A 71,840-nucleotide genomic window follows, 5' to 3' on the forward strand; every position below is an offset into this window, starting at 1 on the left:
CACCAACATAATGTGATATCTTGGAAGTGGCGCCCACCGCTGATGTGCTAGTAAAATTTTAATCAAAAGACTGACTCACAAAATATTGTTTTATCAGGGATGTCTCTGTAGTGCTGACCTCAATTGGTGTTATTGGTCCTACTCATTTTGTACTTCACACATTTGCACAATTGATAGGTTCCATAGGTGTGCACCCTTTTCTCAATGTTCTTTGACTTTTTTTACTAAGAAATGTCTATTTTGTCAATTAATTGCCGGTGGGGCTCTAGATGCTCTTCTACTTGGTCCATTGGCCGTCACCCCAGCTCTTGGAGCCGGAACTAAGTTGGGACAAGGATTAGTCATCAAGTGTTCCACAACATGTGCATTGGTTTTATCTGTTCTTGTCTTAGCTGTTGAGAAACAGAGAGCAACTTTCTTTCACTCCCTTTCCTGGACATATATTGGTGACTGCCTCAATACCCTGATTTACCTTATTCTGATCCAACTCATAAGGTCATTTGATCTTATAATATCGCCAATCAATCATCCAAGCTTAGTCTTTTTCCAAATCTCAACTTTCTCTTGTCTTCAAAAGTGATCCATATCTCAACCTCCACTTTGCAACAGCATTCAACCCAGTCATCATTTCGGTTGATTAGATGGGATTATTCTAGTAACTAACTTTTCACCTTATCAAACTTCAAAACCCCAATGGACTGATGGAAGATTTATTATAAAATAGGTCATCAACATGGTGGAGAAGAAAGACAATAGAAGTGACCCGGGTGCACTCCAGATTGTAGGTAGAAAGTTCAAAACTGAATCCCCAACCACAACAAAGAAGAGTTTCCTTTTTGTTTTTTTTCTGTGGTGGGAATGTAGGATTAAAATTATTTCAAAGTCATAAAGGACAATTGAAGAAGCAGGAGGTACTCTGGGGCATGACACTGTTGTCAACAAAGAGGCCCCTGCCCTAGGCTGAGAATCTCATTGATAGTAGAATGGGTCCTCAGATCATCTTGCGCTGCACCGCTGAGCTATAAAGCATATGCTACATTTGTGCAAACATGTGTGTAAATACCTAGCTATTGGCAGTTCCACTCAGTCATCTGCTCATCTGGGCAAGCAAATCACACATAAAACATACTGCAAATTTGTTCAGATTGAGACAAGCATTTTGAAAAATTGACAACAAACATCACAATGGCTACTTGGGAAATAATGATGGAGCTGTGTAACAGTAACAGAAGATGGATCTAGTCCCTATGACCCACATGCCCATCCAGGAACCTCTTTGATCCTGGCAGTGTGATATGGTAGATTTATCATGGAAATAGGATTCAGATATCAAAGGCCAATCCACCCCCCACAAAACCCTTTCAATCATTTTTTTGATAAAAAGATTATGGAGTCCGATTTCTTTTTATTAGAGGAAGATGGGTTTGTCTAGCTGCTTGTTCCACAGTCATTGTATCATTACGCAAGAAGTTTATAATAAATTAGACCATCAGAAGATGAAGAAGATATGTTAGATTTAGCTTTTGGTTTAACCAACACATTAAGTCTCCTTTTCTCTTCCTCCTCCCAAACATCAAAAAATCATCTATTGATATTTTGGGACATTTTATAGGTCTAGACTTGTGTGACTGGTTAAACTTTTGAAAAATATCTTCGGGACTCAAACTATCATTCCCTTTTGAAAGGGAGAGAAAAGAAATTGACACATTAGTTTTGTGTCTATGAATTAAGTTCTGAACCATCTGAATAAACTAGACCAAAATGATTATGACTGAATTCTTTCAAGGGGGGTTGAAGGGGTGGCAACATTTCAGTTATTATCACTTAAGAGCTGCTTTGTACATCTTTATGTACAGGATTAGATGTAATCACATTGAAAATATAAGCAGACTCCTTGTTACTCAATTGTTGTTTCAAGACTAAATTAGATGTTGAAGAACTCATTGGCCAACTGACACCAACCTGAGATCTCTTGACTCAAGATTCATCTGATATTTCTCTGTTGGATGGGCAAATCTAATTATACTCACTAAAAACAAGATTGTTCACAGTAGCCTATAGAACAGTCAATTGCACACCAAGTCAATGATACAACACAGAAACATAATATAATATCATAATTTGAAAAATTAAAATAGCATACTAGGCTGAGAGATAATAAGGGAGGGTAGCTTTGGGATCAGAACAAAAACAAAGTGTAATTCGTATTTGAAAAGGCTGAGTCAAGAGGCACACGGTATAAAGTCAAAAAGCAGAAGTAAATCAAAAAAATCAGTGGAGAAGGAGGACTTCTAAGTCGAGAGATCAGAGGGAGATCTCAAATTAGAAGAATCTAGGAGAGCCCACAATCATCAGAGCACTCATTGAACCAATTGATAGATGTGACATTTGATCTGGACAAAATGAATGCAATTTGATATGATCACAGCTGAAGGAATCAAAATATTGATTGGCATTCCTTTACGCTTTAGTTGCAGGAACATCATATCAAACTGATTGAGGCAATGTATAGATTTGATGTTTGTAGAGTGATGGAGGGGATCTTGAGTGTACTGAAAAGGGCGACAAGAGTTTTGATTGATTTTGGACTTGGCTCTGTCTATTATATAACAACCATACCAAGAATAAAATGAATTTATTTGGCATAGTTAATAGATCCCAGAAAACAGACATTTTTGATCACTTGCCTTGAAGAGGTGGGTGATCATCTAGATGAGCAAGATCTGTAGAAATGATCAAAACCAGGCTTTGGAAGCAAATTTCCTCCTTATCAATTCACACCAGGTATTGAATCACCTGGAGGTTTGAATTCAGCTTTGATGGAAAGTAAGATGAACCCAAACATGTCCTTCGGAAGATAACAGGATATCCTGGAGTAAATCTGGCTTAGATGGCTCATAAGAATGATGGCTATTCCATGGGGGAACTCTGGGCTGTAAAATGGTCCAGACCTGTCTGAGAACGGCCAGGCTGTAACTACGGCCCATGGATGGCCCTCAGGTGGCTACCAAAAAGCCTTGATTTTGCCTTCAGCAGGTAGCCTGTGGCTTGCTTGCAGCTTTATTCACTGGCGTTCTGCTGCAGGGCTTTAGGAAATCTACCAACATCCTTTGGGTAAACCTCTAATTCAAGGTCAAAGCCGGTCAAAGGGCTAACTTTTTGACATGCACAATTTCAAGATTCATCCACTTTGAAAAAAATGACCACATCATCCTCAATACCCCAATCGGGAGTTAATACAACAACAGCTTTATATCAGATTCCTGGTCCTGTAACAACACTTGGCAATTTCTCAACATGATCTAGAATGAGACAGTCAGTGTGCCTGCCAAAACAGACGGCCTGCAGACTCTCTTTACAGACCTCCTTGAGACAGTCCAAACCCCCCTCATTGTGGATATAGAATTGTAGGGGTAAGGTTGTTGATAGTCATGATGGTCAAATTTTGATGAGGTAGAATGAATGATGATGAGAATGAATCACATTATTGAAAGTGGAAGGGCGTTGAAAAGTGAGTACAATTTTTCACATTGAGTTCTTGAATGGCAAGTGGAGCAGATCACGACACCCAGACTGACATTGTTGCTGTGAGAAAAACAATCAACAAAAGCGCTGTTTTCATCACTACCACCCTGTCCAAAGTGATTGCTGAGTGATGCTCCAGGACAGGCTGATGAGTGTGACTCAATGAGATGAAGATGAGATGATCTTGAATAAGATTAGCCAAGGCATCAAATCCTTTGCGGGTTGTTGGCATAGCCTGGCAAAAATTGTTGTGGAAATCACACAACATATTGGACAAGTTGAAGGTGATGTGTGTTGCTTGGAACCAGGGTACCAGATGGCAAGTCTTGCTAGCTAGGATCATTCAACCTCAGAGAACACAGCATCATAAACCTCTGCTGTTTGAGGACTGTCAGGGAAATCTGGTCATTGGTGGAGACTTCTTGATCCTCTTCATTGTGCAACATGAGTTCATCCAACAAATCTGGGTGAGCCCACACACAAGCAGTTGCAAGATCCTGAATCATTCAAACATGGTCGGAAATGTGGGGCATTGTAGACAAGGCAACAGGAATTGGAAAGAACACCACCAGTGAAGAATGCAATCCAGTGAGAAAGTAGACACATGGTCACACCTTCATGTATTTAGAGGTCAAACTTTAAGCTGGTGGAAACAGAAATTGGTCCAAATGACCTTTTGATGAAGCCTGATTGAGAAAATCCTCCATCATCACAAACAGACCCACATCTGAATACATATCATTTGTTCCTTCTTTATACAGACAAAATGACTGGAATTTGAACCCCTTTAGCCACTTGTTTGCAACACGTTTTGAAAATTGACAACCTCGCAAAAGAGCTTGGAGCCCTTGGGTCAAAAATGTAAGTATGCAGAGCTCTCTTAGGTAAATTTATGAGGGTGAATTCCTTTGCAGGGGACTTTGGTCCTATTGTTACTCTCACAAGGCATCTGAGGACATCCAATCTATTCATGTGACTATCTTCAAAGTGTGTTCCATTTGATTTGAATAGATTGGCATCTGGTTTCCTGCTGATTGTCCATTGTTCATCTATTGTCACCTGCGCTTTGCAGGTACTTATTGAGGAATCAAGTCTCCTCTTACTTTGTATCAGTCTCACTTATAAGCTATATATGGTGAGGATCTTGTAAGAACACCTTATTATTGTCTTGGATTGGCACAGTTGATTGGAATCAAATTCAGTAGATTGATTCTTGTAAGTGTATCACTTTTTGAACAAACTTGATCTGCTCCTCAATGTTTGTCAAGATCAATTAGACAAAATCTGGATTGGTTGATTGGAATAAATCAGATATCTCACACCTTTTGTATGAACAAGAAACCAGCCAATTGAAACCAAGAATGTTGAAGATCATCAATCAAACATTCTGATAAAGGGAATTCATCTTGATGGAATCTGATTAAGGACAATGAACAATGTTTTTTGTATAAAAAAAGATGGAGAGCTGCAGCACATTGCTAGTTTGGAAGGACATCCATGATTTTGTCAGATGGATTGATTGAATTCAAATGATGATTGGTAAGGAGGCAAACAGTTTGGTCAGATGAATCTTGGGCCTGAATGAGGGGCAGTTGAGATACATTGTTAAGTGTATTGTTGATATTGTGGAATTCAAATTGTCAACTTGCTTAGACAAAAATCTTGGATCTTGGGAAAGATTGATAACTGATATGTTACCTAATAGTGGATGTTGAAGTAAGATTGGGAATGTGAAGATTTGATCAAAGTCTAGAAAGGCAGAACACATTCTGGCTTCCTGAAAAATGTGCTGAACAACTTTGTGTATTATAAATATAATGCAACAGACAAGATGAGGTGAATTACTTGCTCATTCACACCAGTCAGTTGAGACAGTACGGACCTGGCCCTTGTCTCTATTCAGCAATTCAGCATTGCTCTTGATGGTAGGTCAAAGTTGACGTAAATACTGTTGTCAATTGCTACCACATGGCCAATCACCACATTATGGGTCCTCTACACTGAGAACTGCCTTGAAGGCGCCCTTGGTATCAGGATTGCCATGCAGGAAAGGCCTGACATGGCAACGTCATTGGAGATATAGCCAGGTAAAGGAGATGCCAGTGATCTGCATAAGTCACAAATTACCTTGAATAGAACATTGAATCAAATTTGAATCTATTGTCTTTGAATATGTCCTTGGCCTTTCCAGGCTGTGAAAATTCATTTCATGCAAGCGCAATTGAGACAGCAGTCTGTTTTCCCCTGTCATGACAGGCTAGGAGCACCACAGGAAGAAAGTGGCTGTGATTGATGAAACAGGGTCACCATGGGTTTTGATGCTCCTGACTGAGATACCAAGTCCAATAGCTTTCAATGCTACAGCATCTCGCTGCTCTTCATCAAATTTGAAGGAAATCTGTGTCTTGGGTGAGGCCATGTCCAGAACAGGTGTGCTTTGTGGCAAGGCACCAAAGGGCGTAGGTCCTTGTGCTGTGTCTGCGGATGATAAATCACTACTGATTGTAAAGGTTGTGTTGCAGGTTGGTCTATTGTTATTGTCAATGTGATCAGTTACTGTGGAAAGTGAACTGTCTGTATTGTTGACAGGGCTCTGGGGAGCAGTTTGAGTTTGTAAATGATTGTTGTTGAGATTTGTAGTGCCATTCAAAGCTGTAACATGTCATTGTTGCATGGGATGAGGTTTTTGGACAGTTTCCTGATAGCTGATTGTGTGACATTGAGGCAATTTCACGGTGAACTATAATGGTCTCCGTAAAGAGTGGTTGAGGGTCCTCAATGAAGAACAAATGGAGACCAGATAGAACAGGTAAACCTCACAAGGTACCTTTTTTGTGTGAAGGGTCAAAGGACTTTTGTTTGGAAGAGGGGTTTAGGTCCTGTGGAATTATCAGTGTATGATTCTGGGCCCAAAATGTGCAGTAGAACACGCAAAGTCTGGTTTCAAGACACAATTTCAAAAGAAAGCATGGTTAGCTAACTGATCCTCACGACCCAAAAATGTGATCAACTGAAACCAAATTTTTTGGTCGCTGACAGGAAAATATTGTCATTCATGCTTTCTTACATGTGCCAGTAGCATTTGTTGATGCTGGTTCAAATTATCAGGTTTGCTATCTTACCTTAAAAATGCCACTCACTGGTACACTCTACAAGGAAGCATCAACTCCAATATAGTTAGGTATTGTTTGTACTTTTCATTACAAGTTTTCTTGAGTATCCAAGGGACTTACTGTTCCTGTGGCCTAAATTTATGTGTTAGTAGCTGATTTTGAGTCCAACAAAATCACAATGGCAAAAAATGCACACTAGATCTTTGTTGAATGAAGGAAACAAATTCAATACGGAGAAGGGCTTCAAATCAAACAGGTCTGCCCCCTTGAAGGTTAAGGCAAGAACTGGGGACAGATATATTGAATATGCCGGCTGCTTATAGCTTATGGTGTCTCTACTGGTTGATGGTGGTCTGGAGGAGCTTGGTTGTAGTTGGTGCAGATGTGAATGTGTGTACACGGCTACACCCAAGCCAGTCACGAGTCTCGTATACTTTTTTGATATATAGTCCTTGCTCCTCGGCGGAAGCGTCCACATCATCATCTGTGCGGAATCCTACCTCGTGGCACAGGAAGTGATGTGCCCATTGTCTTATTTGTCATAGTAACGTCAACTGACAGTACAGGGATATTGGATTGCCCGTCCATTTTCCCATCTTGAAGAAATTTACCCGCAAAAAGGACAAAGACATCAGCGCCTATCATTGAAAGAATGATGTTTACGAAGTGCCTGATCAAGGAGTTAAACCCAATCACACCTCTCAAGACAATGAATACATCAACATGTTGCTTAATTATGACAGTGATTCCAACAACCCAAATGACAACTTGGCAATTGTCATCAAGTCAGCAACACTAGCCACCTTGATTGGGAGTAAGTAGACCAGGATTTCACCAGAGCATGCAGATGCATCAATTTGCCTGATCAGCAAGTTAGCTTTTTCACTCAGTTCCCCGTCACCCTTGGGATTTGATGTCTCCTTCAATGCTGATTGAGCACAAGCCAGATTTTCGTCATGCTCAGTTGTGGCATGGGGGCAATATTTCGTGGAAATTAGCAAGAGGGATTGAACTGAAGATTTTGCCCTGACCGCAACAGGAAAACAACCCTTGGTATAATGCCAAATGACATTGCCATCTGGAGCCATACCTCCAAACTTCTAGGCATTTTCTATACCAGGGCAGGGCATACATGTTTGTCTGACACTTAAAGCCTTCTACAGTGTCACACTTGCCATCTCATTGATGTGCGCGCTAGAGAACCTTCAACACAATTATCCTTTGAATTGGAAGACTCAGCCCTCATCTTGACACATCTATAACAGTGTTTAACCTATGAAGACTACTTCCCCAAAATGTTTGATCTCCAAGATAGAAAATCCAACCAACAATGGAGATTATGCCTTTGTACCAGAACATGCAAAGACTGTTCAAGCACAGACATGATTCCATGGTCAATGTGCCTTCCACATACAGTCATAAGCCTTGGTTCACCGGGATTGTCTCAAAATCATTAAATGCCAGCCAAATGTCTTTGAACTGTGCAAGACTCGAGGTAGAAAGTGGTGTCATAGGAGATTGCTTCTTACCTCAAGGGAGCCCATTCAGTGTGTTTCAATGCAAACTATCACTTCATGAAAATGCAGTGCATCTCCCCACTCCGCCCTTAAGGCACGTTCACTTAAGGAATTTCTGACCAGAAATCACATTCTGTAATTTTTTGAATGCAAAAATGTAACATGCCCCACCAAATAGACATTTTAAATTTTGCAGAATGTGATTTCTCACCAAAATTTGCTTGAGTAAACGCGCCCTTAGGTCTGTGACAATTTTTCGAGCTCAAGAATGGTGAAAATGGTTAAGCTTCAGACTATGATTGATATCTATGCCTAGGAGAATCTGGGCTGTCATCTTGTGGCTGAAAGAGAAGGCAAGATGGATCCCAATTTATACTCCAGTTCAACCTATGAGCTTGCCAGAAGGATAATGATGATGAATTTGACAAGGAGTTTAACACAACATTGGGGGCCTCTTGCAGAGGGGGTGGGTTGTGGGAACTCAAGCCGCCAAGGGAGCAAAGTTGAATGGAAACAAACAAATGTAGGCAAGCTCCTAAATTTGTTTTGTCACTTGTTCTGATCTTCTTTCTCTTTCCTATCTGCCCATGGGAGCAAGAGTTTGCTTCGGGAATGCTTACTGCCAACCTACAGCAGACTTGAATCAGTGATCTGTTGTTGTTGGTCACATCTTTCATGCTCCTCCATATCACATCACTGTTTATGATGGGCTGTTCAATGCCATCAGCATTGGTCAGAATGGTCCTATACCACTATGGGTCATGACAATGATACTGATGACACTCTAAGGCAACTATAGAATCAAGAAGCTCAGTCAGCTCTGAGTCATCAACTCTGAGATTTACAAGGGGCAAGAATGAAGCTGCTGCTGAGCATTCAACTCTATATAGACTTGAATTGGCACTGTCCCACATTTGTACCACATCAGGGGACTCTTTGGCTGAAACACAAACCGTATTTGGCTTGATTGTGTCTAACCAATTTCTTGCTGACAGGTGGCAACAAAGCCTGGAATTGATTGAATTACAAATAACTTTCAACAAAGACTGCAAAACTGATTTATTTATCCATGATGAGAAATAAGTGAATCTAGTGATCATGCCCCAAACAATCCATAACTTGTACTGGAACACAAGCCTGGATGCCAAAACATCTGTACATGTTTTGGATACAGTCCGTGAGGATTTGATGATGTGTTGGTGAACCCAAAGGGTATTTCCAATTGACTCTGCAAACAGAAAATGTCTGTTTTCTATGGAGGACGAGAGTCGCGAGCAAGGACCACCTCAAACGTGTTGTGCACAATGCGTTTTGCACTGTGCACTACACATACTATGCACTACATTGTGGTGATAGTGATACCAACGCTCGAATTCAAACCTCTACATACACCAGGTTTTTCTTATTTTGAATCAAGAGGGGCACAACCCGGTACAACACAGTACGCTGGTGGGAATTCAATCCACTTTTCATTGGGAATGTCACTATCTATCGAGTCCTTCAATCTTGATTCTTGACACCACAGCAACTAGAGTCAAACTTGACTTAGTCAACGCCAGCTCGCCATCAACCCCTCCATTTCTGATACCACCACAACTAAACTCAATCACTCACTACGACACCAGCCGGGGTGCAGGAGACCTGACTGGATTCAGGCTCCGTTCCCTTGGAGCTTTTGATGAGTACAACCGGATTTGTAAACATCAAAAGCTCAGGTCAAGTTGTGATCTCAGCATCGCCACCCCACTAGCCAACTTGAGCAACAGCAAACCACACCGTTTACCATTTTCAATAGGTTTTTGATTGATTACAACTTGAATCTAAAACAATGGCAAAATCATGTTCCATCGGAGTTAGTCGCACACTTTTTTGAACTTGAATATCTATTGGAATACTTATTGGTCTATCATCAGGTTAGGACGTCTTCAAGCTAAACTTGGTGCCTGAACCCCCTGCACTTCTTTGGCATACCTACCAACACTTTTCTTCTTTTGAGAATTGAATTTGTTTAGTGCGATTTTGAGGCCTTGCAATCGCTTGAATTCAACCCCTGGCTCCATATGAAGGGGTTTTTGTTAGCATGCTGGGATAGCTGATACGGTCGTATAGAGAGGTTTTAAGATTTCAAGAAATTCTTTTATATCTTGTCAAACTCGAGGGAAGAATCACTTTGGTGGGTAATGTTTTACTATGCTTATGCTTTCCCTTGTCATTATCTTGTTTGCTTAGTATCTAACTTAGTCTTCATAAATCATTACCAACTTTATTTGTTGCTTGAATCAATCTGAGGGAAGGTATTGTTTTGTGCGTACTTTCAAATATATCTCTTGGGTTCCTCGCCACACTTATTCATCCTTTCCTCGTTCTTCTCAGGTCACTTGGTTCCACAAATCCTTTTGCATACAATTATGTTTTATCAAATTCTTGAGGATACCTTCTCCAAATTTATTATCAGCAACAATTCATCATTGTTTTTTATCTACAATGGACTCAACAACTCTGCCAATGTGTGACACGTGTGCAGAAAAGAATATCCTTACATGGATCAAACAAAACACCCGACATGTGAAGCCTGCCTCTACAACAACAAGCTTGCATCAACTGATAATCCCAGTGCTTTGCCTCCCCTGAAGTACTGTAAGGATGGCTGTGAGATCAAGTCGGGTTCAAAAGCTGGTACTATGTGTGGGGGATGTAGGAGAAAAAGTGAACAACCTCATCATATTATGTCCAATTTCCAGCAAATGCCGCAATCCAATTTTTGCCAGATTAATGAAGTCAATTCGCGGCCAGCCAGCCAACCGTTTCTTGTCGACGACGTTGACCCAGCAAGAATTTTGGCAATCCGCTCAAAATTTCAAACTCCTCAACTTCCTATAAGCCAACCTGCTTCTATGAACGCTAGTACCTCTCTATCTCGTCACTCTATCACGCCAGCTCCTGCTGTCCGACAGGAGAAACAACCAGCAGATAATCCACCGCAATCCCAAAGTGCCTTAGTCGGATCAGAACAAGATCAAGCGTACCTGCACGGAGAAGCAACCTCCAAAAGGATTTGTCTGGATCAAATTTGGGAGAAAAATGCTCGCAACACACCACAATCAACTGCGATTGGACGCCACCACCACCAGATTTTGCAGAATTCAGCTGGACCAGCACCAGTTACGAAACAGATTGCAGTAAGGCTCAACTATAATGCTTACAATGGGCAAAAGCCACATCCTATCCCAGATTATATGCATGATATTGATTTTTTGCATCAAGACTGGGATTTCAAAATCATGCAAGCTGCTACCAAACACTTCCAAGAAAAATTGGTTGAGATATTTCCAAGGAATGAGGAGCTTGACATCAATCAACCTGCTCTTCCACCCTTTGACCCTTTATTTTACTCTCTTGGTATTGGTGCTGGAGAGCTTTCTGGAGAACATCTGAAGCAAGAAATCATATCTCCAACCAAACACCACAAAAACCAGCGTAACATCAGAGGTCTGGCGGCTGTCTCTATTCTTTGCAGCTGCAACCTCTGTGGCTTCCATCAATACATCAAGCTCCATCTCTGACAGCAATTTTGCAGCTGAGGATAATGGGCAGTCATATATTTACGTTAGTTGACTTGCACTTTACTTTGTACTAATTGAATGTATTTTAGTCTTGCATATCCAGATCCTAAAAACGTCTTCAGAATTCTCCACTATCATCAAAAATACATCAACCAACAATTTTGTGAAAGGTTCAATCAACACACCACTGGAAAACAATTTTTGAATAGCCCAATTATCAGGAATTCAAATTGGTCTGGTACCATATCAAGGAGTGTTTCTCTGGCTGTCCAAAGGATACATCAGCTTTCTGGCCAAGGATTCGACCCTCTTAAAGTATCCAACTCTGTTGTTGTGGCTGCCCAAGAGCAATATGACATTGCAAATACACCTTTCTCTCAAGAAGTCGCAACTCCCCTGCCTGATGGTCATCCTGCTGGCAAAAATCAGACCATTACAACGATCTCATGGAGTGATGCTCTACAAATACAGCTCGGAATAGGTTAAGCCACTTGATTGTCATGAGTTACAAATGAAAACTGACACCTTTGCTTTCTGATATAGGACATCAGATTGCTTTGTTCGCCCCTTCTTGGATTTGGTCCTTTGAAGGTATCTTGCCAGGTATTGACAGCAATATAAGAGAATCGAGGAATGCAATCTGTTGGGATAACGCCATACTCACAGCCCTTGTCAAAAGCAACACTCAGTCTATTCAGGAAGCGACCCTTGCACCTCTTGTCTTTGGTCAGTGGAAGTTTTTAGCAGAAGTCAAGCACAATGAATTAATTGGTAAAGGCAAAAGGCACCGCACATGTCAGGCAACTTTGCTTATTGATGGAGCCTGTTGTTCAGTGGTTGCGAAGGAAATAATCGGGTGTACCATCAGACCTCATGCTTGCTTGAACAATTCAAGCTGGCCATGTTTGTGCAATACGATGTCACGATTGCTCAGAAGAATATCTTGAACTCTTTACAGGTCTGTCTTTCTAATCAAGAAATTTCCAAAATTTGATCCTGATCATGCATTTATCGTAGGCTGTTTTTAATATGGGCATGGTAAAGGACAACAAATGGTATCAAATTGAAGAGCACCTTGATATTCCATAGGAAGTAATCTGCACCCCCATTGATTTTATCCAGCAAGCGCCATGGTCATTATTATCTGATGCTCTGCACGCGTTTGTACATTACATGTATAATTACTTCAAAGGGCAAGCACTTGTTTGCAATATCAAGACATTCAATGGACGCTTGACTGGCATGCGTATGATGGATCAAAGGTTAGTTTTGTATTGATCCAATTGGAATGATAGTATATATTTCTGACATGCACTTTCTCAGGTTCCAGTGGTCTACAAAAAATGAACATCAGGATGCAATTGGGGCATCGCTGTGGAGAATTCTGAAAAGTTCTGAAGCTGCAATCAGCTCACTTTGAGTATCCGATTCCTGAGGATGAGGCTGATAGTGCCATAGATGTGCCCATTGATCCCATCTTTGAAACACATGAACCCACCCACCCAAAAAGCATTTCTGCGCAGTCAGAGGCTGAGCATGATACTGCTTGATTTGTTGCTTTTAAGACTTGCTATCTATTGACTTTGTTATGAAAATCCTTTTCTCTGTTGCACTGATATTTGTTCAAAAAGGAAAAAAAATTGGTTCCACTATCCATGTAATTCATCTGAGATTGCAGACCAGATGATTACATAAAATTTGAATGTTGTCAAAAAGACTGATTGAAATGTGTGAAATTCAACAACAATTACAATTGGTGCTAGTTGATGTGCAATCAGCCTTTTCATCATGATATCTATTGTATGTATTTCATAAGATCTGTTGCTATAGAAACAGAACAACGGATACAAATAAAACTGTTGGAAAAAAATCATAATCTATAAGCTGATTGAATGTTGCCTTGAAACTACACATCTGGTTGATGCCCTACAATAATTGGCCCCAATCTTTGTTTGACCTCATTGTCAATGTCAGGAATCAATTCCTCTTGATGTCTGGATACCAATCGAGCTTCATTAACATCAACATCTACCAATTTTAAAGCCTCTAATATTGGTTGAAAAAAAATCCTGACAGTTTTAAATGTGATACTTGCGCGTTTGATAACCAAGCATCAAAGAGCACTGTCAACTTGTTGTTCAAAGCGCTTTGAAGAAACATAAAACAGAATTTCTGCATCAGGGAAATGTCTTTGTCCAAGAGCCTGTATGGTTTCTTTTGGTACAGGAATTAGGCCTTCTGTGGCATTGTATTCCTCAGGTGATGAGTAAATGACATTAAGAATAACACCAGTTGGAAGACCTGCATTTTGATTTTTTTGGGTGCGTGAGGTGTTCTCATTTTCAGTGTACTCATCCAGGAGTTTCTGCACAATGGGGATCCAAAGATGCAGAAAAAGCATCCTCAAAGAGCAGGTTGCACATAAGTATCAAAGAAAATGAAAAGTAAGATTGACTGACTCACTTCTGCAGGGCTCACACTCATCATAAATTCCCCTCTTTACACCGTCCTCTATCTCATCATGAATATTGATACCAATTGCTTTGTGTACCAGTGACCAAAGACTTTCAATCTTCTGGTTGCGTTGAGAAGTTGTATATAGATGAGTAGCTTCAGCTTCCTCAGGAGTTAAGCCACCATATATTTGAGCAAATGACATCTGTAATCCTGCCATCTTGATGGTCTCAGTTCCATGATTGGTGCAAGTCTTTTGGGAGATACCTCCAAACTTTTCGACAATATCAAGATAGTGATAATCAATTTGTCGCGGATCATTATTGTTGACACCAACATACAAACCCAAGACCTTGCGAGACCATGCATCAATGAATCCATAGACTGTAATTCCAAAAGGTTTGAGCTTGTCATGACCCCCAGTAGACCAGACATGATTTGGACCATCAACATGAAATCGTTGCCTCTGCAATCCAACCCTTCAGGATCAATTTGATGGAGCAAAGATCTAACAGTATCTCTGTTGACTCGGATGTTATGTATGACAGCCAAGGCATTCTGCATGCGCCGGTAACCAACCAGTGTCACAATGAGAACCGGCCACTATGAATTGCATTTGTTCAATGAGATATTCCAGAACCACAAGCCCTTGTTGAATATCAACTTCTTGCCAACTGATGGATAATTCTTCAGATATTGTATGCAGATCATACATGTTGATTGAAATCCCTGTATTGCCCGTAATTTGAGTAATGGTGTCCTTCCTCTGATAGCCTAGTTTGTTAAATCTGGCTAAATGTGCTTGAACTACTGATTTATCTTGCGGTGAAAATTTACTATAGGCAGTACTAAGACCATACTTCCTAAGACAACGAGTCAGAGTGGTTCGTGATGTAGTGATACCCATGCCTTCAAGGTGAGAGCAGATCTCTGTTCTTTGCATCCCAGCCGCAACACATTGGCGAATGGTCTCTTCTTCAATCTCTTGAAGATATGCCGGATGATTGTGATTTTTCTCAAATTCGCCATCAGAGCTGGTTTGATCTTTGTTGTGAGGTTGCATTGTATGTAGATTCAGAGAGACCAATGAAGAAGACAATCACACAACAGAGAAACACAAGATATCTTTGATGAAGTGTTGGAGGACACAAGATTGGATGAATGGCAGATAGATGAGCACTTTGCAACACATTATATACAAAAAAAACCTCCTAAAGTGCGAAGTAAGTGGCAATGAAACTCCTGATGAGACCTTGCTGCAATCTGTTGCTGGACCGACCACAAAAGGAGTTAAAAGGGTTCTGCAAGCAACAAGTCAAGCCTTTAAGAAAATTGAATCAGTGATTCAATTGAACCTTCAACTTCAAACCAGGCTAATACGACCCTGGCAGTTGAGTGATCAATCAATTGTTCGTCAAAGAGCCATCAAACGGCAAAGCAATCAAGCTTGTATCTGATTTGCCCACCAGGCCTTATCGGCTTATCTTGTAATGCGTCTCTAGAGAGATTGTTGGTGGGAATCCTTAGGAGGTTGATCAATTGATTCTGTTGTTAGCTATAATTCCAGATGTGTCTGGGAATACAGCACAGCGGGTAGTGCACATGTAGTGCCGTTGCATAGCGCACAACGCATAGTGCACAAGGGTTTAGAGGTGGTCCTCGACCGCGACTCTCGTCCCCCATAGTTTTCCCTCGTGGGCATCCACAACAACGGCATCAATGCCCGTGAAAAACTACCACTTATAGGGATCTTCCCAAACTCTTGTGATCATTCCACATCTTGCCAACTTCTGTGAGTGTTCCGAAACCAGGGAAACTATCAAAAAGTGCTTACCAAATTGATGCTGGTCAACATGCTTGAAGCAACTCCTGGTACAGATAGTTCTTCAAGCATGTTGAATCAAAAGAGGGCCCTCAGTTTTGAACTTAATTTTGGGTCAATCCTTTTTGCATGAGTGCAATCATTTTCCACCATGGCGTCATTTTTGCAGTGAAACATTCTTATAAATACAGTGTCAGAAGTTCTGCTTTGGACAAACAATGCAAAAGGTGTATCCATATGACTAGTTTGTTCCATTCCAAGACCCTTGATGGGATTGATATTGTTTTCCTCATAGAAATTCATCAAAGTCCATAATTCTAATATTGTCCGCCGCTTCACAAGTGTGAGTACCGTGTAGAGCAATACCAACAAAGCTATGATATGATCAAGGATTTGGGGCAGGCATAACAACCACAAGATCTGAATTCAGTGGTTGTGGGCATATACCCAGCGGGCTTCAAAAGATACTTGAACTCAGGTCCCTCATTTACGCTCAGAGATTCTGTTAACTGACCAAAATGGCTTGCAATCCAACATATTGATACCAGTGAGCTGGTGGTGTTCAATCAGTGGGTCAATTGAGATTTTTGGATGCCTTGAACTCGCTTGGATTTGATTTAATTGATAACAATAAGCTAGATGTGTTTGACTAATGGTTTGTTTGTGATCTACTTGAATGAAACCAGATCCAAGTCAAATGAAATTTTATTGATAGACTGAAGGTGAATAATCAATGGTGTGATTTACAGATGACTGTAATTTCACATTTGTAGTATCCCTTGATGCTACACAAAAGTTTGTTTTCACCCAGTGGCAAAGAAAACTATGTTGGGCAGATAAACCCAGCACTTGTGATTTTCTTTGCCCAGGTTTTTTTGTCCACATGAAGAAGTGGGAAAAGACAACCTCTTCAATGGGCAGGAAGTATCTGTAATATTTGAATGCTTCAACATCCTCCTGGAATACAGGTTTACTTAAAAATTATGCAGCCTTATTCCAATTTGAAGTATGATCTATCATTATGATTACATGCTCCGGAGTTTGAACAGTTGAAGTTTGAGTGATTTTTGAATTTAGCCACATCATGTATAAGCATGTTATTATGATAGGAATCTTTATTATGAGGTGTGCGTTAGCTTGAATCAAACTTGTCCAATTAGATCTCATTCATAGTGATTATGTACATATACCAAGAAGAAATTCATTCGCTCTCTTAATCTCCATCCTTTGTTTTAGTTATGTATCAACGGATTCCAATAAACATCATACAAAAATCAATTGGGTATTGGTGAAGATTGAGGGATATGTGTGGCAACATTGATGAGTATCATCAGAAAATGCCTGTGCCCATATAGCCCTCAACCTTGACTAAAAAAAGTCAAATCCCATGTGTGTAAATAAGTCACTCCAATTTTTTTTACCTTTCTTTGTAACAATGATTGTAGAAAGGAAGATTTTTGTACATAACTATGAAGCTCCTTGAACATAACTTCAATAGGTGATTTTTGATGACACATGCCCGTGATATTAGATTTGCCTTGTCACCAGCTTTAAGGGTGAAGTTGAAAGACTTTGTGCTCTGCCCATCATTGTTTTTCAGTCTTTCCTGCCTCACTTAATATATGTTATTCTATGGAAACATGTTGTACAAATTAATAGGGTCAAAGATTTGTGGTCATGGAAATGAACCAATTGTTCTGTGAAGTATTTGTGCTTTGATAACAAACAGTTGATTGTATGGTGACTTCAAACAACCCATATATCTCATAGTGTAATTTGGTGGAAGATTATTTGCCCTCACCAACATCATCTGATCTTCACACTTGCCCATCTATCTTAGATTATCACTCCCGCATTGTGATTATAATCAAGATAATTATTGTTACAAGTCTCTGCTGCTGGTCACAGAATCCTTCACTTTTTTATCTCAGCTCCAAAGTCAAAACCAGATGGTCCAAACTCTATCAAATATTATCATACAGAATTTCTTCTCTCAAAATGGCAAAAAAGTCTGAAGCGAATGCCATTGGCTGGGTACCGCAAAGCCGAAGTGTTCACCAGGTTTTAAACACTGATTGTTCCTTGAAGAAACGCAAACACTCATAGGATTCAGAAGCTGTATGTATATAGAATGTATGATTACTTTCTTAACAGGGTTCACCCTAGACTTACGCACATTCTTTCAACTTCTAGAAAACAGTCAAGACTTGGGGAAAAAAATGATATCCTCCCTGGAAGATCGTGGTATTTGAGTTGGTGCCAAAACTCAACGTAGCTGGAAACTTGAGTTGCTGCACAAGCATGTCAAATCAAAGAGGACTAGACTAGAAAACAAGAAAAGAACTGTTCAAAGTTTTTTACATTATTTTTGAGGTTATCACATCTACATCACCCCATTCTGATGATGAAAGAATCACTACCTAGTAACCATTTGCTTAAACCACGGCAAATTCACCTTTGAAGTCAATCAACAAGAAATACCCTCGAAATACGTACCAACAGGTGTGTCTGCTTCTCTTTTTCTGTTGTGATTGGACTTTGTCTGATCTCCCTCAAACCTCTGTCATATAGAAGCACCAGTGACCCAAATTCTGCATCAGCAATCAACATCAATACCTCAGCAATCATCATCAACGGCACTACTTCCGAGCCTTGAACATAAGCGCTTTTTGTACCCTTGTCCCCAACCTACTAATTTATCTGCTTCTGTTGTCGACAAAGGGAAAGGGAAATCTAAAGCTCAATGTCCTTCTGAAGGTGAATTCATGCCTTCCAATAATGATGAAGATACAAGCAACAAGGAAGCACCTCAATCCAAACATCAAACATCAGATGTGAAGACAAACAAAAAAAACATATACCTGAGAACATTACCTCCCCAAAGCAATCCAACAAAAGGACCCCTGAAAATATTTCATCATCAAAGTATATCCCATTTCCTTCTTCTCAGCACGCAGATCCTTCAGAAGATGTTCTTGGAAGAACCAGTGAGATAGGATCACATGAATGGGTTATGGCGTCAATTTGTAAGTATTTCACTTGTCATGACTACTGATATAAAGGATATATATGATAATGACTGTTTGTATTTCGTGAATGCACTTAGTTCAAATGAAAAGTAGATTCATTAAAAGAGACAAAAGAATGGACAAGATGAGCAATGATTTCAATCTCCTTTCCGAAATTGTTAAAAAAGCACTCGGTAGTGAAGGGGCTGATGGGGGGAGAGCAGAAATGGATGCTACATCGAAGAAAATCAACACCTGTGGTGGTGCAGTTTCAGTGAGTTATATTTCCATCTGATTTTGCCTTGAAAAACACTTCATCAATGTCATTCTCCTCTTTTGAGACTACTTTCTCCTGGCGCCGGAGTCAATTTCACATCAATACACTGCTAGGGCAGCAACAGCCTGAGAATGCTCTTCCCAGCCCAGCAGATGATTCTGAGAAAGAGTTTTGGACCTATGGTGCTGACACATGCAGGCACAATCTCAACTTACCTGAGGTGGAGCAAACATCAGATCCCTGCTTTCCGTACAAGAATGGGCCTGGACATAGAGATGCAACACCCCAGCAACTTTTGATAATATGGCAGATGATGAGAGAAGTCGGTGTCTTGACCTTTGGCCAAATTTTTCCACTTCACCATCTTCACAGGACAACAAGTTTCTTTGGGACATAGCGTGATGAATTTTTGTCGAACTAGTCAAGTGCAGAGATTATACTGGAGTTTCTCTTGAAAGTAATGGCATGGCAATGATCAAGAAAGCAGTTCAAGCACATATCCAATCATTAGCAAACGGTAATCTGTCTTTGAACTCTGTATCATCACAAATCATCACATATTCATGTCAATCTTTTTTCAAGTCTAGATACCAAAAGCAAAGCTGGGATGCAGAACGCCTCAAGTCACAAATCAACACAATAGGAAGGACATCAAGATTGAGATATGTGAGTTGTTCTTGTGTTTTTGTCCTGTGAATTCAAGTAAATTGTCAGAGAACTAACTATTCATATTATAATAGCTGAAAAAGTTACGAGACCAAGTTGTAATTGAAAACAAAAACAAAGCCTTATGGAAACTTTTGGATATCATTGATGTAGCATGCAGTGATGTCAAGACCAATGATGAAGACTGCTCAGCCAATACCCCAAACTCCATTAAAGCACCTCTGTGTCACATTCTGAAGCTCAATTGGCGGAGCCCTAGATTAGAGTATGTTTTCAAGATGCTTGACTCATACAGATCTTAACTTGATGATAGTGTTCCCAAGACCCCCTGCTCATCCCCAAGCCGGGGTGGGGGACGTCCAAGCAGACCTCACATGCAATCTGAAAGTGGGCGCAAAAGTCAGATTCAACCTCCAGAAGGCTTGCCAATAGATTTTTTTGTGAAGACTGGTACAAAGACCTTTGTCCCAAACAAAAACTTTCACTGAAGGTCAATCCAACCCCCCTTTTAAATCTCATCATTCCTGTCTCAAAAGAAAATTTAGCTTGATACATTTAGTTTTAGATCAGTTCCTTCAAACGTCTGGAGATTTGATGCATACAGTTTGTAATGAACAAAAGTTCTGAAATTTGTAAAAATACGGCTCACATAGTCTTGATATCTCCCGCAAGCATGGTCAAAAGACATTTAAAAGGCGGAAAAAATTTGTTTTTGCATAACCTTGTTGCCTGGAAGTGATCTTTTTACATACAAGTATTTCAAATCTTGCACATCAAATTTTAAGTTCATCCATTTGATAAAACTTTACAGACCACCAACAAAAGAGTACTCCGCTGATATAGGTGAGTATTCTGTGACCACAAGACACTTTCAAGTTGATTTGATCAACAATCAACTAATTCCTCAAGTGATCTCCCATAACTATGTGTTTTTTAAGTGATGAATTGATAGGAATCAATGGAGTTGGAGCAAGTAACAGCAAGCAGCATGTAGCATTATGTACAATAGAATTCAAATTTCACACAGCCTCAGGCACGTGCTGAGCCTGACTAAACCTTCTAGCTCTCTTGTCAAATTGCCAAATGGCATATACCATTGGTTGGTCAGTGACTTATACAATTGTTACAATGTTTGCCGTCATCTAGTATTGGCGCAGGCCGCCTGATTTACATTTTTATAATCTTCTTTACTTCAATCAAATACGACTTCTGAGATCCTTTACGTGATTTTGCTTTGACCAATCTTGACTTCCAGTGTACTTGACTAAGATACAATCAAAGTAAGTTCAATTAATTTTACTTTCTATCTTCTTTGAATCAAATTCATCAAGAATGGTTTTAACTAACTCATCTCTTTTATTCCATTTAACTTCCATTCATCCATTGATATCAACTTTTAATCTACTTTACCTGATACAACACAATATCACATTGCAATATCTTCAATTCACATTGATTGATTAGATTAATTATCCAAAGGACTATCATCATAAGCATTTGATTAATCTCAATATCAATTTTTTTTGTCATTAAGAATTATTTTAACTGACTACTCCTTCTTATTCCATTTGATTTCAAATTATCATTTACTGTACCCTACCATACCTTAAATTTAATTAGATCAATTCAATTGATTACCGGAAGAACTATAGTTGTAAGTTTTCATTGATTAATTTTGATGACTATCTTCTTTGAATCCGATCACCCAGAAGTGTTTAAGACACTGGGAGGTATATTCTTTGCTTACATGGGAAGTATCAAGTCTCGCATGCCCTCAAGCTCACAACATTTGTTGTGGGTGTACCCTAGGGCTACGTGACTTGGTCAATACTTCTTTTGAAATCAATGAATGTATCTTTCAGTGTTTTCAACATGGCCTCTTGTCCATATTTTCCAAGATAGTTGTGCTCTTTGTGCAGTCTAGGTTCAAACCTACTTTATTTGTTTATCATAACTGTGGTCTTTGCTGCACGCAGCAGTTATGATATATCAGATATCAACAGATACCTGGTAGTGTGTGGGGAGCCAAACTATCTGGAAATTTTGGGATTTCTCTTGTTTGCCTTGAGTATTTTGGGACACTGTGACTGACAAGTTTCTTATTACTAGTTTTAGAAACATTTGAGATGGCTAAGAAACAACAAAAACATTGTTCCAAATTGACTGAGATAAAACGCAAACAGGATCATCAAGATTGTTTGTTACTGAAGAGTACTGAGAAGAAAGCAAACATAATTCTTCACACTCCAAAAATCATTGAGACTCCGAATGAATCAATATTATCTAACCAATTCAAAGCCCAAGCAGAGTACAAAGAGAAAATCAAAGAGAGGTTTAGTCTGCCTCCTGACACAGCCTTTTTTCACCAAGGAGATCATGGTGAAAACAATTTAATTGAGTTGAAATATGGAACTGTTGTCATACTTGATACATCAGGAATGAAGATGATTTCTGTGATTCATTTCAATGAACAACAATATATTGAAGATGATGGAACACGTGTTCAGACTGAGGCTAGTTCAAGACTCTTCAAGCAATTCAAGCAATCAATGTTGACTATGTATCAACATGGAACCACATGAAATAAAATTAGAAAGAATGGACCACCGATCAGAGTCAGGAAAAACAGAAGAGGTGATATGTTTGCAATTGGAATGCAACCCGGGTATCTTAAAGGAGGTGCTGGAGGTAAGTGATTTGTATTAACCTTATCAATTATTTCATCTTTGATTTTGTGGGATCTCAGGACTGTATCACATCAATCAAGTGACAGCTTGTTCAGTGCTACTTATGGAAAAAGATCTCAGACGTCAAAATAATCTCCCTTATATCCAGCACTTTCTAGCTGGACAATTCTCTTCTCTTGCTCTTGGTGCCTTTCAATCCAATGCTCAGCTGTGTGCTAGATACGGTAATTTTTCATGGGCTTCTAAATTGTTCTTAAACTCACCCAATGGAAATGCATTTAGAGCCAACTTCATCATGACTCGCGATGAATGGAACAACACGGTCCACAATGATTGCAATGCAACTGGGTATTCTTCTGGAATATTTAGCTTGATGAGACACTTGACAGGAAAGCTTTATTGATGTGGTAAGAAATCACCACATGGATATGCACTGCCAGCATAGATGCCTCGGGTTGAGAAATCCAAGGCATCATTGGAGGCAAATCCTCGGACAGACCTTGTCTGAGGTTTTTGCCCTGGAAATAACCTTGGATCAAAACCTTGGGAAGCTTCTGTCCGAGGTTTTGCATCCGAGGATACCTCGGATTTTGTGATCCGAGGTAAATATGTTGGCAGTGATGTGAAGGATGGTTACTTTTGGTTTCCTGATCAAAATGTTCAAGTATGTTTTGAAGCATGTGATGGTATTGTGGAGATGGTCTGGGCCACCAATGTCAGACACCAACCCGCAGAATCCACCACTCATGATTCCACGGGCCAACGTATCATCCCAAATGATGTGGTAATCACTTGATTTGGATCATCATGTCAAGTTTCAAAGTCAAGTGTTTCACAAATCAATGGAATTACAAAGTTAAAAGGTAACATGGATGAAGAAGAGTTAAAAAGCTTTTTCAAAACAAAGGTAGAAAATTATTTCATCAACATTAAACGTAAATGTCAATCACTCAGAAAAATGACAATCTTGTATCTACTTAAGAGTTATTTTGAAATTGTTGATATTAGTCATTCTTCATCATGAAATTTACTCTAAGTTTTTCTCAAATTTCTCGTCAGTTGATAATGTTGTTGAGAGGAAATCAACGTGAACGGCTGCACAGAAAACATAGATGCCTTGGATTGACAAGTCCAAGGTATCATCAGATTCAAAACCTTGGACAGAATCTTTCCAAGGTTTGCTCTTTTTGGTAGGATTTTTGATTTAATTTGTGGCTTCAGATTTCAAAAGCCAGCACCATCACAGAATTGCCGCCACCCTTGAATACCTGTTTTACGCAAAAGCATTCCAACCAAAGCTACAACCATCAGTCTTGATGTACTAAACAATAAGAATATTTGACTTACTTGGTTTGTTTGTGGGCTTGTGAGTCTGGTTCTTTGACTCTTTCTAGACATATATAGAGATTAGGGCTGATTGGGGATGTCTTTCATTTAACCTTTTAATCAAAAGGGATTCTATGAAAGACCTGGCTTTGGAAGATTGCAGTGCGTTTGGGACATGATCAGATCTGAAATCAATCATTTGGCAATTAGAGAATGTAAATCTCCATGGCTTTGGATCAGAGGTGGGGATTATCTTCCACTTGAATTACAATCCCGTAAATATATATGTACACCAGCTGATTCTTTACCTTTTCAGATTCTTTAGGTGAAGTTGCTTTCACTTGATCCATGGCTTTCTCTCTCTTAGAATATGTTTTGATCAAATCATGTCTCATCCACATCAAAGCCCAATCTTTCTACCCAAATACATTCTTCAACATATCTGTGATGAAGAAAACAAAAATAAAAAGTTCATCACACAACTCTTTCTAAGTGAAGCCATTCCCTCTCAAATTTTAGAAATGACTAGCAGTTTAGCGGCGGGTGCCGCTTTTCACCACTTGACAACATCCAACCAAATGCATAAAATGCACCCACATATACTCAAAACATAGTTATCCTCAAGTTATACACGTAGGAAGAAAGAGCGTGTGGAACCAAAATTATAATACATACAATATAGCAATTTAATAATCAAAACTTTTCATATATGGACACATGAATAAAGCTGAAGTTATCAAAGTCACTTTTACCTAAAACTCATGATGTATTTGCCCAATTCAATGAAGATTGAAAGCGGATACTATGTCAAGCAGAGATAAAGGACTGCATGCTGACAAATCACAACTACTTTGATGAAGTCTCAACAAACAGACTGATGGCCCTACACTGATGAAAAATCCAAAAAATCCAAAAAATCCACACCTAGGTACGAATCAATCTTTTATCAAAGCTGTACTTAACAAACCCCATGGCAGCACCACAAAGGTGAAAAGATGATTATTCACTCAAACACTAAGAGATGACCACAATCTGCTAGACAAAATACAAAGATGACATTGTAATATAGAATTAATATACCCCACATGATGAACAGACAAAAAAAAATATCAACCACTAAGCAAGACACACTGATCCACAGTGAACCCACATACCTGATAGCATTTATATACCCGGTCAATGACTAAGTCATAGATCCTAACCATTGATGCAAAGCATCCGAAGTTAGATATTGAATGAAGTGAAAGAAAGAAAGACTATTCGCGGACTAACAATTCCTCATGTGACAATTCAGGTCTAAAAACACAAGTTATACCATGTGCAGCAAACCGGCTGACAAAGCCCTCACCCTCCGTAATACTACCACCAACAGAATATATAAATACCATGAATTTTGAATTGCCAGGAAAAATACCCTTATTGTTGCTCAGGCCTGTTAGCATGCCATCCCAGTACTTTCTCCCATGCTAATATGACGTGACAAATACAGCAACTGTCTTGAAAATTGGACAAAGCAACCATCTCAGATCCTTCTCATAACTACTACCATAAACACTACGTTGTAGAACTCCTACACAGTGTAGCGTAGGCTGAGCCGGAGAGGGGACAAAGTACAACCGTAGAGGGAGGAAGTACAGCAGATTTGCAGTTAAGCTGCCCTCAACCTTTAGAAATCTCTAAGTTCAGAGCAGAGGAGTGCAATTCTAAAACAAACCTTCTTGCTACACACAACAAACACTTTCAAAAAATTTCCCACACTAAGATCATGAAAGTAGACTAATAAAAAATTAAAAGACTGATGATGGTGATGAGGATAGAAGTTGATTAAACTTCTACAGATAGAGTTGAGATGATTGAAGTTTATTTTCCAAAAAAATTCCACAAAAAAAAACTACACTAAAACTTGAGACACACACAGATACTACTATTCAATTACTATCTTTCCTAGATAGTTAACACAGACTCTTTCTTTGTTCAGACTTTAAAACTAAGAACTAACACTTTTACAAGTCTGAGGGCTCCTTTGGTAGAGCTTACGAAATTTTGTACCTTATAAAAGGTACCAAATTTCCGGCCCCGGAAAGTCAAATTTTGCTGTAAGTTGACTTTTATCGGACTTTTTGATAAAAGTCAACTTAAAAGTACCAAAAAGCCATAAGCTGTTTGGTAGCCAAAAGCAATTGACCCTTGTTGACCGTTCACAATTGAACACATCAACTTTGTTGATCAACCCTTGCTGATCACAACAACGGTTCACAACCTGTTTAGACCAACCCACTTGTACATCAGCATAAACTGAATGTCCGACTCCTCTGCGTCTTCCAGGGAGTTAGATTGCCTTCTTCTCAAATCATCTTCCTCCGAGGAAAGCAACGGTGTAGACCATGATCAAGAAGTAATCAATCTCTTGTTAGCAGCTGCTCAAGACCGTGCTGAACTAGCACAGCAACCCAAAGTCCCTTGTCAAACATCTGCTTTACGCGGCTATATGTACAAGCAAGAAATCGTGGCCGGAAGTCCAGTCAGATTTTGTGATGTGTGCCGCATGGATCGAGCAAACGTTTCTTCGACTCATAACTGCACTCCGGCCTTATTTGCAAGATACAATACATACTACAGCTGTAGAACAGATGATGATGTTTCTTTATATTGTTGGAAACACCGGGTCAACTGTACCGGCTGCTGAGCGATTTCAACACTCAGGAGAGAGTATTTCTAGATACTATAATAAAGTGGTATCATCATTAGTAGATTTGAAAGATGAATTTATCGGACAGCCTGGGCCGGAATCCCCGAGACCTGTCCAAATTAGTTCAAGCACTCGATTCAGTCCATGGTTTGATGGCTGTATTGGTGCAATAGATGGCACTCACATTCCAGCGAGTGTACCAGAGAAGGATCAAGCACCTTATCGAAATCGCAAGGGCTTTGTGAGTCAAAACGTACTCGCCGGATGCAACTTCAATATGTCATTCAACTTTATCATGGCGGGATTTGAAGGAGGAAGTAGTGATGCTTGTGTTCTTGAAGTGGCCAGGCAAGATGGAGCCTTTGTAATACCAGTCGGTGAGCAAGATAGTGGTATATTCAATTCCTTTCATTCGGTACTGACTTCTTTTATGTGTAGGAAGATACTATTTAGTTGACGCCGGCTATGCTAATGAGCCTGGCTTTCTTGCGCCTTTCAGAGGCGTTTGATATCACGTTAAGGAATGGGCAGAAGGAAATCGTGGGCCTGTGAATGCTCAAGAGCTCTTTAACAAGCGGCATTCTGCGCTTCAAGGTTGTATTGAAAGGACTTTCGGGGTTACAAAAATGTGATTCCCTTGTACCCGCTTCATGAGAAAGTATCCAAATGAACAACAGGCCGATCTCGTTGTAGCACTGTGTGTACTTCAAAACATAATTCTACAAGGAGGCGAGGATAACTTCTTTGATGAATTTGATCAAGATCAACAGGCCCGTGATCAAAACCTTGCTAATCGTGATTTCGAACACTTCGAGGTGGCTACTGTAGCAGACAGAGAAAATGCCAATCACGATCGAATTATTTTGGCTGAGCGTTGTAGAACTCCTATGCTGTGGAGCGTAGGCAGAGCCTCGAGGGGAAGAAACAACCCAAGTAGGATAAACCTCCAAGAGCGGTAACCAAAGCGCCGTTAAGCTGCCCTCAAAATACAGTGAGACACTCCTCGCCAACCTTTCTACCACCAAAATAAGCTTCCAACCTTGATTATCCAATGCACAAGCTTTAGTTCAGCTTTAAGAATCCCCGTAAAGGTCCTACGGTTCGAAAACAGATGTAAACAAGCTGTTTTTTACTACGTTCCCCAATGCAGTTCTCAAAAAACTTTCCCGCAGCAAGTAAAAAAATAATTAAACCTTGATTTTCCTCCAAAACCTTATTCTCCAACTTCTACAGACCCTGTCAATACCCTACACACCCTAACAGCCTTAAAACCCAGGGAATTACACTTGTAACAGCGTAATTCACCTTAATACCCTAAGTCAAAAACCCTAGGATAGCTAAGTAAGATATTGAAAATAATAAAAAAATAAAATAATAATCCTAAATTCAAAAATCCCAATTATAAGGGTTTTGAATTCACCGATAACACCTCTAACAACAGCAACCCTTATATTCGAAATAAAAAAAGGTAAGACCCTTTCCTCTCTCTCTTGTTTTTGATCTACCTCTAGTTTTTTTCTACCGATGCGATTAAATGGAAGAACTAACACAGCACACTTTTCTTTCTTTTTTTTTTCTATCGCTCCTCTTTTCTTAGGCTTTGAGCGAAAAAAAACTCTAGCAATGCTCAAACCGTCGATTCCTTCAGAATCGAAAGAACTCGATGACAATCAAAAAAAGAAAAAAAAAAAACTCTCACACACACTCGATACAATACGATACGATAACTATCACCCCCTCACACAAAAACCAAGAGAAACCCCCTTTATACCCAGTACTCGCTCCCTCTACAACCTATCTAAACCTAACTGTAAGTCCTGCTTTTGCTTTTATCATATCTAACTTCTAACCTCTTCGGGTTTTGAATTGAATTGCTGTTTCTTTTCTTAATTGTTTTACTCTTTTTTTTTTCTTTCTCTTGTCATTTATTTGATTTTACTTGGTTTTAGATCGTTCCGATGCGAAACGACGTGGACCAATGCAGGGAACTTCCAATCCCTTTCCACCATCACCACTGTCTCACCACTACCGTTCACTCTCCATTGCCTTGCTCTCCAAATCGAAACCGATTTCTCGATTTGGACCGATTCAGGTAAGTCCACTCTTTCATTTCAACTTCTTCAGCTTCTAACCCCTTCTAACCCTTTCTAGCCTCCTCAGCCTTCACAACCCTCTCCATCCATTGACTTCAAAATCGATTTCGATTTTCGATTTTGACCAATGTAGGTAAGTCCTTTCTTCTTTCTGTCTTCTGTAGCTCCTACCCTGCTGACTCCTTTTTCTCCTTTTATTTTCATCTGACCCTTTTTTAGTTTGAACCAACCCAATCAATTGATTTCTGGTGCTAAAGGGCTCAGCCCACCGTGTGTTTCTTTGTTTTAGTCTAGCTGCTTTAGTCCTATCCTAATTGTTGTTAGACCCTTGTTCTAGTTGTTGCTATGCCTAGTTGTGGCTGAAGTTATTGTAATAGAAAAAACCCCCAAAAAAGCGACTTTTGGTAAAGTTGTGCTGAGCTGAGAGTGTCCCCAAGTAATAATAAAAACTAAAAATAAGCTATAAAAGGTCCCCAGTAAGGCCTGAGAGAAATTTCTTTCCACAGCGTATGTGGGATGATTATATTACTCAAGGCCGACATGGATAAGAGCTTGATCACAAAATCCATTACATTAATTACAAATTGTAACAGCGATAATAATATATTAAAACAATATTGTAGAGTACTTGAACTACAATGATAAAATACATGATTTTACAGTTTGACAGAGTACTTTTTTTAAGTTTTTGATTAGGCAAGGCCTTTTTCTTTTTGCTCATCTCGATATAATGGTGCGCTTCCATGCAGGCGAAGGCAAGCACCAAATGAGAACCCATGCCTACGCATTTCCTCCACACTGAGTTGTGGATAGAAGAACATGTCGTACCTGATTATATCTAAATGCTTGAGTAAATCTCGAGTTTGCTTGTCATCTTTATTGATTAAGCAAAACTCAAGGTAATGCTCAAAGCGTTCCGCTAGTGAACTGGTGCCAATTGAACTGGTAGCTGACGTACTCTGATCTGTTGCAGACAAGTATCAGCTTGGCTTATACGAGTAGAGCTTGATAGAACAAAGAAATACACAAAACTCACTAGCTGGACCAGCCACGGCTGGATTCTTCATGTTGCCATTGCCAGCGACTTCATCCAAAGCAGGAAGATTGCTAGAGAGAGTTTTGGGGGCTGTTGCTAAAGTTGACAAAAGCCAAGTCCAATCAAACAGAACCAAACAATCAGCTCTATTGAAACATGTCGAGAGGAAAGAAACTTACAAAAAACAAATTCGATCTCAGGATCTTGTTCACGTAATGAACAACGGAACTTGCAACGGCCACCTGCGCTAGGATCCACGTGGATTACCTCGGTATTGCGATATTGGCGTTGACTGCCATATTGAACGTCTTCCCAGTGATGACCATCTCTAAAAGGGGTTATTTGATTAATGTAACCAGCAAGCAATCAGTCAATCAATTGATAATTTGAATCAGACAAAAGGAAAAGAGCTCACTTGCGGAACTAAGAAGGGCTTCCATCCCGTCCTGGTATTGGGCTAAGCCCTTCAGTTGGAGCACACTTTGCTTGTTTGTCAGCACTAAGAAGGTCAAAGTGTAAGAAAAAAGAAAAGATACCAATACTAATAAAAAGGAAAACAAGTAAAGACATACAGATCTCGCAAAGCCTTGGCTGCTTCTTCCCGAATTTGACACTTGGTTGGTGATTTGGGCATCTTGGTGAAGGAATTGAAATGGATCGAGGGTGTAGTGATGGTAAACAAGCCTATTGACCTACAGTCAATAGGAAACCTTTTATATCTCAATTATGCTTCAAGATATGCTAGTATTGAAAATCAAATCTGGATTACTCGTCATTTCATTGATAAGGTAACAGAATAGCAACATATTTGTATTAATCATGAAAAGCATACATCAAATGTTGGCTTTCTAAGTAAAAAAATCATAGTAACATGTTACATTTGTTGAGATAGATGACAAAAACAAAAAAATACATAGTTTTCTTATTGTAATTGCTCAATTGAGAGTACCTATTTTTGTCATTGATGATCAATTGTTCTCATGAGTTAAAGAAAGAACCAAAGAACCAATCGCAGCAGTTGTATCTTGAATATAACCAGCATGATAATAAATCAAATTAGTAGTACTAGAAGTAGAACCAATACCTAAAGTAGTAGAAAGAAGAAGATAGGGGATCATAGAAAATAGTTTAAGATGAATAAGATGATAGACTTGATAACACAGATTAGTGAAATGAATGCTTACATGAAGAGTGTTCACTCTGATTTTTCGTTCAATTGTTGCTTCAACCATACCCAGCGCTCGTCTTCATCAAGGTTTCTAAAGAAAGAAGCTGCATCTTCATCTCTTAAAATATCAGCAGCTTTGACCCGGATGCCTATGTCAGGAAACATCTCATGTTTCTTGGCCAAGAAAAATTCCATGGCTGGCTTGCGATTGGGAAACTTTTTGTTGGCCAAAGCTGCAGCCTGAAGACGAGATTGGATTTGTTTGTCCACAGCGTCACAGTAGGTTTCCAATCAAGACTCGTGTCGTTCCTTTTTCTCTTCAGCATATTTCTTTTCAGCTTCAATTTGTTTTTCTTGATTTGAACTCATGAGTGTGATTGCTGAAGCTAAGTTGATAGGCTGTCTAGGGGTGGTCTTGATGATCTTCTTTTCTTGAGTGTCAACGGAGCTGATTGTAGGTCCACTGGCAGTAAAAGGATTCTTGCGCTTGTTTGAACTATCGACATGAGTGCTTGAGGTGGTTTGTTGAGTAGATGGCTGGTTTATATCATCCAATATCTCCTTGAAACGAGGTTCAGAAGGGATATTTGATTTGACAATACTATCGAAGTCATCCTCAGGTGGAGGCGTGGCAACTACAGAAAAGTAAGAATTGTGTTTTCTAAGATAGAGAAAGAGAAAGAAAATGGTCTTACTGTTTTCTTTATCGTCATTGTCGAGATGATTGTCAAGATGAGAAACATCCTCTGGGCATGAGGTCAATAAATTGCGTTGCTCTGACGTATTAGTTCTGGTACAACGAGCTCCACTGGCTGGTATATGACCAATGAGTTCTTCAAGAGCGTTGTAAAGGGGGAACGTCTTGTTTTTGTAAGTACGGGCGGTCTTATGCGTCTAAAAACAAAGTTAATGTCAAGTAAGGTCAGTATGATCAAACAAACGTGAACAAAATGTAGATTACTTTATGCCAATCTTCCCAGAAGGCAGGACTTGCTACAATTTTTTGCTCTGCGTCGTTCCAACCACCACCAGAAGCTCCCCTGATTTTGCGAACGGACTTAAAGTGGGTGGTGATCTATATTGGTGCAAAAGTCAAAATGTAAGCTGAATATAAAGTAGGATTTGAAAGAGTATAGAATGAAACACTTACCACAGTCCAATGGTTTTTTAGTTGAGAAAGGGTGAAACCGGGTGGAAATTGAAGTTTCAATCAATCGATGGCTGCATTCCAAGCAACTGGCTTGAAACCGTTATCGGCTTGATGACCAAGATGCACCTGTTCTTGAAGGCAGTTGATCAGAGCCAGACTACAGACTGTAGTCCATTGCGCGTTTGATTTGGGTTCGTCGGTGGTCTTGTTGGTGGTCTTGGATCAACCCATAGCGTAGTGAAGATGATGGATGTAGTGAGGTAGTGAGGGTTGTTTGAAGTCCGAGTTGATCAGGGTTGATATGACTCGAAGTTAGGAGGGAGGGTATGGAAGACGGGACTTGTAGATTTGAAAAAAAGTGTGATCGAGGGTTCTTTTTAAGAATGACGACAGTGCGAGTTGAAGGGAGGACAGGGGGTCACTAAAAATGGGACTTGTCCGATTTGAGAAAAAAAAATGAGATGGAGATTTTGGGTCGATTAAGTAGCTTATGGGAAAATAAGGAGCTGTTGAGCTCTTTATTTTAAGTTGCAATATAAGCTACTTATGGGTCCCATAAGTAGCTTTGAAAAGTCATAAAATTTTGGTTCCAAACCGACCTTTCAAAATTCGACTTATGAAAGTCAAATTTTGACATAAGTCGCTTAAGTTAAGCTCTACCAAACGACCCCTAATACTTTTACCGGACACTTTCAATTGAATACTTTAACACTTGTAAAAAACACTAACAAAAAAAACTACTCAATAAGCACCCACACACACACTTGGACAAATTGGACAATTGGACAATTAAAACTCCCCAAATTTCGCCTCCAGACCCCCTCCTTATACACCTTTCATCTCCCTATTCGCACTATCACACTGTCTAGCTAATTTAGTCTCCTATCCCCCCAATTTACATAAGATTGACGCTTTCACACACTACTTTACTCTCCTGCAACCCCTATTACATATTTCAATTTGCATGTAAATTCCTTTCTCATGTCACTTTGTATGCTTTCTTTACTCATCTGTTTGTTCTCTTTCATTTTGATTTGTCACTTTCATTTGATTCCTTTCAACTTTCCTATTTAATTTGATAATTTGAATTCATTGATTTGATATATTACTAATTAATTTAGTATGTGAATGAGTTGGTTTATTAATTTAAACTAACTACAAATTGATTGCATTGTTGTTCAGAGTTCTTCTAATGATCTAGCTAGTCGAGTTGATGTACAGTCAACTCCCCTCAATTACATACAGTTTGTACATTTGTCAAAATGCTGATCATTCAAACGCTTGACTAAAAGATCCAATATTGTATTATTTAGAGGTAGTAGCTTGGAGTTGGTGACTTGCTTCTGAGGGGGTCTATCTCTCTCGTAGAGTGCTTGTAGAAGAGTTGAAAAGGGCTTCATACCCTCAGGGAGATCATCATTTTTGAGTAGAGCAGATAGATTTCCTGCACAACAGTCACTACACAAAATGTAATCTTTACCGGGCGGTAAAGAAAACTGCTGACATAGAAAAATCCTGATGCAACAGGAAGAGAGCTAAAAATCTGAAAAAATATGCACCTTGTTCCTAGATGTTGGGGCGTCCTGATGAGTATTTTTTTGTATTTTACACACAGATATTGGTTAATGTACTAACAATAAAGGCTAAAGATCATCAACAACCCACCTGTAACAATACCTGAAATTTGGCCCATGATTTTGAAGACAATATTTTATGGTCTAAAAACTTCAATAACTTTTGCAATTCTGCTCCAAATGACTCGATTTTTGGTTCATTCAAAAGCTGAACCGTTCTCCTTTAAACTTCATAAAGGTAGTGAGGTGATATCTAGTCATGTAAACACTCTACATATGTTCAAACTGTTCTGAATAAATAGCTCTGTAGGATCTTTTGCAGACTGGCTACAGATGTGATGCCTGAATGATAAATGTAGAGGAAGGACCCACCTTTTTGATGAACTAAAATTTGAGTGATTTGATTCAGAAATGCAAAAGTTATAGATGTTTGAAGATTTCAAAATCCTGTCTTCAAAATCATGGGCCAAATTTCAGGTATTGTTACACGTGGGTTTTTGATGATTCTCAGCCTTTATTGTTAGTACATTGAACAATATCTGTCTGTAAAATACAAAAAAAAACTCATCATGACTCCCCAACATCTAGGAAAAAGGTCCATATTTTTTTAGATTTTTAGCTCTCTTCCTGTTGCCTCAGGATTTTTCTATGGCAGTAGTTTTCTTTACCGCCCGGTAAAGATTACATTTTGTGTAGTGAGTACACCACGGGGCGGCCTGCATGTGAAGATCAGGTGAAATTGGCCTGTGCCAATAAATCCTAGGCTCTTCACACTATGCCACATCTACCGGCTACACATGAAAGCCAGTGTGACCATTACCCAACATGGCCATGTGATCACAACCCGCCACATCTTTGCTTCATGAACTATCTTCAGGCAAATACCAGCGTTCCGATGCACTCAAATACCAGCGTTCCGATGCACTCAAATAACAGCGTTCCGATGCACTCAAATAACAGCGTTCTGATGCACTCAAATAACAGCGTTCCGATGCACTCAAATACCAGCGTTCCGATGCACTCAAAAGCGAGTGTTTTGAGCCATAATTGACAAAGTTATGGGGTTTGTAGTAATCAAAATTTTCTCTCAGCATTGATCAGCCAAATTCCAGCATCTGTTACAGGTGGTAATCTGATGATTATGAGGGTTTATTGTTAGTACACTCACCAATATGAAACCTAAAAATACGGAAAAATATGCAGATTGGAGATCTCAAACCAAGGAACAGGATGCATATTTTTTTTATATTTTTTGCTCTGTTTCTGACCTTTCCAGATTTTTGTATACAAATAATTGAATTTTCTGTCCAGAAAATGTTATGTTTCTTGTAGTGTTAGTACCAATTGAACCCTCATGAGGCTGAGAGAGGACTGTAATAAGGTGAATGTGACCAGCTTGATAGCTCTTAACTACCCTATGTGTGTGTGTGATGGCTCACCTGTTTGCCAGGTGAGCCTTCTCACCTAATGACCAGGTGAGCCATCACCTTGTGATCACATGGCCATGTTGGGTGATGGTCACACTGGCTTTCATGTGTAGCCGGTAGATGTGGCAGCCTTTTAAAAGATGCAAATGAGAGAAAGGAGATATAAAAAACTGATTCAATTGAGATAAACACTTGATTCTTTGAGATAAACGATGTATCTGGTTTTGAGATGAACAATCATCGTATTTGGACATAAACAATGGATCTAATTGTAAGCAGATACTAACATAAACGTATTTATTATATTAGTGATAGTGTTGCAATAATTGGTTTGAGAGGAACAAGACAGAAACAAACTTGCAAAGAATGATCAATCCTTTGAGACAAATGATTGATCCGAGTCTAGTCTTCTTTGATTTGAATCAAAGCTCTACATCAAGCTGACCACGATGAAGAGGATAGTTGTTAGTGATTGATCGGGTTTTGGATTGACCTGGATACAATAGACAAACAATCGATTCTAGGTTGAGATGAATATTGAATCTGATTTCGAGATGAGCAGAAACCAAGAAAACTGTCGTACTAGTGATATTGTTGTAAGAAAGAGTTTGAGAGAAAGAATTAGAAAAATTCACAAATGAACAATTGATCCAACTCTGAGATGAACGATTGAAATCCTGAAGAACCCAGATCAAGCAATCAAAGTTCCAACCTTGAAATGAACCGAGTCACTTCAAAACAAAAAACTGATTCAACTACGAAAGAAAAGACTTAAAAAAAAGAGAAAAAAGACTGATGGATCCAATCCAAGTCAAAGAGAGGACTTTGACCAATGATTGGCTCCAGAGGTGAGTCGTGATGTAATGGGAGTTGGTGGAGTCTGGATGTTACAAGAGGCAGTGGCACTGGTGATTGTATGAACCAGTGACATGCACCACCACCAGTTTTGCACTTGTTGAAGGTGAAATTTGAGGTCAGCTATCTTCACACCAATCTCATCAAAACTCAAACTTCACACACCACGATCTCATCAAACCTTGACCTTCACCCCGACTGAAAAAAAGATTGAAACTAGTTGATGTTGAGTGTTTGAAACATCTACATACCAAAGTTGACTTGATCCCAGTCATTGCCGAATCTGATACAATGACCGATGACGAGATCCTTGCGTTCAAACAGAGGGTATGTATTCAGACCTTCTTCCGCCTTGATCTAATTCCTACATACTTGTCAATCATCACTAATTTGAATATCATGTTTGCACCCTAAACAGATTCTCTTGGATATTGCATTCCACAACATTCACATATGTGAAGGTCCCCAATATGAGAAAGAAGATGAAGAGACTCTGGCTGAGAACAAAGAATTAATGGTCTTGTCACTTTGTCTCACTTTTGGCTATGCTATTTTCTTAAGTGTGTGTCAATCTCATAAGTGATATTTGTACTTTTTAGCAAAAATCCCATTTGTGATTGTGGGATCAGATACAGAAGTTCAAATAGCTGACAGTTGACAACTTCGAGGCCAACAATATCCTTCTGGAACAGTAGAAGTTGATAACAAAGATCATTGTGATTTCTTGAAATTGAGGCAGATGCTGATTCAAACGCACATGGAAGAGTTAAAAGAACATACTCTCAATGTGTTGTATGAAAATTATGGATCTCAGAAACTTTTGTCTACGGGAGTTACTCAAGATCATCCAGTGCTCAAAGAAATCAAGTCGGTATTCTTTTTTCTCAACATCTTGTTCTTCATACTTACAAATATAACCCACATTCTTGCGTGGTCACCCACATCCCTGCAGCAAAAATGGCAGAGGAACAATCTTTACATGAAGCTCAATTATCTAAGATGGAATCGGAAATGAAGATGGTCTTTCAACAAAAAGTAGCTGAAAAGAAAGATAAATTAAAACAATCAGAAGAAGAACTTTATGCTAGATATTGTGATATGAAGGAAGCTCTTGAAAAACAATGGTTTGTATTTCTTCTCATTTTTTCTTTGGAACATAATAAAGTGATCAATTTGCTTATGTTTTTCTTTGGTATTTCAAAGGCTTGAATTGGAAGATAAGAAATGTAGACTAGAATCTTATAATTTTGTTATAAGTTATGTTGTATCCAAAAAGCACAAGACACAAAGTTTTTTATTATGTTTTGTTTGTTTGTTTGACTTTTTTTGTCTTCTTTGGTTGTTTTCTATTGACTTCTCTCTTATCTCTTACTCCTACTCTGCCTTGTGTGAGCTCTTTTTTCCCTTTTTTTTGAAATAATCAAATCTGCTTTCTTTTGCATGCATCCAGCTCCCCCAACCCTTCTTCACCTAGTTTTCTTTTTCTAAGAGAAACAATGGAAAAATAAAAAACCAATATACTGTACAGTATTGAAGTCATTTTGCACAATGGACAGGTGCTCAGCACCCAGCGTGAGCTCAGCAGCTGATGCCAGCCTCACAGAGGATCTGGATGGCAGGTCGGTATTTCCATACTTGACCAACCTGTCATCCAGGTCCTCAGCATCTGAAAGAGCTTGGATGCCAATCATCCAAGCTCTTTTGGATGCTGAGGAACTCGATGACAGGTCGGTCTCAGACAAACCTGATCTGACTACTGATCAGCTGGTAAACCAGACTATGCAGATGTGCTCACTTTTTTCATGTCGTGGCTAGGTGACGGCCTGGGTGAGGTCCATGTGGCCTCCCTTGCGCGCCTGTCACCTAAAAACATCCTATAATTTCACAGCCCCACCACACGATGCCACTATTCCTCGTTTCAGGTGGGGCCAGTTCAAAATCACCCCATGGTGTATTAGTCCATTTCCATTGTTGTGACTATTTTTTTTCTTTGGCTGTTGATTTCCATATCAACACTCTCCTGAACCAGGTGAGTTAAGTTGCTTCTTTCTCTCCTTAAGTTTCTTACTGACCCTCTTCTATCTATCATTTCCTAGCGTTTCTGTATCTCATGGATTGGAATAAGATGATCGAGGCGAATGGAGGCCTTGCTGAGGATTGAGATGAGAAGGACATCAGAATCAATAATCCAGGGACACCAGCAGTTAAAGCAGCGAGAATTAAGGCCTGGGAGCACATTCAAATCATTCGTAATCATTATGCAAAACAAGAGGGTGTTGACATAAGTGTTGCTCCACCTACCTTTAAGGACTACAAGAGGTATATTATGAATTGTATTGGGACGGAACGGAAGGGATGTAGTGATGCTATGAAGAAGAGCAGGATCAAGGGCAAAGATAGACTCTCTGAATCCACGATAGCAAGGGAGATTTTACTCATTCGAGGATACGTAAAATGGAATATTCATGATTCCCAACTTGATGATGTAGATTTTGCCTCAATCAAAACATACATTGAATATGCCACCTCAAAAGGATGGCTAACACCAGGCTCCTTTTTTCCTTGTATCACCCTTGTATATCGGACATTAGAGCATATGCTCACCACCGTTCTCATCCTCTACTCTCAAAGAGGATGTCCCAACTGGGATATCCCAATTTCTCGTATCCTTACCATCGCCCTTGCCGTGGCCACTTCCTGCCGTGCTGGCGCTTTGACCCTTACTAAGGGTTATAACAATCGGGAGTGTCTATGCTATCAGGATATCAAAATTGTCTTGAAACCAGCTGAAGAGTGCTCAAATCCAATGAGCTTGAAGGATATTGACACCTGTATCATCAAACTTTGATATGATAAAAATGACAAATCAGAATCAGCAAACAAGAACAATGATCACACGGTCACTCCTCAGCTTGACAAACCAGTTCTATGCCCTATTGTCTGGTTGCTAGTCCATTCCCTTCAACATGGAAAGGTTGTGGGAGGAAGTAACCTTAATGATGTCTTGAATCACGCTCTCCAACAACCAGGCGGTGTAGAACTCCTACGCAGTGTAGCGTAGGCTGAGCCGGAGAAGGTAAGAATCACCGTCAAAGAGGACGGATGAAACTAAGATGCCAAGAGGCTGCCTTCAACCTGAAAAGAATTCTACGAAAAAAATACGTGAGACAAATTTTTACAACCCCGCCGTTACAAGTTTTCCCGTAAACCTAATTCACCCCGTACAAGGATTTACAAACTTTCCAAACCCTAATTATCCTCCCACAACTGAGCCACACACACAAAGTTTTTAAAAAAAACAACTTAAAAAAACACAACTCCTCCTGGAATTGAACCCAGGTTCAGTCCTTTTCCACTTGGCCCTGATCTGGCCCTGACTCGAGTAGACAGTTCTCAAAATAAAAATAAAAATAAAAAAAACAACCCTTCCTCCTCAACTTCAACAATGACCACACTTTCAACGCTTCTTGATAACCTTTTCTTTAAAGTAAGTCCTTTACTTTTCTAATCTTTGATCTTTAAACTAAGAACTAACACAAAAGAAAAAAACCTTCTCTTTGCTTTTATGCTAATTAGATAACTCAAGACTTATCACTTTCAGATTGAACACCAGACACTTTAACACTTTTAAATCACACACACAAAACACAACTTGATCGATCCAACACGATCTCCACACGATGATTCCCTTCCTTCAACACCGACAACACCCCCCTTTTATACCTTCCAACCTCTCCAAACCACAACTTAGCCTCAAGACTTTCCTTCTCTTCGCTCCGACCGATTCCGACCGATCTCTTGGCTTATTCCCACACTAAGGATCTTATCTCAACTCGATTCTTTCCTCTTTCTCATGGTATGTTTGTTTCCTTCTGCTTTCTTTTCTCATTCTATCTTTCTTTTCTACTACTGATGACATCATTTTTCTCTTCTTTCCTTCTATTCTAGGTTATCACTCCCTTCTTTCCCACACTAACTCCTTCCTTCAACTACTTATCATTTTCAATTTCGACTTTTTTTTTTTCCAGGTATGTTCCTTTCTTCTTTTCTTTTCTTCTCCTTGTTTATTCTCTTTTTTTCTCATGCTAACTGACTCTAACTCCTTTCATTCAACTGCATCATCATTTCGATTTCGATTTTTTTAATTTGATCTCTTTTCAATGGATCTTGTGTTTCAATCTCTGACCAAATAACAACTAATAAGTTCTAATTCATTTTTCTTTCTCCTTCCGACTGTTTTACATAATACTACTTGATGTTTTTATTTATGGATTGATTCAATTGTTTTTCTTTCTTGGCCTTCTAGAACCTCCTAGATTGATTAATAGTTTTTTTTTTCAATTTGATTCTGTACCTCTGATTGATATCTTTCCAGTGAAATGTTCCATCGTAAGTAACTCATGTTTCCTGTTTTGTGTTTCTTCTTCTAGTTCTTGTTGATTTCATAGTAACTAAAAAATACTTTTGTTTTCACTTCTATCCCATTTCTAGATTAAATCTTTCTTTCATTGTCCTTTTGTTTTTATTTTCTTGGTGGTTTGTTTTAAGCTGGATCAAATGGGTTGAGTAACACTTTAATTTGTATTTTGATTTGATGTTTTCTCCTTTTTCATAATCTATAAATTGTTTTCAGATTTCTTGACTGGAGTAAAATAAACTGAAGTAAATTAATATGTGTATATAAAAATGATCTAAAAGAAAATGCAAAAAAAAACTGTGCTTATAACATAATGATCTCAAAATTAAGATATATAAAAGAAATAAACTTTGAGCTTGAAGATGGTATTCTTGAATAAAATAAAACCTTGAATTTTGAAGGGGAATGAAGTGTTTATAAAGTCTGTAAGGTAGTCATCTTTTGATTTCCACAGCGGTCAAGTACAATGGTCTGCACCTGAGAAGCCAGTTATATGTCAAATGTGACACCATCCTAAAGGTCTCATTATGGGGGAAGCCGCTTGCACACAACAAGCTCTAGAGTCCATTAAACAATTTGGTACTATATCTGGATTCCAATACCAAATGACCTTTCATGCCATTTGGCATGGTGCTGCTGAGGATGGGGCGAATCTAGCGGAAGATAAAAGGAAAACCAATTTAAATCTGGGGTTTGCTGCCGATATGTTACATCATACTGATACAAGGGTTACCAGACGATATACAGGTGCTTTCAAATGTGATGACTCTAGTCTACAAAACCTCTATGGCAGGGCGGATCCTAGCCATCTCAATCTCTTTGATGAACCAGCCAAGCCTGATCCAACTAGCGAAAGCTCAAAAACATCAAGAAAACAAATATTGGTACATGATCTCCCATCTGGTTCTTTTGTGAACAATCCTTTTGGACAAGATCTGGTCAAGGCTATCAAGACCTTGAACACTTCTCAACCTGGCTCCCACTTGTCCAATTTGAACAGAGAGGTAATGGAGAGAAACGAGGATCAGGTTTCCAATGTAGAAGAAAATGGTTAGTCACCCCCTCTGAATGATCTGGAATTTCATGAAACTGACCTCCCCTTCTTCTCTTCACCAGTTAACTTGGACCCACTACTAAGAGATCCCTTGACAGTCGATCTCTTAATTAATCGAATGGAAGAAATGAGGGCAAATGATCAGATCCAGGCCTGTAAGTTCAGGATTCTTGATTCCCAAAGAGTCATTTTTTTGTTAATAAGAGTGATGTGATTTGAAAAGGCAATGACAAAGAAGAAGATGAAAGTCTTGAGGATGAGACTGGTAACCATGTATGGATCAACCCCAATTCAAGAGAGGCCCTTGAAATTTTCAAGGCAAACACTGCCATGATCATCTTGAAAAGCACCTTTACCCAAACCAATTTCAGCACTGCAGATGAATTTCTGATCTACTACTCTGCCATCAACACAATAACCAGAAATCATAATTATACTAAAGAAGAGAACATCAAGAAACACGTTCAAACTGGGGGTTCCTGTCATCCCCCATCATTCCACATCTGCAAATGTAAAAAAGACCCGGGTTGTGGTTATGAAAACATTGATTATGATTAAATGCTAGGACATGAAAATACCTGTACACCATCTTGAGCTGAAGCAAAGGCAAGAATCAGACCTTTTCTCTGTGATGGGCCCGATTGCAAAAAAGATTTTATGACTGAAGAGGGGTTGCACTCTCACCAGAGGATAAAACACCAGTTCCAAAAACAGTGATGCCCATACCCCGATTGTGAAAGGACAAACAACTTCTCAGCTCTTAACACCTTTTACAAACACATGATGGATGTTCATATGGGTCAGGATTTTACGGTTTGTCATCATTGTGAAGCAGGTTGTAGTACGGTTTTGACTGGTGAAATAATGTACTTGGCTCATCTCAAAGAAAAAGGGGTGACAAATCTGCAAGGACGCAAGAAGGTCTGGCCAGCAGCTGAAGCGGACAAGGCAAAGTACAAGGAGCTGAAGTTGAAAAACCATGCAATGGTGAAGGCTTAAAGATGAAAATTTATTTCCAAATGTATTATTATGTATTATTATCTGATGCAACTTTGATTCTTTCCATGTGATAAAAAGTGGGACACATATATTTATTGTACTGAAACGGTTCCCTGCTGAGGAGTTGAACACATGATACTACTTAGACAGGACCTCTTGCTAGGGATTTGAACCCAGGATGCTATGATGCAGTATATAGATGTACAAAAGCTGCATCAAGCACGCATAGCATCATGATGAGCGAATTGTAGCTTGGGGGGGCACCTCTGGGCGAAAAGCTGGAGCAAAGTAGTTGGCAGACTCGGGTTCGCCTTGGGAATCTGGATGAAACGCTTGGGGTAACATGGACACCTGTAGGCTTGATAGGATTGTTGATGGTTTGCTTGACGTTCATCCTCATCTATGGGGTTCCTTTCTGAAATCTTCATCCAAAGGTTTTCAAATGCAAGCTTTGTTTTTGAAATCAAAAATAACTATACTTCACAACTTCACAACTTAACCTAACCTATTAGATTTCCAGCAATGCATGTGTGTAGTACAGGGCATTGGGCATGGCTTGAGCCCCGGGGTGGCTGTGTACCTATTTATGGGGAGGAAGCAGTCTCATTTTTTTTTGAATTTGATCATGAGATTGGGTATTGATGATCAACTTTCTGCATATACCTTGGTCAAGGTGTGTTGAACAGTGCTTAATCAGACTCTTCATTCTTGATGCAAGTGCCATACTGATGAAAAATGTACAATCTGATTCTCAACAAGTATCATTGTCACACCTAAAAATCTCACCAAACCAACATTTGTCCATCTTACCAAACAGACATTTGTGGTCAAAAGTCATGATGAAGTTGATAGATGTCTTTCAGCTTCATCTGCTCATCGATTTGCCAAACAAATTTATTAGTTTTTAAATTCTCCAAGATCTGTACAGGTGATCTTTTAATGGTTAAAGCAGTACTCAAAACGGATGACATTCAAAAATTAAGTACATCAGACAAAACGGTTTCTGCAGTGAGTTTCTTAGGAAAACCTTACCTCTTGATTTTAGATGATTCATCAAAAATACATTCTATGCTTAGAACTCATCATTGCTCGCTTTTGCTATCAGTGTAGCATGGCCCGTGGCAAACCTCGAGAAAGAAAGTACACCCCTTCCATTTTCAAGGCATTCATTGCAAGGAAATTGAGATCAGGATGATTTGAAGATCCGATCCCAAGGATGTGTACTCTGCTTATTGATTGTTTTATCAATGGATCACCTCCTGAAGACCTTGATCAATAGTGCAGCTTAGACCTGGTTTAAGATCTGATGGACAGCTTAAAGTGGGGATATTGTGGCAAGGATTTATGCGTGAGGTACTTGGTCCATTCAAATATTGAGCCTTTTAAAATAAGATGAAATTCTACAACTCATAGGCCAGCCAAGATGTGATGCTTCATTATGTTTTATATCTGCTCAGTTGATCGAAATCAGCTTACCATGATGAATCGGAACATAAAATTGATGATTTGTTCGCTGAAGCTAATAAGAGAGTTCAAACCCAGATGAAAACGTATTTCATCAACTTCAAATGAGTTCAAATACTATCAATGACAAATTAGAATCTGAATCAATCAATCAATCATTAATCAAAATCATCAATTACATTCATCTCTACAAGTTCATTCTTGTTCTGAATACATCATCTCTCCAAACTCTAATTGGCCTCCCACTCATCAAAAGAAGTACTGTCAATTTACTTGTTGTACTCTTTGATCAGTATCATGGTCTTTTTACTCTCACTTCTCTATTGTTTAGCTCGAACTGATTTGTTCTGTATCTCATCAGCTCAGGATCATCGTTCGTTGATAAACACAGCTCCTACTCTGTACTCATCATCCAGTTGTCATATGGGCTAAGATGAATAAGAAATTTACCTAGACTTCTAAAAACGTATTGGGATTTTGTGGCGAGTTTTTTGACTTACACAAGTTTTGGCCTCGATATGTATTGATTTCATTTTTTTTATTTTAGACCATGATCTGTGTATGCAATTCGGTCTTGTATGTATTTTATTTTTATTTTTCATTTTTGGATTTCAAAGTTTGTCAACGGTCAGGTCGCGGCTGTTTGCAACCATCCCGTTGACGAAATGAGATTTATTTTATTATTGTTTTTTTTGTTTGAGTGTGCACACAACAGTGCAGCACAAGGGCACTCTCTTGTGATGCACCCGTCTTGGGACTTGGTCATGGCGCCTGGATGCCGATCAACTATGCAAACTTATACGTACACCATTGACACTTATAACACTCAATGGTCATCAGTTTGTACATCAATTGACAGTGTACATAACTTGAAATCAACTTGATCAGACGTACTCAATGCTCTTATGGTTGTGGTTGAAAGCATTTGATTCAATCTTGCATTGCAAAAGATTTGTATGCATTGAAGATTGACTGTGTTCTGCTTCCAGAATCAAAGAAGGTGAAGTAATAGTAAAAAAAAATCATTGTGGTTGAATCCCACACTTTCATCCAAGCTCTAGCCGCGCTTTCATTGATCTTTACAAAATGATCTATTCTTCATTTTCAATTAAAGACGATTGTGCTCTTGATTATAGTTTGCGACATATCGATGACACTTACCCATGAAAAGCAGCACAGGACTTGGAGAAGCTTACTCGATTTCCCTTGTGAATCACTCACGGTCACTTCAAGCGATCCTGCGCTAAAGTACAAGATCATTGCACCCTAATCCCAGCCTAGGTAACACATTTACCCGCTCGAAAGCCCAACAAGCTCACAAGCTCCATGTAAAGCTTGTTGTCCCATGCTCTCTTGTATTGGAATGGTGGATATGTCAAAAGCATAGGGGAATGTTGTGCAGATAATTTGGACAACATGCTTGGGCTTCAAACACCCATCAAAGGCCGTAGAGTTTGCAGCGTTGGGTTCGAGGAAGTTTTTGCAAATGAACCGGCACAGTGAGACGGACGCTTTCATTCTTCAAAACATCGGACCCAAGAATTTCGATCAATGTGTAAGTCTTTCACATTCTGCTGACGCTGCTCACTCACTCACTCACTCACTCAAAGAGTCAAGTATCAATGTCCCGGGAGATGTCTAGTTGAGGAGATCCTATAGTCTGCGCAGATGTCCCCATGTCCAAGCCCTGCATGTTTGGTTGGGCTGTTCTGAACATTCATGGAATGCAATTTGTGAAGTTAAAAGCTTCACCTTTTGTTTTAAGTCATCTTTGAAAACGTCATCCAAGCCTTGCTCTTACAAAAACAGTTCCATTGGTACTGAACTGAAATTGAATATGTACATATGTAATAGAATAATATGCGAGAAATCACCAAGGGATTTCAAATCGCAGGTGAGAACTCAATCTGAGTGAATTCTAGAATGTAAATAGTTTAATGGAATGACGTGTGAGAAATTCTCAACGTCGAGATGTCTTTTGTTCAAAATGAAAAACAAATGATTTTGCTCAAGAATTTTGCTTGAGTTCCCCCCACTTGTGATTTGATTTCATCCAATCCATCCAATCCATCCAATCCACTACACTCAACTCCTCAATGAGCTCTCATCCTCAATACCGACCAAACCCAGGTCAACCACCTCATGCAAATTCCAACGATGCCTTCAACCAGTTTCAACAAGATCTCATTAGAGACTTGGGATTACCTGACTCAACTTACCTTTATTTTGTGAAGAAGATGAATGAGGTTGGGGAGGAGGATGAATTTAAATGCAATATAGAAATTTCACACGGTACTACAGCCATTATTGATTGAGATTCATTGAAAGTCAGTGCAGTCATCCGTTATTTACCTGATGAAAGGACCCCTCAAGCTCAGAAAGACCAATTTGAGCTCACCACCAAAACTGTTTAACGACATGCCTCTTGACGTGGAACTTGTAAGACAAATTGGGCAACAAAAGAGTGCGTAGGTGGCACAATGAAATTAGGAAGGTTTAGGCCAGGATCTGATCAAGGTAAAAGCTTGGGTGAGTGTTCAATCAGGCTTAAATTGGGTGATTGATGCTGAAATCTTTTCATATTCCTTTTGAGCTTACACTACACAAAATGTCATCTTTACCGGGCGGTAAAGAAAACTACTGACATAGAAAAGTCCTGAGGCAACAGGAAGAGAGCTAAAAATCTGAAAAAATATGCACCTTGTTCCTAGATGTTGGGGCGTCATGACGAGTATTTTTTTGTATTTTACACACAGATATTGGTTAATGTACTAACAATAAAGGCTGAGAATCATCAAAAACCCACCTGTAACAATACCTGAAATTTGGCCTTTGACTTTGAAGACAGGATTTTGGAATCTTCAAACATCAATAACTTTTGCAGTTCTGAATCAAATCACTCGATTTGAAGTGCATTAAAAAGGTGAGCCTTTCCTCTACATTTTTCATTGAGACATCACATCTGTAGCTGGTCTAAAAGAGATCCTACAGTGCTATTCATGCATAACTGTTTGAACGTATGTAGAGTGTTTAAATGACTAGATAGCACCTTACTAACATTATGAAGTGTGAAGGGGAATAGTTCAGCTTTTGAATGAACCAAAAATCGAGTTATTTGGAGCAGAATTGCAAAAGTTATTGAAGTTTTTAGACCACAAAATATTGTCTTCATACTCATGACCCAAATTTCAGGTATTGTTACATGTGAGTTTTTGAGGATTTTCAGTGTTTATTGTTAGTACATAAACCAATATCTGCGTGTAAAATACAAACATACTCATCATGACGCCCCAACATCTAGGAACAAGGTGCATATTTTTTCAGATTTTTAGCTCTCTTCCTGTTGCCTCAGGACTTTTCTATGTCAGTAGTTTTCTTTACTGCCCGGTAAAGATTACATTTGGTGTAGTGTTAGGTGTCTATGCATTCAATCAACAAGCTGGAGGTAAAATAGACTCGACTAAGGATGATATGAATGAAATGGAACTTATGGATATATGTCATGATAATTATGCTCAATGGATGGGTGAACTTTGCATGGGGGCTTTCAAGCAATGAAAACAGGTAGCAATCAAATCAAAGATACCTTCATCTAAAATATAAAATCACAAACAGAAGGAACCGTCTCCCAATTCCAGCTCCAAGACCAGACTCTGCTTCATCTACTGCGCCGCGGCGCCCCGCTTTGCAACAGACACGCCATATTCCCGCCTTGCTATAGCCACCCTCCTCTTCCAGTTCAAATCCCCAACTAAATCCTGCCTCATTTCCTATACTGCACCAAATCACTCCTAACCAACCCCATGATCTCTAGCGTCATGACCCAGTACCTTGATTTGAGATGTCACTCACCTGTGTCTCGCCCCGTCACCGAGTTACATCCAGCCCCATCAACACCCCATCATCAACACAATCAATTGGAGCCGTGCTCAGCTTCCTAGATTCGATTGTCAACTACCAGTGGCTCAGGATGAGCCCCGGGCCCAGCCAAATCGGGGATCCCCGCGGTCCTCCCGGCGGGGGCGGGGGTCGAGCTGACCTAGACAGGGTGCCCATCCCCCAGGGGATCCTCGGTCCCGGGGGTTGTTCTGGCAGGCCAGAAAAAGCAATGGTGCTTGGGGCCCCATGGGGAATGGGCTACTTTCAGACGTGGACAGGCTTTGAATAGCAGTTAAAAAATTGTATGTACAAACTGTGTAGCAAGTCTAATCAAGGACATTAAGCAAAGGGCGAATAAGAGGTACTATCTTCAAACGGTACAAGTGCCCAAAGACCCTATACCAGTCTTTAAGACATACAAGGGCCTCCACTGTACGACAGGAGAGGCGATTTCGTTGGGGACATAAGACTGCCTTCGCCTTACTGAACACCTGTTCAGGAGGGGCACTGGCAGCCAGGATCGCAAGGTAGCACCGTGCCATGCGAGATAAGAGGGGAAACGCTGGAGCTTGACCTTTCCAGTGGAGAAGAATGTCAGCATCAAAGTCCGCGGTTAATTCTCCGAGGTAACCGTTCAGCTCGCCGGTGAATGAACCTTGAGGAGCACAATCACCAAAGATCTCTTCATCCAAGCGACTTCGTTTCTTTGGTCGATGGGCAATGCCGGCACTGGTGGAATCACCACCAGGCACATAAAACCTCTGGCTTTCACGTATGAAGATCTCCTTCAACATGGATGGGGTAATGTCATAATTGGCCAGAAAGTTGGCTGTAGCCTCTTTCTGTATGTCGAAGCTTGAGAAGAGTCAGCAAGTAATTTGATTGAAGATGAGAAAACAGATTTGGTTCAGATGACTGACCTTGAAGTAAGACATTTTGATGTGGGGATCGAGGATGGTGGCGCAAATTGCTGCTCGCTTCTTGATGACTATTCTGAAGTACTTGTCAAGCTTATTGATCATGTCCCGGGCAGCAGGAATGAGCTGATTGTGGTCATACATCCGCTCCACCTATGGTGTTAAAAGTGAACACATCATTAAAACAATGAAAGGTGGGTTATATGTGAATGGAACTTACTCGTTTCAGGTCCTTCATGACACTGATGTACATCGGAATCATGTTGTGCATCGTGGGGAACCTGGTCTTGCACATCTCATTGGTAGCTTCCCCAAGAGGCTCCAGGAAATTGCACATTTGTTCAAGCTGGTCCCATTTGATCTTGGACAGCGCAAATCTTTTGCAATCGCTTTGCTCACAGAAGTTCGCAACAGCACTTCGGAGCCGTAAGACGCGCAGAAACATCATGTAGGTTGAGTTCCATTGGGTCTTGACATCAATCACGAGCGACACAGCCGTCTGTTTAGGTTTTGGCTGGGATTCACGTTGAGGTGGAGATTCATCTTCATCTTTGGGATCCTTGATTATATCTTGCAGTGATGAGTCTTGGAGTTCCGAGTCGTTCTCAAACAAGTGGTGACTCTCTTCATCAAGTGATCGGATTGCTGTAACGGTATCCGCAAAGGCTTCAGAGTGTTGAGGGCTCGATCGTACATATACAACTAGGCCATGTACACGCCGCGTGATAGATAGATCGATGTTGGACCCATCAGGGGGTTGTACAAGGTTAGATACATCCATTGCATTCACCGAAAGCTCTTGCTCATCGGGCTCATCAACTACTCCAAACACCAATAATCCATCACGTGCAGCAAGATCTAATACATGTGCTATACACCCAAAGAGTTGATTCTCTGGGTGAAAGTCTAGGCCAGGATGTGATGCAATCGTCCGAGCCATAGCGGAGTTGGTCGACGCGTTGTCAGCGGTGATGCATGCCAAAGATTTGGTGATTCCGTACTTTTGTAAGTATTCCACAAGGATGGAGCGGAACTTCACTCCAGTATGCTGACCTGATTAGTTAACAACAGGTCAGGACTCAATTTTTTTTATCAAAAAGAAAGCTGAATGTACCTTGGATTTGAGGAAGTCCGATACAGTAATCCTTTAAGACAAAGTCTTCAGTGATCAAATGTACGGTGATGGCCATGAATGCCTTGTTGTTTGGCGAAGTCCAAGCATTGGTGGTGATAGATACATAGTCCGCTTGTTTCAACTCGACTTGAGAAATGTACTCTTGAGTTTGCTCAAACATCTTGTGAATTTGAGCAGAGATCGCATGTCGCTTGAATCGCATACCTTCAGTACTTGGATTACACAACTTCATAAGATTGTGAAAAGCAGGATGTTCCACAATAGCAAATGGAAGGTCCGCATCCGCAATCAAGTACACTATGTGAGTCTTCAAACCCTTGACAGTGAGTTTGTCCTGATTTCAATGGAGTGTGAGTATCTGTGGATTGGAAGTCGTGATACAGATCAGCACTTACGTTGGCTTCAATGGTACCCGATTTGAAAAATGTCCCAATGTTGGCATGTTGACCCTTTTTAGCTGGATCATTTAGTGAATGTTGAGACTGAAGGTGACCAATCATCGACTTGGTACTGGAAGACTTATCCTTCACAATTAGTTTGTTGCATGTCTGCCCGCTAGGCAAGACAACTAGGCATTTAACACTCTTGCCGTCATCCGTCTTTGAAAAGTGACGCCAGACAAAACTGGATTGTGCAGAACTTGAAGTGTCGGGTAGGGAGCTGGATTCTTGTCACATATTTATATATAAGGTGTGTGATGAATGTTGAATCAAGAAGTTTAAAAACAATTAAATAGATGGGGGCAGAGGAAAAAAACCAAGTAGACTCGAGACTCAAGAGGGCATGATTATAGAATCAGATTATTAGGCAATTGTAAGTACAATGCTCGAATCTCCACTAGTTGAGTGGGACTTGATTCATAGCGGAAATGTTGGGTCCTCCTGGCCATATTGAGCTTGAATCAGACCCCTTTGGGTTCAAATCAGATCAGCCCAAGGGTCCTCCTGGCCATATCGAGCATGATCAAGATGGTAGACCCCTTTGGGTTCAAGACCTCGCGGTTACCCCGGGGTATTCGACGGGAATCACCGGGTAACACGGGGATTGCCGGGGAAACCGCCAATCCCTGTGTTACCCGGTGATTCCCGTCAGGGGTCTCAGTCCGGGAGCCGGGCTGGGTCTGTGATCAAAAATTCTTGCCGGGGATTCCGGGGTCGGTTGTCGTTCTGAGCCAAGGGAGAAAATATAGCGGCGGGGACCTGCATTCCCCGCCCCCAAGGCTCGGGGCTCATCCTGACCAGTGGCCTTTCAAGAGCCCGCGTTCCTTGGCTAGCCATCAGCCGTTCCACGCCATCACATGCACCCCATCACCAATTCTCATCCAGCCTCATCAAAACCCCGTCATCAATGTCATCAACTTCAGCCCTGCTCAGCCCACTAGATTCGATTGGCAACTGTCAGTTGGTCACCTAGAGCCCGCGTCCTTGGCTAGTCATCGCCACTTCCACGCCATCACGCCAGCCATTTTTCCGTGTCTCAAATGACCCTCCCGATAACACCTACCTACTCATTGGCTCGCAAAAAAACTACTATTTTTCGCCACACAACTCGCCATTCTCAAAGCCAGGCAGCGCTCTAACGCGCGATTGACTTCCTATCAGCCACGCCAATTTGCAACGTCATACTAGACTCCAATCACTATAAAGTCCCACTCTAATCCTCTAAAATCCACACTGCTCAATCCACTGCCTATCACTCACATCAACTTCACTCTTACCCAAAATTGTATCTCTACTGACCAACTGCCAACCACATAGTTGCTTTTCCACTCCTTAACCATCTCCAGACTCATTCAAGTCTTATTCTTCAATTTCATTAAACAAGCTTATCCTCTAAAATCCACACCGCTTAATCCCCCGCTTATCACTTACATCAACTTCACTCTTACGCAAAAATCGACCATAAGTCCTTCTAGTAACTCAAGCTGTTACCAAAATGTCAAAGACTATGAGTAAGAACATGTCCAATGCGCCCACCAAGAAGTCTCATTCTTTCATGGTTTCCAGCGTATTCAAAGTCTCCGAGATGGTCAGTAGCCCTTTGTCACTACTCTTCAGCATTTAGGGTATACAAAGTTCGTTCTGGAAATTTCCAGACATCTTTTTCCAGAACACCAGAAGCCTCCTGCTCTTCTGGAAAACATGCAGTGTTGGTTATTCTAAGCTTCAGAATACCATAAGTTCAGAAAACACCCAAAAAGAAACTTCTGGTGTTATGGGGAAACACTTCTGGAAATTTCCAGAACCATATTTGTATACCCTAATTATACTAACTCAATGCGTCTGCATACTAGCTCGCTCCCACAGACAATAGGAACTATATGTATCAAGGCACCACTGTTGCCATTACGTGCAGCAGATGGGATGGCGACAACGAACGCGAGTACGATGGTGCCCTTATTGCTTACTGCAGTTCCATGGAGGTCCCCATGAACAACCACTGCTATGCTCTCAAGGCCAAGATGTTACCAAGTCTTGACTCTGCCGACTACAAGCTTTACTTTGAAGCAGATCACAAGATTTTGGTTGGCACATCAGACACGTTCGCTGGCGAACTGCACAACAACACCGCTGCCTCGGGGTTTGGAATCGTGTCTTCACGCCGTGAATTACCAGAACCGGACACTGATGACACCACTCTTGCCTTTGTCATGAGCCACGTCGACTACAATCCTCAAGTAAGTGTTCCTTGACTCACTTTAGCTCGACGTCGGATCAGTTGTTTCATTCTGACCAAATCCTGTGCATTCAGCTTCATGACAACATCAAATTCAAAGTTGAGTACCAGATCCGTCCTACAGTCAAGATGAAGGCCTCCCAAGGCCTCATCCAAGACGGGAAGGAGACGCTGGTACATGGCTTCATCGTAGACTGGGACAATGAGAACAGCTGTTGGATTGTCGAGGCAGGACCCGGATTCTTCTACTTCTCTCTATTGCGTAGCTAATACCTTTCGAAGAACATGTCACCGCGCTTAACGTGGCCAGTGGTCACAAGACCCTCTCCAAGAAGCGTCAGACAACTGGTACCAAAGTTACGCCTACCAGGAGAATTTGTCCTGCTAAGTACGCAGTTTCCATTCATTGTAATTCAGTTCTCAGTAGTTGACAATTCAAGCAGACACGTCAGCACCTCCAGTCCTACTACGTCCTCAACACCAAGTAACACTCCTGCCACTGGGGGAAAAGGGAAGAAGCGTCCACCACCTCCGGCTGAAGATGGCTACTTTGACAATGACGGTAACATCGTCATGAGTCCACCTGAAGTGCCTGAACCTGGTCCAAGCACACCCAAGTGTGCACCTGCAGGGCGTCAAGCCAAGAAGACAAAGGGGAACTAGATGATATTCAGCCTGTTTGTGTAGCTACGGGCCTTACTTCATGTCCAGTTCAGTGTTGCCTGCTAGCTGTATGTCCCTCTCAGCAGTCCAATGTTTGTGTCCTCATTCCCGCGAGACAATTTCATTTGCAATGCACAATACTACTTGGGGATTGCGATTTGTCTATGACTAGCCGAGTCATGTTATAATTTGCTTGAGACACAGCTACGCTGTATGTTTGAACTTGACTGGCCCAGATATGAGTTGCTCAACCTCGCACAGTCCAATTGGGTTCAAATCGTAACTGACTCCCAACTTGGCCAGGACACTGCACACACAACCAGAGACACATTGTCTTTAAATATGTCTTCCTGCTGTTGAAAGAATCTGCCTGCCCACCCTGGTTCCGACTCCTCTGCAAGCACTTGCCACACTTGCCTACCTTGCACACATCCCCTTAAAGATCTCCTCTATACCTCTCAATCTTCTTTCTACATATTACAAGATCTGCACTCATTTTCAGGGTTCATCACATCCCCGGGGCTTCGCATTAAAAAACCTGGTGGGAAAAAGCATCAGCCCCTCCTTTGCCCCCATACTCTCCTTGTTCTTCGGTGTTCTTCCACTGCCTTTGGAAATTGTAGATTAAAGTTGTCGATCATCTCCCTGGCGTTTTTTAAGCTCTCTGTCGGTTCCCATGAATCATCAGCACGCCCAAACCCTTTCCACAAAATTAGATACTCCTCTTTTCTTCCTCTTTTTTGTTTGTCTAAAACTTCTTCTACTTCCCATTCCCCCTCCCCCTCGATTTCAATGGCCGGTGGCGTTTCCTGTCTTCTTTCTTCAATCAAATCCGGTGAGTGTTTCCTTAGTACAGAGAAATGAAATACTGGATGTACTTTACCCATGCTGATTGGTAGTTTTAATTGATAGGCCGATGTCAACACCTTCTTTGTAATATTGAACGGACCCAGCCAACAATGATCTAATTTGGCGCTTGGTCGTGTGGTCGATATATTTTGGCTACTGAGCCATACCTCATCACCCACATTCCATTCAGGAGTTAATTGTACGTGTGCGTCATAATTTCGTTTCATGATGTTTTGAGCTTGAGCTAACGATTCTTTCAGTTTGTCTTGAATCTCGGTGATTTTTTGAAGGTGTTCTTCGACTATCGGTATGCACCTTTCTGTTGACGGGATCCTACCAAATGACAAGCCGTATCCAAGATTTGCTCGGAAGGGGGATACACCTGTTGACGTATGTGTACTATCACTACACCAAATGTAATCTTTACCGGGCGGTAAAGAAAACTACTGACATAGAAAAGTCCTGAGGCAACAGGAAGAGAGCTAAAAATCTGAAAAAATATGCACCTTGTTCCTAGATGTTGGGGCGTCATGATGAGTACTTTTCTGTATTTTACACGCAGATATTGGTTTTTGTACTAACAATAAACGTTGAAAATCATCAAAAACTCACATGTAACAATACCTGAAATTTGGGTCATGAGTATGAAGACAATATTTTGTGGTCTAAAAACTTCAATAACTTTTGCAGTTCTGCTTCAAATAACTCGATTTTTGGTTCATTCAAAAGCTGAACTATTCTCCTTCACACTTCATAATGTTAGTAAGGTGCTATCTAGTCATTTAAACACTCTACATATGTTCAAACAGTTCTGCATGAATAGCTCTGTAGGATCTTTTTTAGACCAGCTACAGATGTGATGTCTCAATGAAAAATGTAGAGGAAAGACTCACCTTTTTAATGCACTTCAAATTGAGTGATTTGATTCAGAACTGCAAAAGCTATTGATGTTTGAAGATTCCAAAATCCTGTCTTCAAAGGCAAGGGCCAAATTTCAGGCATTGTTACAGGTGGGTTTTTGATGATTCTCAGCCTTTATTGTTAGTACATTAACCAATATCTGTGTGTAAAATACAAAAAAATACTCGTCATGACGCCCCAACATCTAGGAACAAGGTGTGTATTTTTTCAGATTTTTAGCTCTCTTCCTGTTGCCTCAGGACTTTTCTATGTCAGTAGTTTTCTTTACCGCCCGGTAAAGATGACATTTTGTGTAGTGTATTATTATACGCAAATTCAGCTAACGGTAAGTATTCCTCCCAATCATCTTGTCTGTACGAAACAAAATGACGAAGATACTGCTCTATAGCTTTATTGACAATCTCCGTCTGCCCATCCGTCTGGGGGTGATAGGCCGTTGACGGGTGGAGTGCAATCCCCAATTGTTTATTCAAGGACTCGGTCAGTTTTGATACGAACACGCTTCCTCGGTCCGATACAATGGTTTCAGGTGAGCCATGCAACTTCCACACTTCCTTCAGCATTAAGGAGGCCAACTCATCTGAAGATATCTCTGTGGTACACGAAATAAAGTGTCCCATTTTCGTGAGTCGATCTACAACAGTGAGGATACAGTTCTTTCCTTTTGATATAGGTAAATTGGTGATAAGATCGTAACTGATATCAGTCCACGGTCCTGCAGGAATAGGTAATTATGGCTCCAGGGATCCAAATGGGAGTTTATTCAAAGATTTCACTCGTAGGCAGGAATCGCATCCGTCTACGAACTTGTTCACGTAAGTCTTCATCGATGGCCAGTGGTATTGTCGTTGCACTAATGTTAATGTCTTCATACGACCCGGGTGTCCCGCTAGGAGGCTTTCATGTCGGCTTCGTAGTATTTCAAGCTTACAAATTTTATTGTTGGGGACTTCAATTAGTCCGTTCTTATAAAGTAAGCCGTCGTGTACCTCGTAACCATCTACTGCCTCTTTCACTTCTTTGCATTGGTTAGTACTAACGGCATTCATTAAACTGTTAATCCTTGGGTCTTGGGGTGACTCTTGTCTAATGCGTTCTAGAATCATATTGTCGGTCCATAAAGGTGTGTCTTTTGTCCTGTCAATGGCATTGATCTCAATTGATTCAGGCAATACTGACTCCATGACGTCTTGTTTGAACCACTCCTCCACATCCTCATCTATGATATCCTCATTTTCAAACCAAGCTTCAATGCTATCCAGATCTGCTTCGAACAAACTCTTGGATAAATTACTCGGTCGTAGCAGGCTGCCGAACGTAAGTTTCTCATCTTGTGTTGGTTCTGGGTCGGGTCTTCGAGACAATGCGTCTGGTTTAGCAGATTCTCGACCTGGCCTAAATTTGATATGGAAATCGAAGCATCCGAGGGTTTCAGCCTATCTTGCCTGCCGCGTGGTGAGTTTTTTGGTCGTCATAAAGCTCGCCAGATTTTTATGATCTGTGTAGACTGTGACCTTGAGCCTATTTGGGTTTCCCTCCAAATAGTGCCTCCACTCTTTGAATGACGCGACAACTGCTAACATCTCTTTGTCGAATATCTCGTAGTTACGTTTGGCTTGTACGAGTGACCTGGATAAGAAGGCCACTGGATGCAATATTCCTTCATCATCATTCTGGGATAGTATAGCACCTAACGCATAATCGGAACAGTCGCACTCAAGTATAAAGGACTTATACAGATCGGCTATCTTTAGGATTGGTGCTGTCGTGAATGACTTCTTTAGGATCTGAAACGCGTCTTCTTGTGGTTTCTTCCAAATGAACGGTGTTTTTTCACAGGTTATGTCATGCAGGGGTCGGGTTACTTTTGAAAATCCCTTAATGAACCGTTGGTAGAAGTTAGCGAATCCTAGGAATCGTTGGATTTGATTTACGTTCTTGGGGGTAGGCCATTCGGTAACAGCTGACACCTTAGTTGGGTCCATTCTTACTTTGTTCTTTGAGATGAGAAGACCTAAATAATCAATTTCTTTTTGTGAAAATTTGCATTTTTCAGGTTTAAGCCAGATGTTGTGCGATTGTAGGATTGCCAGAACTTCTTCAACAACTTTCTCATGATCCACTCCTGCCCGTGTATAGATTAGGAGGTCATCAAGGTAAGCTGCCAAGTCCTTTCCAATCTTTTCTCTTAAGATGTCTGAAATGAAAAATTGAAAAAAACCTGGGGCCCCTGTGGGGCCAAAGGGCATAACTAAAGGTTCGAATTGGCCTCTTTTGCATGTAAACGCTAACTTTTTCTCGTCTCCCTCCTTTAGACGTAAATTATTGTAGCCGTTCCGCATGTCTAGGCATGTGAAGTCTTCCGCGTCGCGTAGGCTATCAATCAGTTCCATGGTTAACAGCAGCGGATACCGGTTTTTGACGGTGAGTGCGTTGAGTTTACGATAGTCAAAACAAGGTCTCAGATTACCGTCCTTTTTTCCGGTAAACAAGACAGGGGCTGCCCAAGGTGATGTGGTTTGGCAAATTGTACCTTTCTGCAAGCCTTCATCAATCATTGCATCCAGAGCAACTTCTTCAGCTGGCGATAGGGGTATCACTTTACTAGCTTGGGGTGTCGCGCCGGGGATCAAATCTACTCGAAAATCATATTTTTGATGTGGAGGTAACGTCATTGCTTTCGTCTTTCTGAACATGTTGATGTACCTGTGGTATCGGGTTGGTACTAGCTCTTCTGCTGATTTCTCGACTTTGTTTTTGGATGCATCAGCAGCTAGTTTTGCCGATATGTTCCATGATGCGCTGGCGGCTGACACTGTAGGTACATAACTATTCCCGGGGCAATAAAGCTTGTCATCTGGATTAAACACTGGGAATTTAGGCAAGTCGAACTTACATTGCGGGGGCTTAATCTCCTGAAGTAAGAGAGCCCCCTCGCCAATATTCCTAGCATTCCCTTTCAGTACGCTAACGTCCTTCAGGGTGTTTTTCGGATTAGGCGACATCACAGGCTTCTCCTGCTCTGTGGTGGCAATGCTGTCCTGGTCGATTGGCGGCTTGGTCGTGGTCGTATCATCCAACAACTGTTGTCGAAGATGTGGGTGCTTGTCATCCGGGATAATAACTGATGGGTAAGAATTTGTATTGCACTCACCTTGCGGGGGTTTAACGTTAGCAAGGCTAACAACCCCCTCGTCACTTTCCCTAGCATTCCCCATCCAAGCACTGTGGCAATCCGGGGTGGTCTTTGGGCTGGACAATGCCACGTAGGTGGCAGTGGGTTGATCCACAGTCAATCAATGCTCGCGTGGGGGTCAATTTGGAGGTAGGGGACGTGGCACAAGGGGACTCTGATAGGGAAATGGAGGTGAAAACACGTGGGTCTGAGCCCTGAATTTCATGATTACGAACTGCATCCATCTCTCCTAGTGAGTCTATCCTGCCTAGGCCCGGGGGTGGCACGTCCGTCACTCCCGAGCGTCTCCATTTTTTGATGTGTCGGCCGCTGATGAACTTCCTCTCCCCACCCTATCCCCTTCCAACGCAGCAATCTTTGCCTCCAACTCAGCAATCTTCCCTCTCCCCTCCCCATTCATTCGTCCCTTCCCTTTACACCACTTGACAGTATGACCTGATTTCCCACATTGGAAACACAATCTCTCCCCTACTCGCCTCCTATACTCCTTGTTGGAAATGTCAAATCGGGCCGAAGAGATGTCCATAGCATCCAATGGAGTCGATCATACTGGGGGTTTGTAGGTGATCGATTCGCCTCTAAGTTCACCATAAATAGCACAAGCAAGGCGCGTGATATCTTCAAGCCGATCAAATTGTTCACGTATCATTGCAACACGGACGTCGGTTCGAAGGCCTTGGCGGTAATGACTGATCAGGGTGCTCAACTCCCATCCAGTAGCAGGTGCAAGTTGGTTAAACTGAATCGTATAATCGGCCGCTGACTTAGTTTGTTTCAAACACTACACAAAATGTCATCTTTACCGGGCGGTAAAGAAAACTACTGACATAGAAAAGTCCTGAGGCAACAGGAAGAGAGCTAAAAATCTGAAACAATATGCACCTTGTTCCTAGATGTTGGGGCGTCATGACAAGTATTTTTTTGTATTTTACACACAGATATTGGTTAATGTACTAACAATAAAGGCTGAGAATCATCAAAAACCCACCTGTAACAATACCTGAAATTTGGCCCTTGACTTTGAAGACAGGATTTTTGAATCTTCAAACATCAATAACTTTTGCAGTTCTGAATCAAATCACTCGATTTACAGTGCATTAAGAAGGTGAGCCTTCCCTCTACATTTTTCATTGTGACATCACATATGTAGCTGGTCTAAAAAAGATCCTACAGAGCTATTCATGCAGAACTGTTTGAACATATGTAGAGTGTTTAAATGACTAGATAGCACCTTACTAACATTATGAAGTGTGAAGGAAAATAGTTCAGCTTTTGAATGAACCAAAAATTGAGTTATTTGGAGCAGAATTGCAAAAGTTATTGAAGTTTTTAGACCACAAAATATTGTCTTCATACTCATGACCCATAGTTCAGGTATTGTTACATGTGAGTTTTTGATGATTTTCAGCATTTATTGTTAGTACATAAACCAATATCTGCCTGTAAAATACAAAAAAATACTCATCATGACGCCCCAACATCTAGGAACAAGGTGCATATTTTTTCAGATTTTTAGCTCTCTTCCTGTTGCCTCAGGACTTTTCTATGTCAGTAGTTTTCTTTACCGCCCGGTAAAGATTACATTTGGTGTAGTGAAAGCCCGTAGGGCTTTTTCGGCGCGTTGTTGTCGGTCGGAGTCAAAGAATATGGCTTGGAAGGCCTCAGTGAACTCGACAAAAGTGACAGGGTTCTCCGGGTCTGGGTGCAAGGCTCAACAAAGATAAGGCTGCGCCCACTGGATCGCATTGCCTCCTAAGTACGAGAGGGCAAACATCACCTTCGTAACATCATTCGTGAACAAACTGGCATTCACTGCAACATAGAGTCCCACCTGACTTGCAAAGGCTTCTGCTGCAGCCCCTCGAGTACCGGTAAATTGTTCCGGTCGAGCGACTTGGATACAGGTGTCGCCGACAGCAGGTGCATGGTTAGTGGTTGGGGTCGGTTGGGCAGACGGAGGAGCGGTCGTGGTGGTAGCAGCAGCCGGGGGTGCTGCACGAGATGCTTCAGCCTCAGCCCAACGGGCTTCGGCAGCTTGCCGAAGGGCCGTCTCTTCGGTAAGTCGGGTGTTAAGATCGGCCATCTGTCAATATAGGTTTGCGACTTCCTCTGCGGTTGTCATCGATGCTGAATCAGGCTCTTCAACTAGGACTTTGTGCCATGTGTCGTCTTCTGCCGACGTAAGGTCGTCTTGCGGGAGTCGAAAGGAAGGGGGGATGGTTGATTGTGGAGGGTTGTCTTCTTTTAAAGGTGTCTTTCAATATTCTTAAATGATCTATTCTTTCTTTCTCCTTATAATTTTAGTTTCTTCTTTATTTTAATGTTTCTGTCTAAAAAAATTTCTTCTTGAGTTCTTCTTTCTTTCTTTATTTTGTCTTTCTTGTAATCTTCTTTTCCTCTTGATGTGTCGTAGGTTAGATGCTACAATATGTTATGACCGGGGTTGGTCTCTTGGAGGGGGACAGATAGCAAGAGGAGGGTAATGACTACGTAGTATTGTTATTGTAGCATAGAGAACAATGTGAGTGAAAAGCTCTGCTCTATGGGAGCGCGGCTGGCATGTCTCACATGTCACACATCGTGACAGCTCCATGATCCTATGTAATGGATCATAACACTTAGCACGATTCCACACTGATATACCATACGATGTTAGGCATTCTGACAACCATTGTGCGACCTGCGGAGCACTCCACTGGAAGCTCAAACGTACGCAACAAACCGTGGCGGCCGCGACTGCGAGCTACTCAACTTGCTGCCAGCAAGGGGCTGTAGCATTGCCAAGCAATCATTTGCAAGACGGCCTGATGCCGGGATTTCTTCGCCATCTCTTCACAGATCAAGACAGAAGTGAGTAGTAAACTGATCAGAAAGCTTCTCAACTCTGACGCTTCCTTGTTAGTTTCAAAAAAATTTAGGCGCAACATCCGCACATTCAACAATGCGGTTTCATTCACTTCAACCGCAGCAAAACAAGACAAGACCGTTGCCGGAAATGGAGGTGCTTGGACTTACAGGATTAAGGGCTCCCTAACTCACCTCATTGGCTCGCTACTTCCGCTTCCTGGAGCAAGTAAGACATTTAAGCTGAAGAGGAATTAGCACTAAGAAAACCAACCAACTCAGGAATGAACATCCAAACGTTAGCCACAATACAAGCATACCTGTACCACAACAATCCTTTTGCCAAGCTTTATAAAGCTGCGGAGGCAATCCTAGGCCCTGGACCGGCGAAGACTATCAAGATCAAGTCACTTCAGCTACATGGTCGTGACTCAAACGGTTACAACTACCCAACGTGCAGCCAAGTGGCTGCGATCCTTCTGGGTGATGGTATGGTTGGTTCAAAGGATCAAGACATCATTGTGCATTGACAATCCGGTGAATTGCAGCGGATTTCGGAGTTGAATACAAACTACTTTTCGCTTCAATATCCCATCTTCTTCATGTATGGATCTCATGGATGGAACAAACACTACAGGCATTTCACGGAGAAACGTGAGTTGACTGGAATACTAGCCAATTGCCTTGATATTGACGGGTAATTTGTTTAGGTGTCTACCTGCACCGGCTCCTAAGCCTGCATCAGCTCCAAACTCAGCACCAGCTCCTAGGCCAGCACCTGCTCTGAGACCAGCACCTGTTCCGAAGCCAACGCCTGCTCCAACACCAGCACCAGCGTTGAGACCTGCACCAGGGAATCCACCTAGACCAACGCCTTGACCAAGTCCTGCACCAGCATTGAAACCAGCGCCTACCCCAACACCACCCCCAAGTTGTGGAAAGGCCACAGTGCTCGAATGGTTTGCATACACACTTTTCTTGCGAGCGAACATCTTTTCCGCGGTTTTAAGAGGTGGCAGGTTGTTCCCAGAATACTTAGTGGACATGTATGTATGTGTGGAAAATGCCAGGCTTAAATTTATCTCAAAGAATCAACCTAAACTCAGAGCAGAGCTTTACAATGGAGCAACGGAAGCTTTGAACAACCAAGACTTGACAATTGGGTGCAATATAATATTGCCAGCGATGTTTATTGGTGGTCCGCGACACATGCATCAACTCTATCAAGATGCAATGGCTTTGGTCAAAGCGTTTGGTCGACCAAGTTTATTCATCACTATGACCGCGAATACTCACTGGGACAAAATTACTTGGACTCTATTCAAGGGTCAATTAGCGGAAGACCGCCCCGATTTAGTAGCAGGGGTGTACCAGATGAAGTTAAGGGAGCTTCATCGTGATATCATGAAGCATGGGAGGCTAGGTGTCTGCATTTCCGACGTCCACACAGTTGAATTTCAGAAACGTGGGTCCCCACATACACACAACATATTGATTCTCGATAAAGCCTCAACGCCAAAGACACCAGACGATGTCGATCTGCTTGTACGTGCAACAATCCCCGATCAAGACGAGAAGCCATTGTTGTATTTGCTTGTGACAGAATACATGGTTCATGGGCCATGTGGAGAGGGGAAAAGCTGCTGGAATGGAAATAAGTGCAAGTATGGATTCCCTCAGCCATTTGAAGAAACAACTGTCATGACGGAGGGCGCGTACCCTAGGTACAGGAGGCCGGACAACGGAGTGTCCTTTCAGAAAAACGGCAACATTGTACCTTACAACCCATTTCTATTGCTCAAATTCCGCCGTCATATGAACGTCGAAATTGCCGTGAGCATGAAGGCAGTCAAATACTTGTACAAATACATTGCCGAGGGCCATGAACGGCAGGACTTGAGCCTACTGATTATGTAGATGCTTGGTTCCTCAGAGCCGCGGAAGGTAAGCCTCATTCTCTCAAAGCTATGTAAGGCATGCAGAATCTGACTTCTGCTTCAGCGGCTTGTAGGCTGCTAAAGTACACACTCTCTGGACGTCATCCAGCTATAACCCAACTGTAACTCCATGATGAGCAGAATCAAATGGTTTACTTTCGTAATCGCAATTCACTCCGTGCGGCACTAGATTCCGGTTGGGCAACAAGAGCGACTCTCTCAGAATATATGAGACTTTGCGCGGAGAACTTCAAGATAGATCAAACAGTCCTGTCAACTCGCGCGCTACTGTACACGGAAATGACGAAATTTTTTTTGGTGGAATAAGTCTGAAAAGGAATGTTCCAGAAGGGTGAAGGACTCGGCGACAGTTGCATGTCTTTACTTTGCCAAGCCGGGCCATGGAGACCTCTATTACCTCCGGCTTCTCTTGACAACATTACGGGGTGCAAAATCATTCCAAGACCTGAACACAGTTAATGGTGTCCGATATGCCACTTATGGAGGAGCAGCAAACGCTCGTGGACTGTTATTAAGTGATGCACATTACGACGCATGTCTCACTGAAGCCGCTTTGTTCAAGACAGGGGGTCAACTACGCGACATGTTTGCACTGATCCTCGTGCATAGCCCAACGGGCAACCCTCAGGATTTGTGGGACACACACCTAGATGATCTCATTGACAACTGCGAGTATAGGTTGGCACTGACTCAACCGCTGATGACTCCAACAGATACCCAGCTGGAGCACTTTGGTCTTTTGCTCTTGGAGTCGACACTGGTTGACATGGGCTCCTCCCTCGATTCTGTTGGGCTGCATTCAGTTGATTGGATGCTATTGCGTTTGATAGGTGTAAACCAAGAAGACAACTCATTTGACGGGGTCCGCGTAGAGGAGAGTGAAGCATTTCTGTGTGACGCGTGGCCTAAGCTGAACTCAGAGCAGAGAGCTGTGTACAACACAGTTGAAGATAGGGTCATGACGAATTCCAGGGGTGTCATGTTTGTGAATGGACCTGGGGGCTGTGGGAAAACCTTCCTGCTGAACGCATGCTTACACTATTGTAATGCTAACAACATTTTATTTGTTTCAGTCGCTTTGTTGGGTATTGCTGCGCTTCTGTTGCTGGAAGGAGCCATGGCACACTCTGCACTCAAGATCCCTTTAAACACAAATGAGGAATCGACCTGCCCCTTTTCGCCTTCAACTACTGTCGGACAACACCTCTTGTCAACATGTTTCATTGTTTGGGACAAAATTTCAATGATGAGCAAACACTCAATTGAGTGTGTAGACAGATTGCTAAGGGACTTGAGAAATGTGGACGAAGCATTCGGAGGTATCACCGTTTTGTTCTCTGGCGACTTCAGGCAAATCTGGCCAGTGATACCGCACGGGAGCGTCATGGACGCAGTCAGGGCATGCCTCAAGTTTTTGTACCTCTGGGAAGAGACTGAAGAATTCAGACTCACAATCAACATGCGGCTAAGTCAGACGGGGGGCAAGATGGTGTGGCGTCTAATAATAAACAATTCGGGAAGTGGTTGCTTAGGCTAGGGTTGGGGGAGTTACAAGTGCTTGCGCAGGAGAAGGTTGCGCTGGAGCATGTGGACTGCTCAGGTGTCAAGCCGGGGAGTAGCCTTGGCGCGTCAAGCATTCAAAACTTCTACTCGTCAGCAAACAACATGATTTGGCAAGGGGTGTGGGACCAATTAGGCGTTTACTACAGTGGAAGAGCGATCATTACGCCCCTGAATCAGACAGTTGACAGGCTCAATGCTTCTATACGCGATTCTATCGAGGGAGTACTCAGGAGTTACGAGTCAATAGATCATATCGATGAAGAAAACGAAGAGCACGTCACGGCAGACATCCTGAATAGTTTCGACCTTCCAGGGTTCCCACATCATACACTCAAACTCAAGGTGGGATGTGTTGTCATCTTACTTAGGAATCTGAATTTAGCTACTGGCCAATATAACGGCACAAGACTGTTGATCACTGCGGCGTCTGATCATGCATTACAGTGCTTAATTGTGAATGGTGCGAAAAGTGGAATAAGTATTTCCTTACCAATGATGGCACTCCACCACCCTGGTAATGAAGCAGCTCCTATATCTTTCTATTGCTTTCAGTTCCTTATTGCACTGGCCTTTGCTTTGACAATCAACAAGTCGCAAGGGCAGACTCTCAGCGATGTTTGTCTGGTTTTGCCAACCCCCGTGTTTGCACACGGTCAATTGTATGTAGGCTTGTCCAGATGCACTTCAGCTGCGGGCACAAGTGTAGTCGTGACTGAAGCGGAGCAGGCGCTTAAGACAGTGAATGTAGTCTATTGGGGGTTGCTCCAAGAGTCTTGAAATCTTTTTTCATCTTGTAATTGTTGTAACAGTGTAATTAGAATTGGATTTGTGTACTACGTGGAACCAGGCCGCACCATGGAAATTCATGATCAACTGAGAATAATTAGGACCTAGATGTGCAAGTGAGTCAATTAGGAGCACGAGTCTTGTATGCCAAGCTTCCCAAATTCCAATACTTTGCTTGACAAGATTCCTCGCATACGCAAAGGGAATAAGCTAAGTATTGACAACATCTGCATGCGCTGCACGTACGTAAAGAGCCTGTTGAATGTGAATAAGTGGAGGGGATAGGTATTTGAGGGCTAGTACTTCTACTCACACAAATTGACCATGACGCGGGGCCAAGTCCGTATGAAGTGATAGATCCCAATACGGAGAGAACCGAGCCTTTTTGAAAGTTCCCTCGGGGGAACTGGTCATGAACCAAAGACTTACTATGTATTGGATAGTGAAGCGGTAGCGCCAGCGTTCCTATAGAAGACGTCAGAACTGCTCCTAGACAATGGGAGTTCACGACTGACATTAGGCTCATAATCACGGTGTTCCATGAGGGCGTCCCAGTGGGATTTGTTGTTGGAGAGGTTGCAGGAGGTGACTCTCCCAAGAGACAAGACACTCATGCTGTTGATCTGACTCGTGTTCATTTCGGCGGTGGTAGAAGTTTCAACGTATTGAGTCGGGTTGACATCTAAGACGGGTTCACAAGGATATGGCAACGGAATGAGATTGCCGCGGAGGGCGAAGTTTAGGTCCACGTCAAGGATGTATTGTCCAAAAGGCTTGCAAAAAATGAGCGGTGTTTTGCTTGATGAGGATGGAGAGTTGACAAGGTGCATCCAGAAGTGTCTGGCGTAGTAGTGACGACGAGGGGGAGTCTCTTCAACCTGAAAATCAGTCAGTCCGTGTCGAGGTATAGTAATGGTTCGACAAACCATGTCTCCCAATGTAAAAGTACCGTCCAACGTTACAGTTAAGCGAGGATCCGCGTGAGCCATTGTAGGGGGAGTCAAAACTCGATAAAGTTGAGAAACGAGACTGGGGGACAGCTTGACTGGGAAAAAGTGGGTGTCTTTCTGAGGGTTGCAGGGTTACAAGCAGGAGGAATCCCTGGGGATGAGGCCGGAGTTGAGGGGTGACACAAGGTATTTCAAATTAGACGCACGTGGGGGAATTGTGTGTCAAGTAATATGACGGCTGGGGAGAAGTGTCACATTTGACCATGCGCAGGGCAGCAGGGAGTAATGGTCTTGGATTGACTGTGAACTGCATGTAGCCATGAAGTGAAGAGCATGGAGAGGTTGGCAGATGACAAGGGGATAGGCCTAAGTCTCAGATTTGACCACGCAAGACACAGGCACGAGGAGTGAAGCAAATGAAATATCTTGATTAAACAAATTTTGACAAGGATAAATGTGAAACTGTAGTGTACAAAGAGTGAGAAAAATGCGCAGGAAGTGAAGCATTGTCTTTGTGGCAATTATGACCTATCCAATAGGGACCATCAAATTCATTCCGGAGAGGTTTGGATACAACCAGAGCGAATTCTGCATGGGTTGCGAATTACGGATTGGAAACATGGTGAGTCAGGTACAGCACTATCTGGTGGGTTCAAGTGTGAGACTCACATGCGAGGGTAAGTGTCGCCAGTGGGGTGACCTTGACTGCCAATGATGCTGACGTGTGGAAGGCCGCGCCATTGGTACTCAATAGCAACGTGGACTGCGCTGCAATTATCCTGGGAGTGGTAAGTGTAACAGTTAGGGGAAGATTGGGAGCAATGAGTTTGTGAAGTAGATGTCCCAAGTTGTTGCTGTGGAGGTCAAAGAAGAAGTCAATGGAAGGAGGCTAAGAAATCCAGTGAGAATCGGCAGAGACATACCATGGCCGCGTTGGTTGACATAGTGATGGGCGGAGGTGTCTGCTTTGTTAGTAGTGAAGATAATGGGAATAGGCCCGCTTGAGTTGTAAGAACACAACTTTATTTGGTTCAACAGAAAGTTGTTTCTGCGTGTGTGTTGCAAGGCTGGACAGGCAAGACAAGCTGGAGATAAGCGGTGAGAAAGAGGGGCAATATTGCTATCAAGGCTGGGGAGCCAAGAGTGATCAGGGGCTGGACTGGTATCAAGCCAGGCTAAGGAATGAAATTTGGAGTCAGACTGGGGTGATTGAGGGAGAAGATGAGTGAGTTTCTGGCGCAAATGACATGGAGTTCTTACTGTGTGCAAGTAAGGTGGCAAAGCAGGGAGGGAACTCCTATGTTGTGAAGAATCTTCTTGAGTCGCCCAAGGGGGTTGGGTCAAGAGTTGAGTGGGTGGCGGTGTGTCTGGACTAGACAGGGTGGTTCAGTCAAAAGAGGTGTCTTGCGTTGTCCGGGATGGGCTGTTAGGCAAGACCAAGTCTTGCTTGAATTGCTTTGGTGGGACTGAAGTCACAACCGTTTGTGTCCGCGTTGCAGGTAGTAGTTTGAGAAAGTTTTGTCTTGTCTTGTTAGGCTTGAAGTTCTCGAATAGAGTGTTGGAGTTATGCCAAAGGGGCCAATTGCGAACTAGACTGAAAGGGCCAGTGAGTCCAGTTGATTTTGAAACGCTGCTGCATGTTTGGACATTAGTAGACTTGGTCGCAGTGAGGTCAGCAAGGCGGGCTCATGTGGCATGGCGATCCTTGTTTATATAAGAGACCCTTCGATGGATGGGTCAACGAGCATAAATTCTGGACATCATTATCAATCAAGTTGTTATTGCTTTATCTTCACATAATCATCTGTCATATACAATTGAAACAAAATGGAGGACATCAACTTGAGACTTGGTTGGGGGTTCAGCAGCGTATTCTACCTGGGACCACAAGTAAGTGGAACGATCTTGACGTGAATTTCGTTGGCTGACATGTGAGTACAGTTGATTTGCAACCGTGACGGGGGAGGCAGGTTTAGACTCCACGAAGCGAACATATTTATGAGGCAAGCGCGTTTCGATATCTGTGGAATAGTAATTGCCGGCCAGTCTAGCAGGAGTACTTTGCAATTGTCACGTACCTATACGATCCAAGGTCCGGTGTCACAAGGTCTAGATGGGAGAACTACCCTGTTTGAAGAAGTGTCGAATACCATACGTCTGGACAACGCAGACGTGGCGCCGGTTGCTTTGCTCAACAAAGTGGCAACTGAGGGAACTGGGAAGGCCTGCGCTGCAAGGAGCCCATTGGGATGAAATCTGCGTAGTCAAACATTGCGTCTGGAACACTTTGGTTAGTTTTGCAGGACTCTATGTGGTGATTGCATTGACTGACTATTGTATTGCAGGAGTCAAGGACCGTGGATTTTGTAGTAGTGTACATCCTGGAGCCCAACCTCACATGCACGCTCCCAATGGACCTGCTCGATGTGAACGATATTGTTAATTTGCGCGGGAACATCGTCGGCTTCAACATCGAGAGGAACACGTGGCAAGTGGAGGTACACATTTTTACTTACGATGATGGTAGTGTGCCCCTGGATGGAGCTGACAAAGTGTTTCCAGGTGACAAGTTTCAGGCGTGTTGCGCAAAGGAGTAGGGTCAGGCAAAGTAAAAGACAGCTGGGATTGGTAGCCGGGACGTGCGGCGGGGCCGGGAGAAGGCAACTTGGGATTTGAACATGGGGAGACGGATGCGGCATGACTGGTCATGACTTGATTGTCTATAGTGTATTGTAGTTCATGTAATGCATAGTGTTAATATTCGTGCTTATGCGTGCTCGATGACTTGCGCGGTTGTCGTGAGGCGCACAATGAAGAGTTAAAACATGTTGTGTCCAAGGGGCGGCAAAGCCGCCCAATACCTCGTTTAAGATTATTGTGTAACAAGCGTGTCATGATACATGAATACTGACTTTGGGTATGTGAATCCGCTTGCGTGGAGATCATAGCGGGACATTGATTGGAAAAGTCCCATGAGGCCGTTCTTTGTCATTATGAAGTATGTGAGTCATTATCAGTGGTAACACGCGCACATTGCGGTGTATGAAATTCTAAAGGCCTTGTCATAGAGGGTGGTCGCTGCTTTGAAAACATAGAAACAAATGAAACAAATATAGTTATGTCAGACAATTGCGAGTGGCATGAAAGATGGAAGATAATGACGTGTCAAGTGGCAGGGTATCTGCTGTCCAGCAGTTAACCAAAAGTGGCCTAAGTTTGTTCAATAATTCTGCAAAGTTGATTTGTTGGTGTCTTTGATTGACACCCCGAGTCGCACATAAAGGATTTCAGGATACCTTGATGGCGGATGGAAATACCGGAGGGTAAACCAGTCTTGCTGTCACGATTACGGAGACAGTGTGATAAAGCTGGGTTTGTTGAGTTGCATGATGGATTTGGAGATTGCCAATGGATTCCGCGAAATAGCATACCATAGCATAAGGATGGCTGTGTGCAGGTGCATCAAAAGACGCAAGCAGGGATCATGTGGGATGGTATGATGCTTGACATTTGGGGTGTTGTGCAATTAACTGGTCAGCGTGGAGGTGGAACAAATTCTCAAGATAGTATTGGAGAGACAGGTGTACTCCATTGAAAATGGTGCTAATGAAGTTGAATGCGGAGAATTGCTTTGTTTCTGGGCAATTCCGGGCAATTTTGGACAAAAGTGCAAAACTCTGGTAGGTGGAAGCTTGTGTAATTTGACGGGTTTTGTTTTTGGAGTGCCTTTGGGATTAAATGTTATGATTACAATCACCACTTCTGTGATCAATTCTACTAATTCTTCTAATGTTACCAATTCTAGTTTGAACAATACTAGCAATACCATGCCAATCAATTCTAATAACTTGGTTAGTCTTCACTTTTGTTATGATCTCCTTTGATCATGTATCATAACACTTACAGGTTTTTATTGTGGTCTTGTTAGTCTACCGCTGGGGCTTTGGCCAAGTTGATTAGATCAATTATTTCTGCTCCTCTGTTTGAAATGATGTCTTTATTTTTGACTATCCTCATTTTGTGTTAGGATGATCATCATATTCTCTCTTTCTTCTTTCTCTCCCTCTCTCTCTCTTACCAACACTTTCATTTTTATTGAAATCTTTGAATTCCATTTCTCCTTTTCAAAAATCTGATTTTGCCTTTTTGTATTAGTACTTTTGTTCTTCTGACCATTGAAAATTAATTGAGTATCTGAGTAACTTATTCTTTGATTGGTTCAGAGAAGATGTTGAATGAGATTTTTAGTTATGTCATGTGCCTTTTAAAACAAGCTTCTTTGGTGTAAGAGATATAAGGAAGGTAGGAAATAATGTTTTACTACCATCAGCACCAGAAACTAATTGTACAATGTCCAATAATATATTTCCTCACAGCCAAGTAAGTTTAGCTTAATTTATCAAAGATGAATATTTCCTCAAAAAAAAAGAAGAAGAGGGATTTGTGATTGATATCAATGATCTGGTTCATGAAGTCTAAGACTCTCATTTGAAAGTTCTTCACTTAGGTTTGGTAATCTCAGTTTTTGACATCCTCTTTTTGATGTTTTGAAAAGTATTGATTGGATCAAGATATGCCTTTTTAGATGAGTTACTGCCGGAGATAATATATGTTGATCTAGCTCAGATGATGTGTAATAATCCTTTTGTATGATTATTTTTGAAGTAGAAAATTTCATACCAAATAAGATTGTTTGCAAAATTTGTGGTGAGACTTTGTTTGTACTAATGATGAAGAAACTATATCCCCCAAATGACCAGTCAGAGAACCAAGTCGGAGGCAATATTGAAACTAGTGACCGGCTCTTGGTGTAGGTTAAAAGGTGTGGGTGCATTAGTTGTTGAGGCTGAGCTACAAGCTCATTATCCACTGACCCCTGAATTGAATCCTCAGACCACTTTGGCTTGAAGTGAAGTGGATTGGACCTATTTCCTAAGTGTTTTTCAATGCTCAATGAAATGTCTTCTATCAAACCCAGTGGTCCTGCAGGCAATTTGGATCCTTATGACCTATTGCAGATTAATCATAATGTAACAAAGGTGCCTTCTTCTACCTCATGCTGTGATCTTGATAATTGCAACCTGCAAGTGTACTTTCCCCCCTGGCCTTTTCACCCTCTTTCGCCAAATTCCAGCAATACTTGAATTCTCTGAAAGGATACCACATGAGGTTAAACTTTGCTACATAGCAAGGTCTCAGAATGCAATATACCATCCTGAGCAAATAAAAAGAAGCCACTGGATGATTTTGGAATATCAATTCTCATCTGCAGCTCTACTACTGAACTAGCTCCAGCAAGTCTGGCTCGCAGGGCAGACAGTAGCGCGGAGCGCTGCGCTTGGCGCTATCGCCTCCCAGCCCGGGACCCGCAGGGTCCGGGTAGCTACGCTGCGCGCCGCCATTTTGGCCCCGGGAATTTTACCGCCACGCCTTTTGCCGCTCAATCGGAGATCATACAGGTCTTGCTACTTTACCCTTCAGCCACCATCTGTATTGGTTTTCGATCCCAACAGCCACCTTTCCAATCTTTCATCTTGGATTCAATCACCACCTCACCTTGGATTTGATCACCACCCAGCCAAAATTAAGCATTATCAATTTATCACATCAAATCTCAAA

General features: G+C 41.4%; 10 protein-coding genes across 10 annotated transcripts; 5 read left to right on the plus strand and 5 right to left on the minus strand.

The window, feature by feature from the left end:
- Nucleotides 1-5,782: 5,782 nt before the first annotated feature.
- On the minus strand, nt 5,783-6,607 carry MELLADRAFT_66987 (uncharacterized protein; the record flags this gene model as incomplete). The annotated part of the gene is made up of 3 exons (XM_007415108.1): nt 5,783-6,177; nt 6,353-6,404; nt 6,593-6,607. The coding sequence occupies 3 exons, from the start codon at nt 6,605-6,607 to the stop codon at nt 5,783-5,785; spliced, it is 462 nt and encodes a 153-aa protein (XP_007415170.1).
- Nucleotides 6,608-10,695: 4,088 nt separating this feature from the next.
- MELLADRAFT_66988 (uncharacterized protein) lies at nt 10,696-13,268 on the plus strand (the record flags this gene model as incomplete). The annotated part of the gene is made up of 8 exons (XM_007415072.1): nt 10,696-11,644; nt 11,673-11,748; nt 11,808-12,199; nt 12,262-12,489; nt 12,564-12,676; nt 12,736-12,773; nt 12,911-12,980; nt 13,119-13,268. 8 exons carry the CDS (start codon nt 10,696-10,698, stop codon nt 13,266-13,268), a joined length of 2,016 nt encoding a protein of 671 aa, XP_007415134.1.
- A 5,870-nt stretch (nt 13,269-19,138) lies between these two features.
- MELLADRAFT_66989 (uncharacterized protein) lies at nt 19,139-20,433 on the plus strand (the record flags this gene model as incomplete). The annotated part of the gene is made up of 4 exons (XM_007415073.1): nt 19,139-19,276; nt 19,706-19,945; nt 20,020-20,210; nt 20,259-20,433. 4 exons carry the CDS (start codon nt 19,139-19,141, stop codon nt 20,431-20,433), a joined length of 744 nt encoding a protein of 247 aa, XP_007415135.1.
- A 14,695-nt stretch (nt 20,434-35,128) lies between these two features.
- On the minus strand, nt 35,129-35,349 carry MELLADRAFT_92059 (uncharacterized protein; the record flags this gene model as incomplete). The annotated part of the gene is made up of 2 exons (XM_007415107.1): nt 35,129-35,225; nt 35,288-35,349. 2 exons carry the CDS (start codon nt 35,347-35,349, stop codon nt 35,129-35,131), a joined length of 159 nt encoding a protein of 52 aa, XP_007415169.1.
- Nucleotides 35,350-35,395: 46 nt separating this feature from the next.
- On the minus strand, nt 35,396-36,026 carry MELLADRAFT_92060 (uncharacterized protein; the record flags this gene model as incomplete). Its single annotated transcript, XM_007415106.1, has 4 exons — nt 35,396-35,471; nt 35,589-35,677; nt 35,731-35,749; nt 35,926-36,026. 4 exons carry the CDS (start codon nt 36,024-36,026, stop codon nt 35,396-35,398), a joined length of 285 nt encoding a protein of 94 aa, XP_007415168.1.
- Nucleotides 36,027-36,241: 215 nt separating this feature from the next.
- MELLADRAFT_92061 (uncharacterized protein) lies at nt 36,242-37,185 on the plus strand (the record flags this gene model as incomplete). Its single annotated transcript, XM_007415074.1, has 5 exons — nt 36,242-36,277; nt 36,369-36,510; nt 36,619-36,821; nt 36,917-37,074; nt 37,116-37,185. The coding sequence occupies 5 exons, from the start codon at nt 36,242-36,244 to the stop codon at nt 37,183-37,185; spliced, it is 609 nt and encodes a 202-aa protein (XP_007415136.1).
- Nucleotides 37,186-51,750: 14,565 nt separating this feature from the next.
- Nucleotides 51,751-53,154, plus strand: MELLADRAFT_53573 (uncharacterized protein; the record flags this gene model as incomplete). The annotated part of the gene is made up of 5 exons (XM_007415075.1): nt 51,751-51,843; nt 52,109-52,492; nt 52,567-52,713; nt 52,758-52,879; nt 52,935-53,154. 5 exons carry the CDS (start codon nt 51,751-51,753, stop codon nt 53,152-53,154), a joined length of 966 nt encoding a protein of 321 aa, XP_007415137.1.
- Nucleotides 53,155-61,635: 8,481 nt separating this feature from the next.
- On the minus strand, nt 61,636-62,010 carry MELLADRAFT_92063 (uncharacterized protein; the record flags this gene model as incomplete). Its single annotated transcript, XM_007415105.1, has 1 exon — nt 61,636-62,010. One exon carries the CDS (start codon nt 62,008-62,010, stop codon nt 61,636-61,638), a length of 375 nt encoding a protein of 124 aa, XP_007415167.1.
- Nucleotides 62,011-65,368: 3,358 nt separating this feature from the next.
- Nucleotides 65,369-66,260, minus strand: MELLADRAFT_66991 (uncharacterized protein; the record flags this gene model as incomplete). The annotated part of the gene is made up of 5 exons (XM_007415104.1): nt 65,369-65,375; nt 65,518-65,526; nt 65,585-65,677; nt 65,701-66,149; nt 66,198-66,260. 5 exons carry the CDS (start codon nt 66,258-66,260, stop codon nt 65,369-65,371), a joined length of 621 nt encoding a protein of 206 aa, XP_007415166.1.
- A 1,788-nt stretch (nt 66,261-68,048) lies between these two features.
- On the plus strand, nt 68,049-68,818 carry MELLADRAFT_66992 (uncharacterized protein; the record flags this gene model as incomplete). Its single annotated transcript, XM_007415076.1, has 2 exons — nt 68,049-68,111; nt 68,567-68,818. The coding sequence occupies 2 exons, from the start codon at nt 68,049-68,051 to the stop codon at nt 68,816-68,818; spliced, it is 315 nt and encodes a 104-aa protein (XP_007415138.1).
- Nucleotides 68,819-71,840: the final 3,022 nt, after the last annotated feature.

The sequence above is a fragment of the Melampsora larici-populina genome (genome assembly GCF_000204055.1).
Source record: "Melampsora larici-populina 98AG31 unplaced genomic scaffold MELLAscaffold_48, whole genome shotgun sequence".
In the NCBI taxonomy this organism is placed as follows: Eukaryota; Fungi; Basidiomycota; class Pucciniomycetes; order Pucciniales; family Melampsoraceae; genus Melampsora; species Melampsora laricis-populina.